The sequence below is a fragment of the Betta splendens genome, chromosome 6 (genome assembly GCF_900634795.4).
Source record: "Betta splendens chromosome 6, fBetSpl5.4, whole genome shotgun sequence".
NCBI lineage: Eukaryota > Metazoa > Chordata > Actinopteri > Anabantiformes > Osphronemidae > Betta > Betta splendens.
Genome location: NC_040886.2, coordinates 12,828,573 through 12,899,335, shown reverse-complemented (window position 1 = coordinate 12,899,335; position 70,763 = coordinate 12,828,573). Strand labels below are relative to the sequence as shown.

The window sequence follows — 70,763 nt, the reverse complement described above, 5'->3', positions numbered from 1 at the left end:
AGGCAGTGGTAAGACATTTACCATGACTGGCTCTCCTGGCCAGGGTGGACTTCTGCCTCGCTCCCTCGATATGATCTTCAACAGTATAGGTCCCTACCAGGCCAAAAGATATGTAAGTTGCTATAAGAAAGGTCTTGTATTCTGTTATGTTATCCTAATACTTTAGGACATAAAGTATTATATACATAAAGTATTATTCCTCCCATTTTCCCTGTTTGTTTAGGTTTTTAAGACAGATGAAAAAAATGGAATGGAAGTACAGAGTGAAGTTGATGCTTTGTTGGAGCGCCAGAGGCGAGACAACAACTCTTCCTCTGTTCCTAAACCAGTGTCTTCCAGGTAAGAACTGGGTAAAGCACAATGCTAGAAATGAGCTTCAGTAAAACTGGTGTATGATGTGTAATGTGCTTTCTTGATTACAGACAGAAGCTTGATCCTGAAATTGCTGATATGATTCGGCCAGAGGAGACATTTAAAGCATATGGTGTAGACGAGGACAGCTGCTACAGCGTCTTTGTCTCCTACATAGAAATCTATAACAACTATATCTATGATCTGCTGGAGGAAAACCAAGATGATGCAATCAAACCAAAGTGAGTTCTGTGAATTTATACAACCACGAGTATGAATACGGCAAAAATGAGCCTCATGACTTGAATGTTGTGGTACAGCATTAATGTCTTGTGGTTTTTAGAGGCCACTTGAGTAGCTGAAGGACAAAATTGTTCTTTTCTTTTTAATAGGTGGAATGGTGGAGGCACACCAGTGCGCCAGAACACTGAGTTCATGTATGTGACCAGTGAATGCTCATACCCCAGATCTGAGATTGTAGATCCAGACACGGAAACGCTGGAGACATATTTGATATACACGCTATACATGCTATGGAACTTCTTGTATTTAAAAATAGAAGAAAAAAAAAACACCGGCACAATAATTCAAATGTAATCCCAATACAGGGCTGAATATTTTCTTTTTAAGTTTCAAATGTTTCAAGTAAAACTTTCAGACATGATTATTTAATGCTCATCATAAGTGAAATATCTTTAAAATTATTCAAACAATGGAAGAAAATGTTTAGTTGTGATACACAGCCCTACCTAAAATAAACAGCTGCTTATTTATGGCTACAATAGGCAATGTCTCCAGCGTTGGAGTGTTTCCTAAAATCCCTAAATGGCTCCCTGCTGGCTGAAATCTGTTATGGCAGAGCTCCCGAATGTCCCTAAATCCGCTATCAGTTGCTTTAAATTGTGCTCCCCTATTGTAGTTGGATTGTTTTTCATGGCAGTATCTAAGCAAAATTCCCTCGTTGTTAATTCACCCCCCAATGCTGTTGTATGAAAACTGCAGTGTTGTGTATTGACTAACATGCCAATGTTCTGCATGCAGACCGCCTCAGTCTAAAATCCTCAGGGAGGATCAGAATCACAACATGTATGTGGCTGGTTGCATGGAGGTTGAAGTCAAGTCTGCTGAGGAGGCATTTCAAGTATTTTGGAAAGGTGAATTTTTAGATTTACATTTCAAAAAGGTCTGTTTTAAATTCTGAATGATTGATAAACTGCAGTGATGATAGTAGATGTGACTGACCTGGTATTGCTTGGCCTCTGGGTCGACTCTGACTGGGAAATGACCTCTGTTAATCTTCTCTCTGAGCAGCTCAGTTGTTACTATTCGTAAATAAATGTAGAGATGTTCAGCAATTTTCTAACAGATTTGGTCGAGGTACTTTAATAAGGCAGCAATGTTGTATATTTAAGTTGGTGAATTCGGTTAACATATCTGAAACGTTGCTTTTTCTGTTTCGTCACAGGTCAGAAGAAAAGGAAGGTCGCCAACACAAGGCTGAACAGAGAGTCCAGCAGGTCCCACAGTGTGTTCATTATTAAACTAGCTCAGGCTCCTCTTGATGCTGAAGGCGACAATGTACTCCAGGTCAGATGAAGAAATAAAAATCTAATTATAATAGGAACATCACTTCTTCAAGGTTGATGTGGTTTCTGATGATTATTTCTGTCTTTAGGATAAGAATCAGGTTGCTGTTAGTCAACTCTGCCTGGTGGACTTGGCAGGAAGTGAGCGAACTGGCAGGACGGGGGCAGAAGGCACTCGTATACGTGAAGCGGGTGCGTTATATTATTCAATAAACCTTAATGATCCCAGAGGGAAATCACTTTGCTCACTTATCACACAGACAGAAGGGGGGGTTGTAGTGTTAAAGAAGTGAATACTGGCAGCCCATAGACACAGGGCGGTGTTATGGCTGAAGTCTGTGTCTTTAAGATCTAATTGTGTTTCTCATGATTTTACTTCATATCTCTTGCAGGTAATATTAACCAGTCCTTGCTGAATCTGCGGACTTGCATAGAGGTCCTTCGAGAGAACCAGATGTTTGGCACCAACAAGGTATGTTCTCTCACTGACTGAACACTGTTGGTTTCTGCAGTTTGAACCGTGAGGGTAATATGCGTCTTCTCTTTAGATGGTTCCTTACAGAGACTCTAAAGTAACTCATCTGTTTAAAAACTACTTTGATGGAGAAGGAAAAGTCAGAATGGTTGTGTGCGTCAACCCCAAGGCCGACGATTACGAGGAAACTTTGGTAGGTTCGTCCCTCAACTTTTACCCGTTCATTTGACTTGACCTTGGACTTCACGTAACCCTCTCTCTGCAGCTGGTGATGCGGTTTGCAGAGATGACGCAGGAGGTGGAGGTTGCTCGACCGGTAGACAGGCCCATCTGTGGCTTCACGCCAGGCCGACGCCACAGAAACCAGGCGTTCAAGGAGGAACTGTCCCGTAGGCTGGAGGAGCGCGGTGGTCCAGTAGACAAAGGTCAGACTCTGGTTAACTGTCACCACTTTTCTATCAGTATTCTAGCATTTTATACTATTTTAAAAGCAAATATAATTTAACGCTCTAATGATTTATCACAAATAATAGTGATTTTAAATTAAAGTAACACATTGAAATGTAATCCTTTTTGCCTTTTTAATAAATTGCTTTTGTTTTTTTTGTACTGTAGATGTGTCCTCTGTTCTAAACCATCTGGTGCACAGCCTTCCTCCTTTACCATCTTCTGAGCTCACTGACCCCCACGATGACATCACTCTGCCCAGGCTGATTGAAGCTCTTCAGAACAGATATAAAACCAAGCAAATGATGATTGAAGAATACAACAAAGCAGGTTCCTGCTTTTCATTTTAATATTCATTTATTCTGAACATGCCTCTTGGTTCTGATTTTAAAGTTTGATCTATTATATTGGCTCACATTTTCTTTTCTATTAGCCAACAAGATGAAGTCTATGCTTAAAGAACTGGACAGCAGCCTCGTCTCCAAAGACAATTTTATGCATGACCAAAATGCCAAACTGCTAGAAAAAGACAAAATCATTCAGAGCAACAAGGCAGAGATTGAACGCTTGGAGAAGAAGAACAAAATGCAAGAACATAAGGTGGGAAAGTAATATTAAATAGTCTGAGTGCTAGGTAATTAAGTCTATATATGGATACAGTTCTCATATCTTTAAGTCTTGTGATTCTTTCACAGATTGACATCCTGCAGAAAACTACTAAAATCTATGAGGATGACAAGCGTTCACTGCAGCAGGAGTTGGAAACCAGAGAGCAGAGGCTGCAGAGGGAGTTTTCAGAGAAGAGACGCATGGAACAGAGGCTGCATGGTGTGGTCTCAGATACACAACACAAGTGGGAGAAAGAATGCGTGAGTAACTTGTCTCCCCCCTTCCCCCTTTTTATGTTTTCCTTTCTCTGATCTCTTCATATAGTTATTGGTGTTTCACCTAAACATGAGGTCCCTGTGTTTGCAGGAGAGACGTGTTAATGCAATGCAACTGGAGATGCAGAACAAGCTCTGGGTAAAAGACGAGAAGCTAAAGCAGCTCAAGGCCATCGTGACAGAGAGCAAGACTCCAGGTCGTCCCGAACCTCCACCACGTCAGACTCCAGGTCGTCCTGAACCTCCAGCACGTCAGACGCAGCCTAAGCGGCCTTCCAGAGAGGATCGTCTTCCTGCTAAGAGATCAGCTTCGCCATCTCCCCTCCCTGTAAGCGCTTAAATGTAAACTACATGCCCAGCCTGAATCACAACTAGAAGCATCTATCCCATCCAGTTTTGTGACAAGCAAATTTCATTTAATAATGACAACTAAAAATGAAGGGAAACTATTGATGTATGAACAGAGGGATTGATTAACAGTTAAAATGCACTGAATTAACCTGTTTTGGTCTACCTTTTAATGGACCGATCAGTGCTTCCAAAATAAGCCAGAGTTGGTGTTAATCAGGATACTCGTCCTCTCCCTGTGTGACTCTCCAGTAACCTGGTTAAGTGCGGGTTATGCATGCTTCTTACTAACCATGAATGTGAAGCTTTGCCAATCATCCCTCCAGAGCCCTGTTGAGACTCCCTGTGTCAGCCCAGTGCTAAAGTCACAGCCAGCCAGCATCCCTAGAGTTGAGGATCTTGAGATGAAAACCGTTCCCTGCTCCTGTAGCCCTGAGTGGGAGCAGCTGTCAGATCCAGACTGCAGGCAGGGTTATCTTACCCTTGGTTCACCCTCAAGCGTCCGGACTCCAGCAGCTTCCTCAGCCAGGAGGGCCAGGAGGAGAGCTGTGTGGTGTTGTAGGGAGGAAGACGATGCCTGCTCTCTGTCCCCTACCTTTCCTCTAGGCCACAGTGAGAGAGTCTACAGGGTCAGTGAGTTAGATACAGACAGCTGTATGAGTATCTTTGACCAGGCATTAAGGACTGTGCACATTTTCCCCCCTCTTAGTTGACTTCCAGAGCAGTTGCCTATTTTGTACCAGTCAGCCATTGTTGTCAGTCTGATGTAATTTGCCAGAAACTTCTTATTTTTAAGTGCTATTGTGCTTCTGGTCTGAGTAGACGACGACGCCGGTGCGGCCACTGCACCGTCGCTCTCGCTCTGCTGGCGGGGAGAAGTGGGTGGACCACAAGCCGTCCTCCAGCTTGGACCTGGGCACCGTTCTGCAGCCAGTCATTCCCAATGCCATCCAAGTGAATGCGCCCAGTGAGAAAGCCTTGTCGAAGTGCGACAGATATGTGTTAACGCACCAGGAGGTCGCCTCAGACGGTGAAATACAGACCAAACTCATCAAGGTAAGTAGTCTCCAAGTTTCTGGATTAAATAGAAGCTGCACTCTATTTGATTGTCTATAACCTACACTCACTGGGCACTTTCTTTGGTACTGCTGTGTCTCAAATAGCAACACTGCCGTTCATTTTTCTTTCACAAGTATTATTAGTTATATTACAACATGGTTTTACTTGAATTAAAATAAGGTGGCCATGTCCTGTTCTTATTTAGGGTGAGGTGATTAAAACTAGAGGAGGAGGACAAGCTGTCCAGTTCACAGACATTGAGACACTGAAACAGGAGCTCGCCACAGCATCATGGTAAGCTGCTTAGTAGCTGCAGAATAACTAGATGTCTTATTTTTGAGGGGGATCATTACTTAAATGTAATTTTTGTTTCTGAAGTCGTAAAAGAAAATCTTCAGAAGGAGCTGCAGCCAACAAAAATCAGTCGGATGGAGCCTGGACTGATGTGGCAACAAGGGTAAGATGAGTGATTGTAGGCCAGTAAAGTTGTTGCATTCTGGGGAAACGACAAATATATGTGAATACATGAACGATAAAACTCTGACTTGTAAAAGGACAACTGACAACCTGAAATTCAGACAAGACAAATGTGTTTGGTGTCGCACCATATGAGAAGCCAGATTGCATGCGCTGCAACTACTTAGCAGGAGGCTTGGTGCTTGTGTAGTACATTATTTACTTGAAAAGTTTTTTTTTTTTTTTTTTTTTTTTTTTTTTTTTTTTCGAAAATGAACCACATGATGGAGTTTAGGAAAATAAAATTAATAAATTATAAAAGAGTAATTTCTCTTTGAGCAGTGCTCTGTAGCTGTGGAGATGAGAGCTGGATCAAACATGGGTCCTGGTTATGAGCATCATGCCATCACAAAGTAAGGTGTTTTTATTTTATTTTATTTTTTTTATTAAATGAAATGGATTTTGATGAACTCTGCTCTTTTGCAGGCGCAGAAAACCCTAAAGGCTGAAGACAACCGCTCCAATCATCACACGTCTCCGGTGCTGTGCAATCGTTTTTGTTTTTAATCTGACTGTAGTAATATTTAAACAGTTTCTGTGCTTTTATCTATGCAAACTGTATATAGACGTGTCACCAAAGCTTTTGTAAAATATTTTTTGTATTGGAACTGATAGACTAGTGTTACTCGGAGATGCTTGTTGCTGTGGCTCTGCTGCTTTATAGACTGTATATTCATGTGCACATCTGTGTTGTAATGTACTCACATTTGTTACTTATCACATAGGAGCAATTGTCTACCTACTACTCATTTGTCTGGCAAACTGTTCCTGTCTCTAGCTTATGAATCATATTAAGCGTCACGTTTGAAAGCTGTTGAACTTTTTCTTTCTGTTTGAACCTGAGCTAACCTTTAATTCAGCAAACCCTTTGGAATAAAATTCCTCTGGCTCCACTGTTCTTATGATGTGCGTTTATATATACACGACTGAACACTAGGGGGCAGCACAGGACCGCAGTTCTTTATAAATCTTGACCATAGTTTATTGCAGGCTTCAAGCCCTGCTTATTACACATCAGGTGACCAGCAGAGCAGGGTGACTTGAGCCCACTGGGGTCACTGCAGAGCAGGGGTCGTGGGATGCTTAACACCCCTATGACATGCCGTCACGTACACTGGACACCAGAGTATTTGTTTTTACACAGTGCGGTTTCACACAGTGACAATGCTATTTAGTCGATCTACCAAACACAACTGTGTGCATGCGTATCAAAATATGCTATAATAGAGTTGAAGCATCTACAACAGATGTAGCTTTGGCTGGTTCTGTGCCAATAACCCGCTCGTTCTTGGTTCCTTATGTAACAACAAGGCACAGTATGCTGTGTGTAAATCCATACTCAATTAGTGTGGATGGCTGCCTTCAGGTGAAGTGAGATGGGTCTAGGTATGAGGAGCCTAGAAGTTGCGTTTGCCTTCACTGGTCTGGGTCTAAGTCATTACCTAAGAGATGAGGCCAAGGTTGGTCTTTGTGAAAACTAAAATCCAGTGTTGACTCTTGTCACTACTCTTAAATTCAGCACAGTGAAGTATGAGTTTATAAAGTACCTAACGTGAACAACAAACTGACCGTCCACACGCTGTTGTTGACTGGTTTAAGAAACTCAACATTCTTCTACCAAGCACTGAAGTGCATGTGTCCAGGTTTGCTCTCTTCTGTCAGCTGAGCATCACCAGTGTAATGACCAGCTGAAGCAGGTGGTACAGTCATCCAGGCGTTGAGCAGACAGTTGAAATCTCATCTACTACCAGTCTGGCTGCGATTCAATTGGAAAGCACTGGAGAGTGACTAACATGGAGCCTCTTGGAGAGGGTCAAGAGCCCAGAGCAACCAGTGGCCATTAAATTCACTCCTATGAGATACTGAGTGCTTTGCTTTTTGACCAGGCTCTGTTTGATGTGCTGCACCACACTATTATCCCCAGCCCCTCACTGCAAGCCCTTCACAACCAAGTGGTGGGAGCGTTATAAAGATGTTATTATGAAACTCTTAACAACATGAGTTTCAAAGAGACACTTGTAGGAAATAAATGAAACTGTGCACAGAGGCCAGAAGTGAGAATAAACCAAGTTTAAAACACCAGACTGCACTGTTGTGGTACTTTACATGAAAGTTACTTCTACTTCAAGCCTCTGATTCTGTTTTCAATGTTGTTAAACTCGCGGGAAGGAATTCTGTTCTACTTGGATACACACAGTCAATTAGACCATCTCCCGTTTTAAAGGAGCGAGCTTAATTGCACTGTTTTGACTCTTTGCTTGAACGATTCTGATAAAGAAGTTTCAAGCTGCCTTTTGGTGCAAACAGGCACGATGAAATAATTACCACATTAATCTCTGATGCTGATGATCCTCCATAATTCAGGGACTTAAAATATCTGTTTACTGTTTAAAAGCATATTGCTCTTGAGTTTTATTTGATTCAGACGCTACTTTCATAAACACACTCAAACACTGCAAGCATTTAGCATTTATTCAGCTTCATGCAGTCCTTTTAGCTCCGTGTTTGGTCTCTACCGGCTCCCAAGAGAAACGAGGCCTTTTAGCTGCTCCGTCATCCACTCTGCGTCCCCCGTAGTTTGTAAGCTGTGTTTGCTGAATATACAGCATTTCTATGTTCGATTGTTGTGCTTGAAACAGCAGCTAAAAATGTTGAGTTACAAAAAAAAGCTAAACACTTTAAAGCTCTGTGGAGTTGTAACAAAACTGCAGAGCCACATGATATTTCTCCGTGGGTTCAGCGAGTTGAGTGACAGCTTTCACATTACACAACTGTCATTTGATACGTTTTTAATATAAAAATATTGATCATTGCAGCTTTAATATACAGCAGCTCGTTTTACTTTGGTGGGTCTGACGTGAGCAGCAACTTTATGACACGCCGCACTAAATCAGGCTGTGAAAAGCGGGCATGAGTTTAAATAGGTGCGATGAAAATGTAAACTCCATCACTCTATACTTGGCTATGTGGGGCATCCCAAGCACGACGGCAGTTCCAGTTTCCTCCAAAGTTGTACCACAACAAGCGGCGGCTTGGTGATCTGAAGGGCACGTCGAAGCAAGCGCCTCAATCACAGCCGCAGCTGTCCTTTAAAGCGGAGCCCATTACCAGGGCTTTCTGCCTTCGTTCACCGCCGAGGATAACAACCTCTGACAATGAAAGTCAATTAGTGGCAAACACAAGTAAATACTGCATGAGAGCCGAGCTGCGCGAGGCGGCTCCGTGCGGGGGCCACACAATACGTCTTCATATGTCACGGCCGTGGCCGCGCGCCAGCTAAACGACGCGGGCCGCAAAGATATGCGAATACAGATGAGCGCCGACAGCCAGTCAATTGTCATTCAGCCCATCTCCTCGCCTCTTGAGGCTCATCTCGCTCTTTTTTTTTTTTCTCTGGGGCTCCTCTTGGCTGCTTGCTCGCCCCACGCTCCTCTGCCTCAATGCCTCGGCGTTCGCTGGTAACGAGCGCTAAGACGCGTCCCAGTCGTCGCTCCCTGTCGACAGATGGGCGGAAGTGAGCTGTTTTTCAGCTGTTTGGAGGCAAAATGGGGGGGGGGGGCAGCCCTGACCCTTGAGCACATGTGGTTGATGGTTCCGTCCATCTGCTGCCCCACGCTCCACCTGCTCCGCTCCGTCGCACGCGCCGCCTGCAGCTCCTCCGTTCGGCCTCCGTCGGCTCCATCTCGGCCCCCGATGTCTCACTTTGATGACTTCTTCTCCCCAAAGATGACGGACGTCCAACGGGCGCCAAGAAAATGTCTGTTTATTGTGGTTTCCTACGTGCGAGTCATCGTCTCAGGCTCAAGCTCTAATGAGGAGTCCATTTAGCCTGGCGCTTGTTGTTGTGGTTACACATCAACACAGAAGAGTCTGACCTCTGACAAATGTAATTCAAGACATGACTGACTTCCCACTGAAAATATTGGAAGCCATTGTAGTGTAGAGTCATTACAGCCAAATTGAACTGAATAGTGCTTTCCCCTCCCTGCCTTTGTTCTTGGCAGCGCGCTAAGTGCTTGCAGCTGTCAGTGGAGAGTGTTCTCCGTGCCCAGTGCATGTGGCTTAGCTGCGCATTTAGCCGGCTGCGTCTTTACTCTGGTGACAGCGTGCCACGACCGATTTCCGGTGACTCGCTTTCATTGTAACCGCACACAAGAACCAGTCTGTTTTTTTTTTCCTTTTTTTGGGTTGATCTCATCTAGTTAGCGCTGCGGCTTCGCGTGCAGCCGGCTGATCTTTTTGAGCAGCGCTCCGAGCAGCGTGCTGACGAAATGCGAGGAGATGCCAGAAACGATTGCACTGACAATGCTATGACGCAGAGTGATGTATGACGACCACATGCTACTTGGATGTGGCCAGATGCGCTTTCACTCCCACCAAATCAGTCTGCGAGCGTCACTTTTAAGTAAATAAGCTTTTAAAACACCTGCTTAACCTGCTCGGCTGAGGCGCGAGTCCTTGTTTACTACAGACGGAAGGTTGAATGCTATTTCAAACCTCCGTCCTGCCAATACTTTCATGCAAATTATCCACGGCGGAGCCAGCTTATCTGTGCACAATCATAGGTGGCATTTGGAGGAAGGTGAAATTGCACCAGGCGATTTTCATATTTGCATAAAGCGAAGTCAAGTTCCTACATGCAAAGTTCCACGCAGAAAACAAACACAAAGGCCTCTGAATGCACACATTGGAGGTTTATCTTAAAGCGGCCCTTATCCACTACCCTGCACATTGCACTTTGTAAATGTAGTTACACACAGGCGCATTAAGAAGTTGTTATTTCATTCATTAGATATGGCTAAGTAGCAAAGTTCATTCATTCTAATAGAGCAGCAACTTTTATCATACAGGGCCAGGTATGAGCGTAAAGGCCGAGATTACAGCCTGTGCGTGTGCACAAACAAGATTAGAGCTGGGGCTCCTAGGACGAGGTGAAAGAGACGGTGGTTCCAAAGAGCAGAACTACGTGCGACACCCGGCCCCCGGGCCCGACAGCGCCCGCGGGTTCCGGCCGCTGCCAATTTGCATTCAAACAATACCTGAGGAAGGCGTGGGCGTCAGCGTTGCGGGGCCCTAATGAAGCAGCGCAGGCCTAATAAAGTGGAGTGAGGACTGAAACGAGGCCCGGCCGGCCTGGGAGGCTGGCTCAGGCAAACACCAGGACAGCTGGCAGAGAAATCATTGTGACTAATGGTCTCAGTGTGAGACAGGAGCACGGCTGTGGGTGGTTGTTCCACCGCGCCACAAAGAACAGACTTTGTTTGTCTTCCTATAGCGTACAATGCGCCTGTGATTCTGGAAGTGCTGGCTTTGTTTGTGTTTGCTGTGCTGCCGCCGCACTGTAACACCGGGGACCGCGGCAAAATGTCACGACCCTGCGCCCGCTGCAGGTTTTCCTCCCGCGGAAGACGCGACATCATAAATTGGGAGCGCGTGGATGATTTTCGGAGACAAACAGCGTGAGCCGGAGGTGTGTTTGAACTGGGCTCCGGCGGCTCCCCTGCGGTAAACACCGCGCTGTGCATCGTCCTGAGGGCCCGCGGCGCCGCTGGCCCGTTCCCTCGTCTCACGCTCCTCATCACGTCCGTCTCTGGGCCGAGGCCGCCTCGGAGCGGGCGTCACAGCTGGAGCCCAGCGCCGGGCGACGGCCACGCACGCTTCTGCTATAATCTATTCTATCGGAGCCAGGACAGAATACTAAACCTCATCCCGCGCTTTCTCACAGACCACTGCATGATCAATACCCACATCAAAGGCTGCGCAGAGATAGCAGGATTCTTTGAAGCATGTTTGTGGAGCTGGATTTGCTGAGCTAACACGGTCCACACAGAACCCCCCTTGAATAAGCTTGTTTGGCTTGCATTCCCCGTGTTTGTAGAAGAACTGAGTGGATTCTAATGAAGAACAGACAAGGCCTCTCCCTTGTCTGTTTCCTCCCTTTGAGCAGCTAAATGCATCTGTAGTGCCAATGCTTTTTGCTCAGCTGACATACGCTTCATTGCATGCCAGCTCAAATATTTATCTAATATCAAATTGGCTGTAACATTTTGGAAGCAGTCAAATGCCAGAAAATATTCCTCATCAAGGACACACACGCACAAAATAAACTTGCATCATGTTCGGCGGTGCCAAGTGCAAATATGCCGGATAATTGCTGATTGAAATGAGACGGGGCGCAGGCGGTTGCTGCACGGTTACCTGTGTTGTTTCCCAAACGGGCCGACAAGAATTCCAAGCTGTTATTATTCTGCACTCAGAACACGACCTGTGTCCCTGAAAAGCTATTAACTATTTACAAAAGTGCTTTCCGTCTCCTAAATGGGAAAACAGTGCATCTGGGACTGTGTGTGCTAAGTGGGCATGGGAGGGGTGGGGCGAGGTCCAACCACAATAAACACAAAAGTGCATAACTGCTGCCAGCCAGTCATGGAGAGTCAGCAAGTGTGTTAAGGATGGAGCGAGGCCTGGTGATTCATCCTCAGGAACATTCAGGGTAGAACGAGATGTCATTTAACATAAATTACAAGATAAACCACATTTGTGATGCTCTGGGCTTTTCAAGTTCACGTATTGTTGAATATTTCACCTAGTAATTGCACTATTTGGTGTATATGCGGTGTGAGGGTTTGACTCTGCAGTCAACTGGGACTCATTTGAAAGTGAAATGTGGGAAAACGCTGACGTCTCTTTCTCTTCCCCTCCAAACACCAGGGGCCTCGCTGCATTTACATCCCCGACTCTCGCTCAATCTCTCTTTCCTTCTCATTTACATTACGGATGGTTCATTTAGCTTACATGACCGGGCGAATACATAACCCGGGGCCATTCGAAATTCCACGAGGGCCTGCGGGGACCAAGCACAAGCACGTACGCAGAGATCCGTGCGCTGCCCTCTTCGCGGTGGCCTTTTATTCGTCTCTTCTCATTCGCGTGGCCGACAAACCAGGCCCGTCTCCTACCAAGATGGCAGAGCTCGGCTACATGCATCTGTTTAATACAGCGACTGGTATACAGCATGAAAACGTACAGCAGAACTTAACAACTAGCCTTGATTTGGACTGTACATGGAGACAGGCATGTATTTACAAGATGCTTCCCTGCTCTTTGTTAGACTGATGGACATTGAGAAACACCTGCCAACTTCAACTGCAGTAATTATTTTAAGGCTGCGCTGACCTTTACGCTCCATACATACATATATGGCTTTATATAATATCACTATGAAGCTATAAAATACATACTTGCAAATTAAAATTTTTAAACCTAATCATTCAGGTTTATGCTTCCTGAAGTTAGTCACTAAAATAAACTATTGGAGCATAAATATCACAAAAATATAAACAGTTATCAACAAATAGCGAGTGATTTCAGACACATCTCATAAAAGTGCACGGAGGAGATGGAGAATGATAAAGTGAGTAGGATGAGTAATCAAGTCTGTGCTTATCTGTGTGTGTGTGTGTGTGTGTGTGTGCGTGTCTGTGTGTGTCTGTGCGTGTGTGTGTGTCTGTGTGTGTGTCTGCGCGTGTGTCTGTGCGTGTCTGTGCGTGTGTGTGTGTGTGTGCGTGTCTGTGTGTGTCTGTGCGTGTGTGTGTGTCTGTGCGTGTGTCTGTGCGTGTGTCTGTGCGTGTCTGTGCGTGTGTGTGTGTGCGTGTGTGTGCGTGCGTCCACGCTTGGGCAGAGCTGTTAACATTAGAGCTGTAACCGGTAACTGGAGATAAGAATTTGATACCAGCATTGTGATTAAAATCATGCGTTGGCACACAACCCTGCGCTTCATCCTGCTGCCAACAAGTTCCACAGCATTTTGTTTTCATTGCGGAGACGCAGGCAGCACAATGGCTTCAGCAGCGCGCCCGTTTTTACGAGCCCAAGGAGCGAACGGGCTCAATCAGAAGAGAAACCCACACACTGCTCTACGTGTGATTTCACGAGAAGACACTTCACAAGTCGCTGTCGACGCGTGACGTCCCAAAAGCTGCGGCGCGAGAAGCAGGTTTCCAGCTCCACGTCTGCGTCCTCCTCTCGGCCTGCGACCGTCGGCGTCGCCGGTTCTCCTGCCACGCACAGCACCGCGGCTCCGGCCGGGACAGGTCCACGGCTGTTATCTCAATGATGTTCTAATTCTAGTCAAACAGTTCTGTGTTTGACTCAATAGAGGCAGTGTTAGTCGGGAGAGTCAATATTAGCAGAGCACACAGAGCAGGGCTGGTGTTAAGAGAGGGATGTGTGTGTGTGTGTGTGTGTGTGTGTGTGTGTGTGTGTGTGTGTGTGTGTGTGTGTGTGTGTGTGTGTGTGTGTGTGTGTGTGTGTGTGTGTGTGTGTGTGTGTGTGTGTTTGAGACAGGATACATGGTTAAGTGTGCTCCTTTAGTGAACCCTGACCGCCACAGTGCAGTAATAACAGAGATAATAGGTAAAAGGAAGCACGCTGACGCCTGCTTGCTTTTGCCTCCGTGCTTTCTGTGTTGGACAAGCGTGACACGTCTTTTATCACCTGTCTTTTATGTGCATGTTATGGTTAGACGTCAGCCTCTCTTGTTCCTCTCGCTCCTGGCAGAGGGCACCCCGTGCAATCGAGCCCGGACTTGCTGACAGTCGCACACGAGCAGCTCGACGCCTCAGTGGAGAGACTTTGTTTGTTTCTGCACATCTGAACTGTCTGATTATGACTTTGTCTCTGCCAGGATGCAATAATTCCTCCATTTGATGAACGTGACGCGGATGTGCACACACCGAGTGAAAGCGGATACCAAAGGCCATTGACTGTGACCTTTCCACATTAACGCGTGTGGCTAAATAAAACTTTAATTGCACATGGCAGCTGAGCAGTGTTTGAGTTTTGGCTCATTTGCAATTATGAAGTAAAAGGAAAAGCCATCAGCTAACAGCACCTTCTGTTTGCCTCCGCGGTTGAAGCTATAGAAGATTGTGGAGCACAAACAAAAACACTCAGCTTGTGCATCTGCAAATATAAGGAGGTGGAGAAGCAATATTCTGCTATTGATCAGCAAGTGAATTACTCCAACCTGTTGGTCTGTTAGGACGACCGTTAGCGGCTGGATGAACAGGAGGCTTGAGGCACAGATGAAGCGCGGAGGTGTGTTAATTTTTACCAACGAGTGACAATATAATAAAAAATCAAACAAGGAAAATGACAAAAACAAAATAAATGGCAAAATCTCAGTCAAATAACAGTCCTTTTATCCTAAGACTATTTTTCCCAGGACCTTCCACTGACTGCACACCCAGAATCTGAAACAAATGCAAAATAGACCTCACAAATTCATAAACATAATACAAACACAAGCAATATTCAATAAGGCCCAAGCTTCAAAACGGTGCTCGGCCTTTTTTCTACAACCAACAGGACATGAGGTCAGTCAGTCAAAGTTCATCTAAGCATATGACACAGTTAATGTGACATGACACAGGATTTGACACACTGAAGAGAACACTGACAGCACAGGGCTCCAGGGATCTACATTACAAGCACTCGGTCGGTCAGGTGTTCTGGGGCATTAGTCACGTTTTTGGAGGAAACACAATGAATGGATACAGTTTTGTTAATAATGTTTAATTTTCTTTTATTGATTAGTTAATTTATTTTTATAATTCTGATTGATCTACTCTGGTCCACACTCCAGCATAGTAGGTGGTAATGATACAGGAGTTTATGGGTAATGGAGATGATCTTCATTTAATAGTCTGAACCAAATAGGGGTCAAGAAATACGTATGAGGTGTCCCAATATGATCAACAAGACAGTATATATGGTACAGGAAGGTACAAGCTGTGATGGAACCAAACACAGTGGAACACAGTGTGCAGTCTGCACTGCCAACAATTCAGACTCATCACAGCGAAAGGACAGTTCTGTATTGACTTACCTTCACCTCCCAAAGTTATGATGCAGTTGTTCTTGCAGTGTTAATGACTGTATCGGCTCTAAGCCACTTCGCAGGGAAGTCTCTTAACTGAAAATGATTCAAAGTCACAACCCTGAGAAAATGCCAGCGCTAAACGGATCTGCTTTGGACAATTCATGGACAAAACATACAACAAAAATAAATACAATAAGAAACAAGAATGTTCTGTGAGGAACATTGTGGCAAAACCAAACAATGTCGGACTGACATCTTCTCTAATAGAAGGACCAAAGCAGAGAGTTATTATTATGTCTGCATTGAAACATATTGTCAACTTGTTTGTATTTAGGCCTAATGTTCTGCTCAGGGTCGTCATTCACTGCAGTGGCCCTCAGCAAAAAGCTCTCTGACGCTGCTATTTGTCCAGCACTGGAGACACACAGTAGCATCTACGTGGTCAACACAATGACTCATTGAGCCGCTACTGACTGTTTGAAGCTAAGACAGTGAAAAGAAGACGTAAAGACGCAACTGTCTGTACACTTGTCACAATCTGTAGCTTAGCAACATATAAACTTACGGTGCGATGGCTGTGTGAGTGAAGCTTCTGTGAGGTGTGACTGAGCCTGCGGCCTTGTTAGCAGTAATAACTAGTGTAAACACACGGCAGCAGTGTGTTTTAAGGTCATCACGAGCATAAACCAAAAGCTCCCAGTCAGCACAAAGCGGCGGATCTGATGTGGCACCGCACTCCTCCTATTTAAATCTGCTGACATGAGAAAAGGCAACATTAGCTAATGCACTACTTAAAGACCATAATCGCTCTTTCCCCTACTGTTAATGAATGCTAATTAGAAGTCTGAAGCAGTTTCTGGCGTGTGCTGGCTGCTCCCCTAATGTGCCGTATTGTTCCTCTCCCCGCTCCAGCTCAGCACTAATGCTGCTGTGCCAGCTATTAAAGTCAGATAAGCCATCCATCTTTAGCATTGCCAGCCAAAAAGCAACTAATAGCTTAGCCACAAAATTGGTAATTTCCATGGTTTCCCCTCGCGCTCGAGCGTCCACTGTGGACAAAATGGGCCGATGCTCCTCATCGCATCCGCCGCGCTGAACCAGATCCATCCTTTTAAGAGCGGGCGGCGGTGTCACCTCCGCGATGAACGCAGATGTTGATCCTACGACTAGCACAGGGTTCATTTAAGGAGGCCAACTTAAAATGTGGGCTGCAGTAATGTGATGTAACCCATGAAATGGCTCGTCTGCGATAGTGTTAATCACAAGCACGCGTTTAACAAGGATTGGGAGACGTATTAGCTGCCACATTATCCTCATTACGGGTTCCTGTTAATTTTACAACAGGTTTTAACATGTGGCTGTTATCCATTAGCAAATTTAGGCTACATAGGCCACAGAGGATTTACACTGGAAGTCGACAGAAACAGTTGTGATGCTTGTAGTTACGCAACTAATAAGTTCTTATTAGGTCACTGAACAAATCCACGACCTGCGTTTTGCTTTGGTGAGAAAGATCAAACAAGTGTCTCTACATGATTGTGTGAACAGTAAATGGTTTATAAGGTGAAACACATCCACTCCAGAAAACATCCTCGGCTCAAACAGCCTCATGAGGCCTTGCAATTTGCAATTTGTCAGATGCTCAATCAGTCGGTCTGAAAAGTGAATTTAAATGCGAGTGAAGGGAAGTGTGAAATCCACCGGGGACTGAAGGAGCTGCTCCTCGGACCGGTCCACTCGAGAAAGGGCCCTTTCACCACTGCTCTTATCCTCCAGAGACCTGAGCTGCGACAAATTCCCAACCACCCAGATGTTCAATTTGACACTTGTGTTGTGGCCTCATTCAGACACAGAGGCATCGTGTTTTATGGATGTGAAACTAAACCCGCAGACGTGCACAGAAGAACGGTTTTATTCAATCTTAGTCCAGTGATTAGGAATGAGCCGACGCATGAGTGAGTGTAAACTTTACGACTCCAGTTTCTTTTCTCCTCTATCTGCACGCAGATCAAACAGTCTCGACTGGGGTGAGAAAAGCCGGGAAGTGATTCATTTACGGAGCGCGATGAGTTACGGCCTTGCGGCGCTGCAGACGAGCCCGGCTCTGTGGAAGCGCAGCGTGGGAACCGTGAACTTATAATGCCGCTCCACTTCACGGCCGTTCATCATGTTTTGTTTGAAATGTACCAAAGTGAGGTCTACCGTTTCCCCCGACGGTCTGCTGTTACACTCACAGAGGCCGATGGATTTAGCAGATCCGTACATTGCCCATATTCCCTCTGCAGAGTCAGTTAAGAAAGAAATATGCCTCCTTTCCACATTACACCTGTAAAAGGTTTACTTTAACACTTCCAAACAATGCAGAATTCCAGCGATTGTTTCCTGAACTTAGTGCTGCAGGTGAGAGGGTTTGAGGAAGCTGCACATCACATTTGTTAATAATTGTTTAAGATTGTTAAGAAAAATGTGAGGCTGGTTCTCACACGACGTCTTTAACCCGCTTGTCCTGTTTGACCAGTCACCCAAAACCAAAACATGCACGTTTGACGTTTATTTTCATAAAAAGCTGGTAACTACAACAACTAGACACGCATCTGTTCCAGTAAAATGACTGGTTAGAGTTTGAGCTATAAAACAGCTTCCTTTTAGTTCATGTTTACGTGGGATGGATGTTGTTGAATGTCTTTTACTTTTATTCCTGTTCTTTAGGTTCTGTTTTGCTTTTGTTTGAACAGTCTTTCAAACCTGAGGTACTTCATGTATGTGTGTATGTATTGTGCTTTTAGTCCATGATTGTGGGCGAGGATCACTTGACGTTTTAGCACCATCATGAGGTCAGAAATTTAATTCCTTCAGTCACTTCATTCAGCGCCACCCGTTCCCACTGCTTGTATTCGACACAGATGCAGAGCTAGGAGTTCTCAGCGTGTGGGAAAGTCGTCGGCGCGTTCGCCCTTTGTGCGGCTTCAGGCTCTGTGACCTTCTGTCACCTCACTCTCCTCTTTCATCTATTTGCAAATGCGATCGCGTTACGGGCTTGAAACTCGACACGTTGATATCAGTTGCGTAACAATTAGCAGAACTGTCGAATGGCGACTAATGGCGAGATGAGAGGGGACTGAACAACAGCCTTGTCCGACGGCTCCAGTGCGACACTATCCATAAGCTGTAAGATTTGACAAGGAACTCGTTCAAATCTGAATCCAAGATCGTCTGGCAGCGACGTCCTCTGTCGCCCTGCGGCCTGGGAGAGAGAGAGAGTCCATAATCAGCCTGACGCAACAGTACTTAAATTATAAACCTGACACTGCAGGTCAGATACCACAGAAGGCTTGAACCGTTCCCTCCTCCTCTCGGAGAAATAGAATCTACAGCATCCTGTAATTGTCAGCGCTTTCCCAGTGATGTGCCCACAGGCCTGGGTGGTGCCTCCATGTGGATTGACAGGTGGTTGAGCAGTTAGCTGTGTGTCACGGCCCTTTTCTCAATCCCCCATCAGTGCAGCTGTTGACTCACACACACACACACACACACGCACGCACACGCACACACACACACACACACACACACACACCCTCCACTGCACAGACACAGCCACTAACAAACAACTTAACGCGCTGTGGAATGTGGCTCGACACCGGAGCAAAGGGAAACCAGGCCTTAATGAACCACGAACTGCCGCGGGGCTCCGGGGCGCCAGCACCTCACATAACAGTGACTATTATTTTTATTATTATCATTCCTTGGTTTGCTCTATCATTTCCCAGATAGTCTGGCTGTTGCCAAAACAACAGCTTGTTATCTGGGTAGTGATCAGCGTGTGCGAGCAGAAGGCCTCGACAGCTGAGTCACCACAACAGGCTGCGCACTCGGGCCGAGCGCTACAGGTGTGAGCATTCCTCCACGGAGACGGAGAGATCGTCCCGTGCATGAGGGCGCGAAGCAGCTGCGCCTTTGAGGAGCGAGATCCGCCCGATAAGGATGAAGCGAGACCCAGAGGTCAGGCGAGAAAAAAAACAATGGCTGCCCCGTTCACTTTATTTTTCCCCTGCAACTCGCATAAAGAAAAAGCGTCTCTTTGCGTGACCCCTGACGAGGATGCTCCAGATGCTTGTTACGCGTTGTAAAGACTTAATTGCTACCTGTCACACAACAGGAATCTTCCCTTTTTTACAAGGCCCAAAACGGCCACGGGAATCTGGCTGTTTGTGGTGCAAGTCACCTGAGGGGGGTGGGGGGGTGGGGGGGGTAAGACAGGACACGTGGGTGAGCACATCTGTAGAGAATCAACCTGTGGGAACATTTCCTGTGATTTTGGCCCGCGTCACGGCCCGAACCGCCGCCTCGCTCGCCCCCGCGGGGCGGCGGCGAGGGAGGAGCGCCCGCCGCGCCGTTGCCGAGGTGAGTGATTTACGAGGCAGCTGTTCCCCGGTGCGCCGCGCCGAACGCTCGCGCTCAGCAGCTGACAGACACATGCCTTCCCTGTCACGGCCGCATTTACGGCGTCACACGCAATTCTATTAGCGCAAGCTGGGGAAAAAAGGGGTTTTACGACGCAGTTATCTGAGTCAATCAAGCAGGAGGCCACTTCTGCAGTGCACACGGGCGTAAACGTCGCAGCCACGACTTGAGGAGCGTACAAAGACACCGCTGCCATTTTACTTTTGTTTATATTCAGCAATAATTAGACTTTCGCCTTTTCACGAAGCACCTGAAAATGACACGAGGCTCAGAAGTAGTTTCTAAGCGTGTTTGATATTTGAGATCTGGCCTTTAACCCGGCACCGGCTCACTGGGAGAGCGGAACCTTATTTCACGCCGCCTCTCAAATAGTGCTGAGAATTTGCGAGGCCGTTAGTGGCCGTCATTAATAACGGCCTCGGCTGGGCTGACAGCTGCTTATTGGAATGAAGAGCTGAACTACGGCAGACAGCTACAAATTTCCCTGACAGCCAGGTCTCCATTACTGGGCGTCAGCTGCCAAAACAGCAGTAATCAGAGAAGCAGAGAGGGGAGAAAACACGCTTTCCTGCCGCAGACGCCTTCATTTCACCTCAGGTGTAACACACAAACGCACACGGCTTCCTCCATTACCCCAGCAGACACACTTCTTAAACCACCGCTGAACCTCTGATGGGTTCATCTATTTTGGGAGGATATTATTAAAGAAGCAGGCTGGTGCGATTTTGACTTCTTAGACTGTCCCTGTCAGTTAACGCAGGCTGGTAAACCTCAGCCTCAATAAATCACATTCAATTAGGTTACACGCAAATATGCAGCAGCAGTTACGGGCTCCAGTGGCTCCACTGGACTCGCTTTGCGGCGTTTACGCCAGGTAGAAGCCCAGCGGGGCAGGTTTTATGGGGCGTCTGTCCTCGCAGGTGTGTGACGAGGTGAGAAGCGTGTGTGTGCAAACACAGGCGAACGTCGAGGTGTCGCACAGAACAAAGACGGGGCCGAATACCCGCTAAGGCCCAGCGACGGATGCAGGGATGCGGTCCAGCGTCGCGGGATGCTTTCCGCATGAACGCGGATCGTGGACCTGCTACAGTCACACACACGCACACGTATGGTCACATGCGGCAACTGGGCCGCACGCGCGCGGGGGGAGCGCGTTCTCAGCGAGACGGGTAAAAGTGAGGGTCTGCGGCCTTGAACGCGTGATCCCCGTAATGACAGGGGGCTTTGCTGTGGGTCAGCCTGTCAGCACTCTGCATCCACGGATCCCTGCTGCTCCCACTGTAAGACACGTGATCCTCTCCGTCACGCACACACCGGAGGACTGAGCCTGTCCCATTGTCCCAACGCCATGATCCTATTAGATTATGTGAAAGGTGAAAGGAAAACGGCCTTATTGATCATTAGGGGACTTAAACATAGACAAACACCCTCCACTGAAGCACGCGCACATTAAGATGAATAATTCAAACTTCAAATTACTGACGCTGTCATTTACACAGACGTCTGTGTGCATCCTGCGGTACAGGACAGATTAGGTTTCAGTAGCGTCTGACTCTCGTCTTACAGCGGCCGAATAAACAACCGCGACGCGCACCAATCCGCCGCGTGCACGCGCACACGAGGGAGAACGCGGCTCCCACAGTGGGTGGAAGGCGACCAGGAAACGGGAGGCCTGGATTCTTCGCTGCCTCTTCCTTGTCAGCTTTAGCCCTGGCAGTAATAAAACACTCCATAATAAAAGGCACTATCCCAGAGAAGCAGCAGGACTGCAGCTATAGATAATCCACTCAGCTCACACGGCTTGCACTGCGTTTGCATTTCTTGCCCCAGAATTCATTTCGTAGGTTTACTCCAGCGCTCGCAGGTTTTAGGCGTAATGGAAAGCAGAGAGCTTTGGCTTAGCTGCTGGATCAACACTAACAAAGCAATAAAGTGACCTGAGCTATAAGTGGGGCAGCAAGATGTTTAATTAGCACCTACTTCATCTAAACAGCACCTTGAGGGACAAACATAATAAAACCTCTAGATAAAAACTAATAAGGGAGAAAATGTATGTGTTGTTGTTTTGTGCACTTGTTATTGCAGTTAATATGACATAATGAGAAAACATAGTGTTTCTATACTGTTATGGTGCAAACCTTAGTCAGAATGTGTCAAAATAATGTCATAAGCCGCACATCCTCCATGTTTCACTCTCGCCGCCTCTAAATCATTCATCGCATTCTATGTCTGCGCTTGTAAATCCACCATCAAGGTTACTGGGGCGCCCGGCACAAAAAGGCATGTGCCATTATATCCACTACAATTCACACAATATTTATGACACTGGGCGCCCCATCTGGAGCCGCTTCCTGTCGGCCGCCCCCCCGAGGACATGCCGCCCGGAGCTGCTAACGCTGCTCTGGGACATCTGTTGTTCTCCTCCGGGTGTAACGCAATACAGCTCCCCACAGCCGAGGAGCGGCAGCTCAGACAAAACATTTTGTCACCGCAGAGGTCGACGCGGTTGACTGCAGCCATCAATTATTTGCATTGGCCGCCATTTAATAAAGAGCTTCAATTATTTATCGGTTAGCAATACTCTTGCAGGTGGCAGCGGCTGAGTTGGTGGCAAAGCGCGAAACTCCCAATTCACATGTACAATATACAGCATGCGAGGGTCAAAACGGCAGAAGTAGCAGGTGCTCGTTTACCACAGTGAACAATCAAGAGATTATTGGTGCCATTATGGGAGCGTGTGTACATAATAACGCTGCCAGTAGAAATATCTGTGTATTTGTCACCTTGTGATAAGCATCTTTTTATATCCTATCCGTGGGACTGGGAGGCCTCGGTATCAGATGGTAAACGTAGGTGTGGCCTGAGGGAGTCGACTCTAACAAGGCAGCATCCCTGATTTAACACAGCGTGAAACTGCTGTTACTCATAGATCGCCATGACAGCAAGGCCTCATTATCACTACCTGGATATGCATGGCCTGGTTGTCAGAGCGACGGAGGCGTTCGGAGGGGGGGGAGTTCATTGGCCACACACGACGGCCGCAAATAAGCCAAGGAACAGAAAGCCGGACCGCTCTCATCGAATCCACGAGCTCGGAAATTCATCTGCGGCTGCTCTGACTTCGCGGAGGGGCGTCACACGTGCAAACTGGGAAACCAACGCGTTCAGCTGAGGTCAGATTTCCATACAGCTTCCAAACACGCACAGACCAGAAAGCACGATGATGCTCAGGCCGTAAAACGCAGGGGACGTGCGACGGGTAACGCCTTCAGATCCGACACCTTCCAGCCACTCCAATGAAACCGGCCTCTCGTCGCTGTCCTTCTGTCAAGTGTAGCGGCGTTGCCAGTTCCCCTCCTCTCCCCCACGGCTTCAGAGCCACAGGACTGCAGGTGCACAGGCTGTCGGCCCACTACAGGTGGGCCCGGGGGGGCGGGGGGGGGGGGGGGGGCGGGGGGGGTGGGGGGGGGAATAAGAGAGCTCCCATCTCACCCACCTCTTGGCTCATTAAAACCTTCAGCTGTTCTGCAACACCCCCCCCCCCCCCCCCCCCCCCCCCCCTTCAGCCTCATAGCTCTGCTCGCGCCACGCTGATCACACCAATCAAGCTTTGATTTACAGTATTTACACCGTCCTCCTGTTCCCTTTGTGGCTACGGGGAATCTGAGGAATGGCCCTCCCCTCCCGGGCCCCAGTGCAGCCAGCATCCTGCTAAATGTGAGCCAATCAGCGGTGGTGGGTGGAGTGCCAAGCCACACAGCACTTCTTCCCGTTGGCAGCCTTCCCTGTGGTGGCTCTGATCACAGCACAGTGTTAACAACACGTGACCTGGCCCCGCAGCCCACAGTAATTGAGGTTACATCCCAGGCAATACCTTGATGAATAATTAAAAGGCCAGAAACAGAACTCAGAGTGACTTAGCCAGCGCCCTGGGGTCTAATAACATGCCTGGACTGTATTAGGTAATCTATCCACTGGTGCCAGTTAGTGTGGCGCGCACACTCACACATAAGCACACAACTGGGCCCAGATAAAGGCAACACAACGGCATCAGTCACTGTCAGGGCCCGGCGCTGGTTAAGGCTCTGCAGGAGTAACATGAGGAATTATTTCAGGGTGAACGGTGGCCACTTATCTCGGCAGCAACATGAAAGTCAGATTAAAAATCCCGCAAACAATTAGATTTTAAAATCAGATTACGAGCGAAACACAAATGCTTTGTTCCTGTTTTCACTCTCCATGAATATTGTGCGTGTGTGAGCGTGAAACAGGAACCCGCGTGTGACCTTGACCACACTGAAACCCGAGTGCGGCGACGCCGACTCCATTTATACGCGGCCATTAACCCCGCGAAGGTGATAAAGATGCACGTCCATACCAGCGGCAGCCGCTAGAGCCGCCGGCGTCATTCACGGTGCAGCAGAGGTCATTCGCACTAGGCTAAAATGCGATTTGTTTTATGGAGTGCCACCCCGAGTATAAGATTAGAAACTGCAGCGCGGGCTAAATCATCTCCGCGGCGACACCTCGGGAGGCGAGGAGCAAACACAATGGTTGCAATCAGAAAGAAAAAATGCCCCAGAGAATATTTGAAGGGAAAAAGCTACTCAGGTAGTTTGAGTGAAAAATATGACTAATTCTGTGTCAGCATGCAAATTTAGGAGTAATTGAGTAAATAGCACAGGGCTATAAAAGCGTGTGCTGAGGTACAGTGCGGCCTGCTAATTTAAGTGGCAGATTTATACACAGACTACTGTGTGTTTCCACTGAAGCAAGCTGCTGTTTACATGTTCTGTGGGTGCAGTGTGTAAGAGGGAACTTTCCTCTGACAGGCCCCTTTGTGTCACAGCGTCGGCAGTGAGCTGAGGGAAGCTGCCAGAGCAGAATAATTAAGACCTCTGTGGATGTGACAGGGTCACTGGGAGGTATGCAGCATAGCAAAGCTCCTCTCCTCAGCTGCTTCCTGCGCGAGCTGTCACGGCCGCCGCGTATTTATAGCAGCACCCCCCCCCACCACCACCCCCCAGACAGATGTCACCTTCAAGCCACCGTCTCTGGGGCTAAACACCAGGCTTTCAGCCGCCTAACGAGCAATCGGGGGAACGAGGAGAACCGGGGACGACGTGGACGCTGCCGACTCTAGCGGGTGGGCGGGCGGTCCGTCTCTCCCGTTGGACCGGGCCCCCTTTACATAAGAGCACACGCCAGAGCTAGTCAGTTACTGTTAGGCCGCGGCACCGGGGCCCCGGGGGCTGCCGACACAATAACACAGTCGCTGAGCAAAGTCACGGCGTCTGCCACAACGCAGCAACGCCACAGCCGGCACGCAGCCGCACAATCCCATTCTGAATAATTTAAATCAGCGCTCGCGCTTTTGGGTACAAGTATGAGACTTTTAATTTGATTCCATCAATAAATAATACGTTCCCGCGCTTTCTAATCTCTGTGTATTGTAAACAAGGCAAACATGTCCTCGCGGCAGACAATAGAAAGGCATCCAAGCTCATTTAAATTTCGATTCCAAAATATATTTGGGGAATAAGTGGGGGGAGCTGTGGATATCTGTGTGCGCGTGTGTGTAATGCAGCTGACTATATGTCTGTGGCTCAGATAAGAGACAACTGGGGGCCTCTGTAACGTAAGCCTGCCTGACTGAATGTGTTGACATAGCTTTAATTCAGCTTGATACCAGACACCAGTAGTCTGTCTGAGCCTCTGAGCACGGGGGTGTTAACCTCTCAGAGATTCTCAAAATACACAAACAGAAAGCACGACTGGCCAGGAGGGATTAAAATAACTTTTATGAGCACTCATATACTGTCGCTTCCACACTTGCCGTTGGTCAGCAATATAACTTATTCAAACACAGCAGAGCACCAGTTTAACGGCGGGCAAACCTCCCGCGTTAATGATGTTCAAACACGTTTGCGTAGATATGATCGGGGCCTGGTACAATTGCTCCGCTGTGTTTGGCCAAGAGGCAATAAAGCTAAATTAAAAAAACATCTCCAATGAAAAATATGCACTTTATGACCACGGGTATGATTTGATCTTTTAACCTTAAACAGATTGCTAATGTGTCAGACTATCTGCTCGGTGGTGTGTTCTCAAGGCTAGAGTAACACAGCCTGAGCCCCTGGATGAAGTGTTGGTTACTCAATATGAGCACGTCTTGCAGGTCATAAGCCTGTCACTGCCAAAGTGGGTTTCTTTTACTGCCACAGTGGCGATAATCAGCTGATGTTGGCTGTCAGTTGACTAAGGAACAGACAGGGGACAGACTCACAGGACACACGATCGCCCTGCTGACAAGTATTACTAACCCCAGCTGCTCCGGCGGCTCCTCTGTCATGTGGGAGGACTGGGTGGGGGGGTAGGTGGCAACAGGGCCCTGTTGAGAAGGGGAGAGTCTTTCGAGAGCACACATTTCAGCACCCCTGCGACGCGGCGCGCTCCGTCCCACTTCCCCTTTCCCTGCAGGCACCAGCTGAAGCCCAAGCCCCACAATAAGCTAACAATCAGGTGCTACGTTGTTTAAGAGCATTAGCTCAGATTAGCCCGCTATTGTGGCCTGTCACATTATCCTCCCTGGTGTTCTGCCTTTCATATGCAGTACATACAGTACACGGTGTATTTATAGTACCTTGGAGTTTTAGTATTATTACAAATACGTCTATAGCTCAGCTATAACTGCTCAGGCACAGATAATCCAAGATCACAGAGAAAATTGAAATGTTACTTTATATTACTTTGAATTTTATAATTCAAAACGTTTAGTGGCAAATACTGTAGTTTTGAGTGGACTGAATGTATTTTACAACAGCAACTTGTTATTTCTAGAGCTTCATAAAGAAACGTAAACGCTTCATAAGAAATAGAGAATATAATCATATAGTCCATAAAAACAAGCGGGGTCAGTGTAATGTTTTAGGTGAGGGGGACCTTTATAAAGTTGCTTGGTGGTAAATAAAAGTTAAAAAGCCACCAGTGCTGTCTACTATATAAACTATTTAATGATATTACATATAAAGGCTGTAAACATATCTTTGGCATTTACTGGCTGCTGTTTCTTGTTACTTATTGGCCAACACATGTGCCAAAAACAATAAATCTGCAAGAAACTGCTCCTGTCTTTCCCTGCAACGCGTTCACAGTTCAATCCGTGTTGAATTTATAATTTTAAAGGAGGAGAAACGAGCATCCTCATGTTTCCCAACCTTTGCACTCAGGTGGCAGTTTTCATTTGGATTCAGCAGAATGAGGTGTTGGATAATGTTCCCAGCTGTAAATAACCCTGCTGCATCTACGTTTTAAATATAGAATTGGGTCCTGCTGCTCGGAAAGCTATGCATTTCCTTGAAAAGTTCAGCCCCATTAAATAGTGTAAACTTAACTGTGGCTGCCCCTTATAGAGCGCTGGCCTACGCGTCCTCATGCTCAAGTGATCCCACATCAGCGCCCACGTGGTGGTGGGATTCATGTGGGGATGCGCAGTGCGTGAGGAGGCGAGGCCGTGGGAGCGTCCCCGGGGGAGGTGGGGGGGAGGAATGGGGGAGGGCGCCGGGGCGGAGATGAACCCGTTGGCTCTGATTGGCAGGTGAGTGGCTCAACCAGAAGCCTCTTTCCTGGTAATGTGCTCGTGTCTGTCAGAGCAGAGAGCAGCTGGCAGGGGTAAAGACAGAAGATCAAGTCAGCTTTAAGTGTTAGAATAGGATCCTCACAGCTCCTGCTGCCATTTAACAGCGCACCAGACTGTCTCACTTAAGGCGCCCATTAGCCAACCAAGGACTTGTTCTTGCAGCGTAAAGGGTTGCCTGCTCGCAAACAAGACAAATTTGATTCGGTGTGGCCTAATGCTGTAATCACGGCGATCAACCTGCTGTTTAAAGAGCTTCTTGTTGACACACAATGAGGCATGAAACTTGTTTTCATAAACAAATTATTGCAGTCTTAATTTGTCAGCCCGTAACATCAGCGATGGCTCACGTAGCCAATGAAACGTTACTCGGGTGGCTTCTTGTACAGATTTAATGCCGATGTTCTGCTGAGCTGCAAAAAGACACACACACACACACACACACACACACACACACACACACACACACACACACACACACACACACACACACACACACACACACACACTGCCAGTTGAGACTGCCGAGGTGTTGAGTGTTGATGTATGCATATCCTCATATCCTCTCACATACAGCAGTTAAATTACCGGTGAAGAGGCCTAAAGAGCCTCTCGCTGCCTCAATGCGCGGTCACACAAAATTAACACTTGCGGCACCTGCGATTAAAGGAAAATCATTTGAGCAAGGACGGGTCAAGTCAGGGAATCAAAGGGGGAGGCGCTGCTTGTATTGAGCTGCTTTAGCGCGTACAGTATCTCAGCAGGAAGCGAGGAACGCGCGGCCTGTGACACAAACGCACTTTAAAGGTAAAGTCACCAGATAAAACCATTCTGACGTACGTCCAGCTGCACTTTGGGTCAGATGACGGCCGCATGCAGTGCCAGACTAACCCTGAATAAACCCTCTTATCTTCAAATCCCCAAACTTTCCCTTAACCCTAATCTATCACCTCAGTTACCCTGCATGATTAATAGGGGGCCTTAAATAACCAAGGCAGGCTTGATTAATCGGACGGGGTGAGGTGTTGAGATCTGGCCCTACAGTGAATGTGCAGAGCCAGCACACCCCTCATACTTCTGTGGCCACTGCCATCTGTCTCCCAGTGGGACCCGTTCCTGCAGCGCCCCTCGCGATGATGCAACTACATTACTTACACATTTCTGACACGTACGACGCACATGTCCTCCTGCTACAGGCAGCGCCGCGCCCCCGGAGACTGAGCCGACAGTTTTGAGAAGCAATTTAAAGATAAAATGGAGCGTCACGGGCAGTGGATTCTCCCCACATCATCAGACTCTTTAAGCCGGACAGTGGCGTGAGAGGATCCTTGTTGTGAGTCACATCCGAGTCCACAGATGTGTGTGACAGTCCCACATCTGGTTAGCTACAGTAAGTACACCAGCACCGGCAGCTGATCCTGGGTCTGCACAGCGTCACCTACTGTAACTCTGTTAATGTTATGTCACGTATAGACGCACAGCTGCATGCTGACTGTGTTACATGAAGCACAGAGGACTGTGCACTCGCACCAGACAGGAAACAACCTTCCGATTTAATTAATAACAGACAAAACAACTAAGAATAACTGATTAGCTGTAATGAATTTCACATAATGTCACGCACTAAATTAAAACCAATGTATTATTTCAGTGCTGGATCTCCCACCCATCTAATAATGGTAGCGCATACCAGCCTAATGATATCATAAACACTGCAATTTAGTGCGGCTATTAATATGAGAGCAGCGTCTTCAGCCCGTGTTATTAATTACACGCTGATGGAATCTAACAGAGGTGCTGCTGGGACGGACAGGAGCACGTTGTTTCCACTGACTTTCAGATTTCAAGATAGCAAACACACACACACTCACACACACACACACACACACACACACGCACACACACACGCACACACACGCACACACACACACACACACACACACACACACACACACACACACACACACACACACACACACACACACACACACACATATATATAACACACTGAAGCTACAGAAACGTAATAAAGACACTAGTTTCACCACTCAAATTCATATATTTATAAATGTATTGATGGATATTTGTGATAACTGCTCCTATCGTTTCTAAATGGTAACCGCCCAAGGTCACGTCGGCACATGCTTGAGCCAGTGCCGCCCCCCAACACGAAGCTGCATATGAACCCAGCATCTCCTGTTTACTCCACAGGCATTCTGACCAGCGAGGCCACAGCTGCAAGCTCTAATGCTGGTCAGTGACTTTTTTTTTTCCTTTTTTGCTTTGCAGAGGGAAAGAGAGCGGGTGAGAATAACATTCTGTTAATTGGACATCGAGAGCAGCTAACAATAAGCTATGCATGGCGAGATTTGCCTTGGAGAGCCGGAGCAGGGATTTGGAAGAGGAGTTATAATTGGCTGTAAGATGAGCAGCTCAAGCCAGCTGTACATGTTCAAAGTGTGACAGTGGACTCTTATTCCCCTCTTCTCCGTGAAAATGAGCTCAAGATTCGAAGCCTCGGGAGACATAATACATGTCACAGCTTACTATAATGGTTAATTTGAAATCGTGTAGCACCCCTCGCTCTCGCCACCTCCTCTGTCTCCCCCATTCTGCTGCACATCCGCTCCCTCTCTCTCTCCCTGAAATAACCCATTCATCCTAAAAATGGTTTTCATCGTTTTTTGCCTCCACCCCCAGCCCACCCCCATACGCCATTAGTCCCATCTCTCCATGCTCTAACGACCAAATGCATTTCCTAGATTTTCTCTATAGCAACCCTTATTATCCTGGAGCTAATGTTTTAAATTCAATTGCAACAATCCATATCCAGGCCAATTTGCTGTCTCCTCTTTAGAGGCGGCCCTCCCAACGCAAGCTTTAGAAAGGACGTCTGTGGAGTGAAGATAAAAGCAGCTGGCTCACCGTATACACAGGCATCCGATTCCAAGCGAACACCGTGTTTGCTGTTAATATATTCACACGGAATGTCTTGACAATGTGCGATCGCCTTCCCTCCATTTAGAAAATACTAAAGCAAATGGGCTGCAAGCACGCATGCACATCCTGACGCGCGCGCACACACACACACACACACACACACACACACACACACACACACACACACACACACACACACACACACACACACACACACACACACACACACACACACACACACACACACACATCCTACATTCCACACATGACCTGCATTGCTCTCTTTCCAGCTGTAGGCAAACTGCAGCAGTGGCTATTAATGATTCACAACATAGTGTAGTGTGTGTGTGTGTGTGTGTGTGTGTGTGTGTGTGTGTGTGTGTGTGTGTGTGTGTGTGTGTGTGTGTGTGTGTGCGTGTGTGCGTGTGTGTGTTTTCCAAGGGCACACTGCCGGAGGGAGAGCGTAGGAGGGGTTTGGTGGAGGGTTGGGTGTTCAGACACTGACAATTATTCTCCCACCTCTCGTGCCTCAATGCTTCACTGCTCACCAGACTCAATCACATGTGTGCTGCGCTTTCATGAATTAATAACAGGCACTTTGGAGGCCTGGCAGGAACATGGTGACCACACGCTGCTGGAAGTTTAATGAGCAGCAGTGGGACCACGCTGCCATGGCACCAGCAGGTCACTCAGCCCACTAGGCCATGTCCCCGGCCCTCCGTGTTTGGGCTCTTATTACCCAGATAAATATATCTGCTCTGTGGATCAGCCCGCAGGCCCCACTTCCTCTCCACCCCCCCTAAAAGATGCTATCGCGGCCCTGATTGCGCCGGCCTGTCCTTGGGACAACGGCCGGGCTGGAATCACCAGAATACAATACTCACAAATCAGTCTCAGCTCAGCTCCTCCGCTAAGCATCCGTCTTTACAACAGCAACAGTTGAGCCGGCATGACCGAGGTCGGGGACGGTCCAGTCAGGGATCACTGACAGCTGTGACTGGTCCCAGGGTTCAATGGTGCAACAGGCAGTTATCTCAATCAGATCGCATTTGGATTCAGGCAGTAGCACAGGGTAATTACAGAGGTCAGTAGCCAAGAGTGGACCTCCCTCTTCCTCTTTCCCACTGTCTCCTTCTGTCTTGTTCTCCTCCTCCTTCACTCTGCAGGTCTCCAGGGAGCGTCCGCTGATGAGCCTCTGAGATGCAGCACGCTCATTGATTTAGGACCCGCCACAGACATTGATCTGAAATGGCTCAGATAGCAGAGCGCCGCGTACCCTGCCCGTCTTAATGACTAGATCAAATGCATCACACCTTCTCAACTGGACAGTCCAATATTGACTTGTTCCAGACCAAATACAATCACAAAACTAATTCCCGTTCAGACTCTCAAATTTATTTTTGCCTTTCTTTAATCCATATAATGTAATTTGATCACTGGTGAGTTGAATGAATGAGGTTCTAGAAGAAAAACAGCTGAAACCATGTTACTTAAATCGAGACTGTTGGTATGATGCATACGTTTGATTTTGTATTTTGTCTGTAAATTGGATATACACACATATATTACATATTAAATATATACATATTTATAATTATATATTAAAAAATGACATGAGTAACTACCCAGCCCTGTAAATTGTTTAAATAGGCCCATTATCAGCATTTTACATCACCAACATATGATACACTACATTTACATACATTTATGCATTTATAGTTTGAAGAAAAAATGATTTTAGTGCATAATGTTTCTTTCCATTGTCATTTTGATGCTTTCATGTACAGCATCGCCACAAGACTTGCACAATACACATTAATGTATCATAGCAGCCTGTTGGTAGCATTTGTATTCAAAGAGTAACCGATGGCTTCGGAGGCAGATGTAATATGCACTTATAATGAAATGGAAGGGCCTCCTTGAATTCCCCGGTGTGACGGGGTCTCTTCGTTTTCTTGCCTCTTGCACCTCTTGCTCTCATGTTTATATAACAGTATAGTCTCAATCATTCTCTCCAGCTGGTTGAAGGTTACCAGGGGCAAGAGGGGTAACAAATGGGCTCTGTGCACCATCTGAGAGCTAGCAGGCTGAAGGCTGGATAATGGCCTGTCATAATGGACAATATAGGCAGAACCCTCCTGAGACCAGGAAACCAAAGAACAAGTAGGCTGAATTATTCATGGTTACCATGGCGGCCCGCACAGCTGCATTACATTAGGCTCTTCATTAGCCGTGCCGCATTCTACAAAAAGCCTGAAACTAAAATATGACCAATATTTCCCATTGAGGGAAGACATTATCATAAACTCTCAAGGGGGTTTACTCCTGCTTAAATGTGCCTGAGTGCTGACCTTCCTCACCACAGTAATAATGTGGTGGGGATTAAAATGTGATTCCATCCATGACAAGAGCTTCTTATGCTTATTCTAATGATGGCCGCACCGTGACAGCTTGGGCTTGTCTGACACTGCAGTCATTTCCCCCTAATAAGACACTTAACACGGGGCCGCTCGCTCCTCGTCCCTCTCTGCCTTCAGGTAGACATAAGTAGTCCGGGGAAAATTGCACTCAGGGTTGTGTTTGCTTTTCACCTATACGCACAAATCTGTCTGCCATTCAGATTACATTTAGGAGACAATATGGAGCGTGGTGCATCGTTTTCTATATTACAAAAGGTTATATGTCCTTTGAACACAATACACACACAGGGAACAGGCTGATTTCTTTTACAGAAAGTGCAAGTTCAGGAAAAATTGTTGTCCAAACCTATTAATTAGCTTCGGTGTCGCAGGACTGTCTGGCAACACTTACTTTGTATTTTCCATGCACTGTATATATTTCTCAGCTAAATAAATGTGTAGTAGTTGCCACATTAGCTGCTCTGTTAGTTCCAAACCTTAAAGGCGATATAACAGCGTTTGACGTTTGCTCACAGACACTCACTACCAACGTGTTTTGTTTCGAACTGTGATATTTTGCATGATTTTTATGCAAATACAGCAGCAGCAGCAGCAGCGCCTCCGGGTAGCTCTCCTCCCACAACGACAGCGAAAACGGCCTCATAACAGCCTGTACATATATGCGTATGAACCAGTCACTTATAACCTGAAGATGAGAAGCACAAAGCACAACAGCAAACTCAACTCTGAACTCTAACAGAGTAAAAGATGCCAAAGCACTGCAGACGATGCTCTCAGTAAGTTGGGGTTCAGTGGGAGGTAAAGACTGTGACGGGTGGAGGATGTGAGCTGTTACACTAACTGGTCTAGTAAACTGTGTGGGCAGCCTGCTCCTCCCAGCTGTTGAAACAAAGGAGATGAATCCAGCAGCGCACACACACACACACACACACACACACACACACACACACACACACACACACACACACACACACACACACACACACACACACACACACACACAAACACTCTCACACTGCTGCTATTCCAGTCACTGGCTGATTCACGCGTAGCCCATCACTTATTCACAGGGGGCAATCTGTCAGAACAGGAACAAGGCGGCCGCGTTGGCCACTATAGCTCCACAGCAGCAGCTCGGGGGCAGGCAGGCAGCCAGTCAGGCGGCTTAAAGGGTCATAAGGACAGTCAGAGTGATGCGTCAGGTAGGCCTCCAGTACCGCGGGGGGTCTCATTTCACGTCTGCAGGAAAACCTTTAGCAGCTGACGGGGGCGATTCATTGACTCATGTTTGATTGATTCTGTAAACACAACTCAAACAAGGACATTTACACGTATGTATTCACACACATACGCATCCACTGAGACTCATGAGGACGCCATATGGATACCCAAATGCTAATTATGCATGTCTGATCGCACGCACACACACACACACACACACACACACACACACACACACACACACACACACACACACCGTTTATTAAATATCGCTCAAAAACACAGTTTAGCATCAATTTACAGGGAGAAGGAAAACAAATTGGTGCAGCAGTTATTAAAAAAATCTATATTTTGTCATTATACAGTAAGTGAAGACTCTACCCTTCCATTAATGTGCTTACTGGTCATCGAGCCAACCCGTAATTAGCTTCCTAGTGGATTTGATATGAAGTTCCTATTCATAGAACGGTTTCCATGATTTAATAGAAACTTAAATGTGTCCACAGCTACAGTATGATACCACATCACAGCTTTTAGCAGACACACACAATTTCATTAAGTATTTCCTGAGGAAACAATCCCACAAGTGTCTGCAGTGTCTGCAACACAATTATCTGTTCATCTCACAACTAAGTGATTTATTTACAGTTTAATGGAGGAACTATGAGCTTTCCTCTAGGATTTAAAGTTGATCTGCTGCTGAAGATCATGTGCTCTGACCAGAAGCTTCTACCGAGAAACTGAAGTCACACAGAATTTCTGGAGGATTCGTTTTGTTCTCACTCTGCTAGAAGTTTCTGTTTGTTTGAGCAGATTAAAGCCATTTGCAAATCAAACTAAAGCGATTACAGTTTACTGTACCTCCTGTGCTTCCTCTCAGCCCCTGTGACAGGCATGGCCGCCTTTCAAACAATGCATCATTTAATTAGATATTATTCAGCAGTAATTCAAATGCAGACCCAGTCATGAGAGAGAGCTCTAAGATTTACGTTCGCCTAATCCTTTGAATTTGTATGTGCTATATGATTCAGCAACGCGGTGAAGCAAAACTCAATCATTTGAGAAGAAAAAATGCTTTAATATTTATAATCCCCTTTTGAACTGTAAACTCCATCTGTAGTTTAAAGTGATGACTCATTCAAAGCGTAATCTTAATCCTTTTTTACGCAGCTTAGCTGTGAAACCAAATAGAACTGGGGGAAATTGAAAGCTGCCATCAATGCAATAAACCAGATTCAAGAACAACCAAGGGCACACTAATTCTCAAACAAGGGCACTAATGCTGTTCATCTGCGTCCCCCGGTGCAGAGCAAACACCAGGAGCTAATTCTGGGGCCTTTAAGAAGTCACTGTCCTGTGCGTCTTTGTGTATTGCATCACTCAGTGCATCACTTGTATGAATGTATAACTCAGTAAATAGTGTAATCAAGCCGCTATGTGATACATCATCACTTTATCTTGTCCTGCTTTTGTGCAGGAGACCAGACTCTGTCTCTGCCTAACCAAGCACTACTTGCCTCTAGCTGTAACCATATTTTATTTGCTGTAACCACACGCCTCTAAATGCAACCACACAGCAATTGCCATGCACACATATAAAACGTTCTGGTTTCGTTGGCACTGGATGTAAGAAAAACATACTGGCGGTGGGATGAATTATGGGTTTTGCAAAATAATTTAGGAGAGATGTTTCGCTCCATTTTGCTACTACACTGAAAAGTCTTAATTCATATAAACCTCTTAATGGAGCTATCAAGCTGGCTCTGTGAGCGCTCCCCGCAGGGCGACGCGTGCAGCCGCACAAAGCCCCAACGCCAGAAGCTTCCAGTAAAAATAAAGTGGATACCGAAGGTGAAACAAAGAGCCGCTGACACTCGTCTAACGTCCCGATAGACTGACTGATCCAGATCTGCAGGTCACAACACAGAAAAGAGCAGCTTGAACGACACGTCTTCTGCTAAACACGCAAAATAGGCACAATTACATGGTTTCTCTGCTACAGATCAAAGGCCTACGTATTAAAGACCTTGAGTGACAGCTTGACAAACAAGGTATTTATTGCACAGTTTCTGTGCAGGAATACGGAGCTAAAAATAATTATGGGAAGGCTTTTTAATCAGTCTTGCATTAAGGCAATTCCACTTCTGGCATATTGATCTAGTCAGCTAAGTAGCAGAGGGTGTCGTTAAACAGTTTGAGCCACGCTGGTGTAAATTAACAGGAGGTGAACTAATGAGACGACCCTGAAAGCAGAAACGGCTTCACAGATGTGCGGCTGGTGGTTCCTCTGCTCTTTGCATTTGCATCACAGGTGTGTCCAAGCATTTGACTGGGAATGAAGGGTTGGCAGAAATGTTTTAATTTATAACTTAGAGAATGTTTCCGTTTCAGCGTAAGACGTGCAAACACGTCATCCTTCAGCTACAGGACGCTGTCAGCGGCGCCGCTTGGGTCCAAACACGCCGCTGTCCTCATCTGTGACGGCTCTCGCTCCGCTTTGTGCGGCCATGAATTCGGCCCCGGGCGTTATGGACGGCTTCATTAGCGGTGAGAGCTCATCTCATTAGACAGCGAACGCCACCAGTGCTGAGTCTACAACCAGCTGTCAGAGCTTTGATGACACATTCCTCCACAGACCTTCTTCAGCAGCTTCTCGGCGTTTACTGCTCCGTTTATAGGCGCTGACCACACATCAGTCACGCCTCTGTCTCCACTGTACAGCAAAATGACTGTTTCTAACCTACACCTGAATGGCCCTCGTCAAACAAACCATTTCCTCCTGCTGTAACGGTCAATCTTTAACCTTGTTTTATACAGAAATATAGTGTCCAGTTACAGCGACTAAAATATTTAGTCTGCGCTTTCGCTAGCTCCGCGGTCAGTCATGCGTCGTCTGCGCTGCATTATGCACTTACTGACCATGTAAACATGCCTCACTACATTCTGCAACCTGCCATTTTATGCAGTAATGCCTTAAATCAGTCCAGATTAGATCTCACAGGAAGCCTGCACTTACTGACGCTGGAGGAAAAGCTGACACATTTCTCCATCTTTGGTGCAAAACCTTCTCCAACAATAACTAACAATAATATTAAGATTGTAATGAATCGCACAGGTAGTATGACTCATCACAAAACTGGTTATTGCAATTGCTTTGAAAATTATGACAGAATCTAAAAAGAACATTTTTCTTCAATGCATTTGTCCCTCAGCCTTCAGTTTTTCTCTCTGCAATTGCGTTATACCAGATGCAAGTGTCCTTAATTTAGAATTTAATCTACTATTTACACATTTTAATAGAATAATTATTCTGGCAGTCGGACATTACATTCATATTTTGCAATCAGAAAGCCACAGGACCTCCTCCCATATTGGTGAAATAGAGATTATTTTACAAATCATCCCCCCTAGCAGGCGCAATGCCTCGTGCATATTCATAGGTTTCTGAGATTTCCAATCAAAGCGCCTGGCAGATCTCTGGTGTGAGCGGTGCCTCTCTCTCCTCTATGAATCATTCATGCTGTTTAGCTCACAGTTGTTTGGGTGCATCTGGCTCGGGGAGGTATGGGGTTGGCCAAATGGAGAGGCCACATGGTGGCTCCAGATGTTTTGCTTTTGTATATGCACAGCTCATCAAAAACAACAAGCCGTGCCACCCTGGAGTCGCTGCCATCTGGGGGAGACCAGACAGCAGCTTCTCGCGTTCCCCGCTCAACTATTTGAAAAGATACCAGCTATTTCCAGACAGGGCCCTAACGTCATATTCAGCAACTCGGAGTCCCTGGTCGGTAAATGTTGGGCAGCAGGCTGCTAATTTAAAGACGCTCCTTCAGCTGGAGGGCCTGGATTAAAAGGAAGCCAACATCTGCACGCTACGAACCCCTGCAGCTCCACGCGCTTCTGCAGCCGCCGTGCGTCCGACGCGTGCAAAACGGGGAAAAAGCAAAGGGATCAATATAAAAATGATTAACAATGCTAATCACCCAACCCTGTATATCTTCTAGTGCTTCATGAATTTCAACGCTGCATAAATCAGGCTAAATAATGTGAGAAATGTCGGCGCGCTGAAGTTCACTTCCTGCGTAAAGTTTCTAAATATCTGTCAGGTCATATTATCCTGAGTGCTGTGTGCTCTGTTCTAAGCAGGCTCTTTGTGTCCGGCCCCATGTGCACATCACACCGATTCCCAGATCCCTGCCACTCTCGGTAAAATCATTATTTAGTCCTTTTGTAAGCAAGAAGTGTCCCAGATCACAAATTAATCTTTCATATGTTTCCAAGATCTAGCCTTCTGTAATCCCATCTGTATGAGACACAACAAAGCACAGCGCGCGCGCCCATGAATTATTCATCCGGTTCTCATGAAAGGCTTTCGTTATGTCTGTCATGTTTCACTCTTGCAAGGAAAATCCATTGATCCTTGCCTTTTCTCTGACAACAAGAACAAACAAGCAACATCACATGGCTGTACATTTTCTCACACGCCGGCGAACAGATGCGGGAAAAATGCACCACTAAGACGATGCATAGCGTGCCTATATGCATAATGTATACATGCATGTTGCTTCTGTGCACAGACGCATACGTATCATACGCGTCTCCTTGCTCTTAACTAATAGCTGCAAGTGCAACCTCAGGGGAAATGATTCAACCCAAACACAGTGCGGCTCAGTGGATTAGGGCACATGTGGCTTGCCAGTAATCATTTATCTCCAGTAGTTTTATAATCTAATGGGCATGTCTTCTTTCTGACAGGTTGCCTTCATAATTCAGTGCAACAGAATAGATAAAACAGCATTGTTAACAAGAAAGGGCTTTAAATCACAAGCACGGAGTGCATTTCCTGTGCAATATTAATGTGGAAAGTGTGTTTGTGTACGAGGAACAAAGGGCAGAGTGTTGTACATCAATTGGCTGACAGCGCTGCAGGCTCTACAGTCCAGGCTCTGCTTACCCCGGCTGTGGCACGGTGTGTACAGACCAGGGCTCGGCGCTGGTGAAAAGAGAGGCCCATTTATAATGTATAGGCCTGCTGGAGCGCGGGGCGCCGGGTCCGCTCGGGTCCGTGTGGCTGCTCCTCACGTCGCTTCAGCCGAGACCCTTATTTACTGTAAAGGATTTCCTCTGGAGGCTTGTTGGAAAGTGTGTGTGTGTGTGTGTGTGTGTGTGTGTGTGTGTGTGTGTGTGTGTGTGTGTGTGTGTGTGGAGGGGGGGGGGCTGACTTACCGACAGGTACGTGTTTACAATGGCTATTGTAATGACAAGATGGTGTCTTGTCAGGATGGGGTTCGACCACCGCTTATCTGCAGCTTCAGTAGCAGTCAGAGGCGTCTGAACGGATCCTATATAGAACAAAACCTCCATTCAGATCAATGGAAAAAAAAACCTCACTTTTATTAAAAGACACTGTACAGTTATTATTATTCCCGATGCACCTGTGGCTTGTTCTACTCTTGTCACTCATGCTTATTTCATAGCACACTACAGCTCTGATATGACAAGTTACTTGTGCTGATTGTGTGTACTTGACTATGTAGATTATACAGCAGCTTGCAGGATAAGAGTGCTGTTGTTGGCCCAGGCTGCCTCCTCCCTGCCTGTCAGCGCCAAGCAGAGATGAGCTTGTGGCCCGCTCTGTCTGCTGTTAATCCTGCCTGTTCTGCTTTGTCAAAGCTGCTGTTTGAACAATGGAGCTGTCTTCTTGTCTGCTAATTTAGGAACAAACATTTGCCTGCATAGCAAACAAGCTCTCCCAGGAAGTGCTATTAATAGGATAATTAAGCAGACGGTAATGAGCAGGATTACTGCTAATTATGACAAGATTTGTTTTGGCATTTGCCTGAGAGGCAGCGGAGTGTTAAAGTCTGCACAGGAGTTCATCGCTGCACTGAGCAGGCAGGCACCTGAGTAAACAGACTGGGACACGCCGGGGGTACGGGCGCGTGCATGGCTGGCTGTTTTTGCAGATGGGAATGTTGTGGGGATGAGTAGCGGGGAGGTGGGTGATAGCAAAACAATGCCTGAGGTGGTGCCAGAGCAGCCCGTCGCTTCCAGACAGGGTCGATCCAGGACCCGTCTTTGTGACTCTACGGCCGCCGCTGAGCCTGTAAACAGCAGGTGGAAGGCGTTTGTTAATCACAGTAGCTGAATCCTACGAGGGTCACAGCCAACTGTGTCCTGAGTAAGATGCTCTTGACTATGTTCAGATTTACCCCAGTGCAGTGGACCCTGGGTTCCATCAGGTGAAGGACTCATCAGCTGCCTGTACAGAAGCATTAATTAGGCCTTAACTAATTAACGCCTTGATAAGTAGCATCGGTTTTACATCTTAACTGGATATTGGTTTGTTTAGGGTCATGTTTGACTTTGGCTGAACATGGCTGCTTTGAGTCCAGTGACACATAAAACAGCCGCGGTCAGAAAGGCAAGAAGGGTTCCGTTATGTATTTCAGCACCACAGGAAAATAATGGCAAGACAATTAGTATATTTGGAGCTGGTGAATAGAATATATTTACATATTACACATTGCATTTCCATTGCTTTATGATGGCCGACAAAGGTGAACAGCTAACATTAATTGCAGGGGCTGGTTGTATAAACAGATCGTCTCATTTGGAAGTCAAAGGAAACGTTGACAATCTAATGAACTACACAGCACAACATTGTCAAAAAGATTTTTTAACTAATCACTTTTGTCATTAGAAAAGGCTTGTTTCATTTGAAGGGAAACTTTGCAGATGACAAAGAGGGCAAACAGGCAAATCTTTTAGTATTTGTAGAATAATTGTCATTCTGTCACATGATAAGAGATTAAATTAGACTGTTCCTGAGAGAATTGTACTCTGAAGAATTAAACCGAGGGGTGACTTGAGACGAAACCTTAATTCACAAGATTCAATCAAAAACAAACAGGACTAGCTGAGGTAAAGGGGAATCTTAATGTGATTGTAGCTAAAGCTCAGACATTGAGCCGCCTCCATTAAAGCTTGCCACACGGCCCAGCGGCTCCAGATAAGACAGCTGAGTCGGGGATTTAGGGCTTTGGCTTATCGTCATCTTCACACCACTGTCTCACCGAGAGCAGAGAACACGGCTCCCAAATCCTCTCCGACCGGGAACTCAGTTTCTCTTTGGGCTGTAGTTGCAGTCCAACTGGGGAAAAGGTGCATTAATGGGTTACACCTCTCAATTAGGACCTTGATCTCTGAGCCTCCTCGCGACACACAGCGGCTTTGGCGCTTTTTCACTCTGCAGCAGAAGCTGGGATAAGATTAGAGGGAAGGAAAGCTGTGTCGAGTAGTGTTTCAGAAATAAAATTGCTTTTATTCCACCCAACATGTGTTCGGTGAGATTAAGGCATAATCTTACAACGTTTAATAAGAGCCCGTTTGTGGCCTTCCGGCTGAGGCAGGAAAAGTGGAGCATGCCTGCTCTACTTTAAATCCTGTTTATTGAATTATAAAGAACCTTAAAGGATCAGGAATGTGACTCATACATTTAAATATTTTATTGTTTTTTCACGTCAAAGCACATCATGAAGTAAAGACCGCGCCACAGTTTTAGAAAACTTTTTCTCCCCAGCAATATATTCTTCTAAATATACTTGAACTGCATCAACGTGTGGGACGTGTTCTCACTTATTGATGGATTAGGTTTCGCAGGGTGGTTTATGTTAATTCGTGCAAAAGGCACAATATCAATTACTGGTGGATATTTGGTGGAACACGAGTAATGATCCCAAAAATAATGAAATGAAGATTTGTTACCGCAGCCCACATTCAAGTGCTGCTGTATTCCTCCAACATGAGGCCATATTGGAAATCCCCAACCTCAATTTATGTAATCCAAAGCCCTTGCATGAACTTCAGCTTGAGCTCTGGCTTTCAAGAGGTATTTGGAAGTTAAAGTCTCAGATCAGATTTGGACAGATTAGAATTAAGAGTTGGATGTCTGGGAGGGGTGGATATGAGGATTTGCACTGCTCCACGAGACGGCCTTGTCAGTGATAAGTTATACTGAGCCACGAGTAAGAGGATTGCCCAGACTAATCCGAATCAAAAGACATACCATGTGAATTACATCCCGAAACAGGTTCGCTTACAGAGATTAGGAGCCTGCATGTAAATCCTGTCATACTCTACTTGGCACTGGAAGATGAGCCCGAAAGAATAAACACAAACATGTGCTTTGTAGCCTGCTGCAACTGCTGGCACCAGGTCAGTCATCGAAACCCTCGCTTCCCTTGATTACGGCTTCCTTTTTGCCATTCGTCAGAAGATTAGATGTCCACTGATGAGGCTATGTGGGCCAAGCGCACTAATTATTCTCACCACATCCAGGAAAGTGCTTATATTGAAGGTTTGCAGTATCCCTCCCACCGTGAACTGACACCCACAAATACCAACACAGCAGCTTGCTCCCTCCCCTCCCCTCCCCTCCGCTGCCATCATCACTAAGCGAAGCTCTGGTTCAATGAAGCATTTATTTCTCTTCCTGTTGAACATGGGTGATTCTATCAAGGTATCTGGCGCTTGCCGTAATACAAGGCTCGCAGTTGAGACGTCAAAGAATGCTGCTCTCTGCCGTAGTCAATGAAAAAAATGCCTCGCCATCCGACCCCCTCCCCCCCAGTCTCTCCCTCTCTCTCTCTCCAGAAGTACTGAACAAACAAGACTTGTATCCCTGGCCCAGAAATGCTTCAAAGAGCACATGTCTGCTGGGACTGGCTGTGAAATGTAGAGCAGTGCTGGCTGCTTAGCTGTGCATTTCAGCCAGAGCAAGCTCCTAAGAGCGCCACAGAAATCTGGGCAGATCTGTAAACCAGGGAGAGTGAAGCATGAGGCACAATCTCTCCCACTGCAACATCTTCAGACGGGGGAAACATGGTATTAAAAAAAAAAAAGCAGGGTATGTGTTATCCGCCACGCACACATTTCATATTCACTGGCCTGCGTGCTCGTTGCTGTGGGTAATAAGACACAGTGATCCCAGAAGTCTGACTTCCACGGGCCGCAGTTACATGCTTCAGATAAAAACTAATGAATAATATCACAGCTTAAAGACAGAGCGAATCTGTTTGGCCCTGATGTTTACCGGGGAGATATACTATTGTAATTCCGCTGCACATCAGGCCCTGTGAAAAATGCAGCAAAGCAAAGCTGTTTTGTTGTAGATTGAATGGATGTAAATGCTTTAGGGTACAGTGTAAATGGAAAGCACTGAGACGAAAGCAGTAGGAGCCAGCAGAAGAAAAACCATCAAGCGGTGGTGCAAAACTCTCGGCAGCGCTATGAAGCATGCCGAATAGAGGGCTCTTACTGCAGTATAACGGCTCATAAAGCCGCAAATGGTATTTCCACTTCATTCAGTCTCAGGGCCAGGTTCCAAGCAGCTCCTCGACGATGGAATTGAACCCATTAGCAATCGATTAAAGAACCAGCGTGTAGTCATCACTCTGCCGGCGAGGGGGTGCGGGTGGGGGTGGGGGGCAGGTCTGGCGAGCAGGGGGGGGGGGGGCAGTGGTCACCAGAGGCTCCCGGGGACTCGGGTTCAACCCTTTGTTTGCGTAGACGCGCCGGCCGACGCTTCAACCTCAGATCCCACCTCCGCTAAGCAGATTAGGACGCTCGCACGCGGAGCAGGAGGCGCTCAGCGATGCAGAGCATGGCGGCTGGTGATTGATTGACAGCGAGGTGCGAGGCTGCGCCCCCCCACGCGACGCGACGCACCGACACCTGCTGCTCCCCGACGAGGACGATGAGCATATTCATAAGTCCTATTGAATGTTTGAGCCATGGCTGTTTACCCAGACCATGAGATATGAATGATGAACAATTTAACCTTTGGAAAGAGATTAGAATTAAACTCAAGTGGCCGTGAACCAATCCATAAAACTATATGAAAACAGTTAATAAATCAGATTCTGTCTAATTGTGATTCCACTCACCTACGCCCCTATAATATATATGTGCTCCATACGTAACAGGCTGTCAGCTTTATTCTTGGGGCCGACCTCTGTCTGCACGGGCCTCATAACTGACATTTTCAATTACATTGCAAACAACTTATCAATATGCATGGATTTCCCAGCCAATATCACAGCAAACAGAGTCGTTTGGAGAGCCCAGTCTGTCAGGGGAGAGAAATGGGGCAGACATGTCAAGGTCAGGATTTTGTTAATGAGGGACGGGCCGCTGAATAATTGAATGGGCTGAGCGGTATCGACTGTTGAAGCAGAAGCGTTTAAAGCGTTGGCGATCGTTAAGGAAAATCCTCCCAGCACTTTATGTTCCATGGCAGTAATTTATGCAGGGGCATCCAAGCGGGTGCCGTATGGTTCACAGCACCGAATGCACTAAGCAATGAGTGGATTAGCCAAGCACACTTTAGAAACAGCAGCCAAGCGTGCAAGTCATTCCTATGGATGAAGCCGCGGCTGCGGCAGCGCAATTATTCAGCTGTGCATTTTAAACAACGAGGGGAGCGCCGCATCATCCGCCCCGCGGACGCGGCGGGAACGCCGGGAAATTTGGAACGGAACGTCAGAAACGGCAAATTACGTATCGCAAAGAGCACGTTCGAATAGCGAGAGCGAGGGGAACTGATGTAAACGGGTCCTTAAAGGGGAAAAAAACCCATCTGATGGACTGAACTAATAACTTCAGCCGGTTTGGAATTCGCTGGCAAACACTGTGATATCTGGCTACAAAAAATACACTGATAAGTGTTGGATCAAAGGCAGCAGATGCAAATGCATGTAAACAAACCAAGTCGTACGGCTCCGGCCAAATGCCCCCTTTGTTTTGAGCACATTTTTAATCTGCACCAAGAACTGCTCAAGCTGTTGTTGTTGTTGTTGTAGTAACACACTGGACCAGTTCTCAGGCCTTTAAGCCTCGGCCCCTCTCTCCTCTCTGTAGGTTGGAGCTTTTGGGGGGGGGGGTCTAATCCCTCTATGTAATTACTGCTCCCTGCAATGGCCAGACCATCTCTGTGTAAATCAGATTAGCTGACCTAAATCGCTCTTGTTTCTCTCTACCCCATCAAACAATTCCTTATCTGCACCCGGAGAACTAGACGACACACGGACACCGCTCCTCCAACCTCCCGCCCCCGAAGACGCGGCCTGTTTATGTGATCAGCGCAGGAAAGCAAACAGAGGCCCGGCGGTGCACAAACGGGCCGGGCCGGGGGGAGCGGGGGGGGGGCTGAGACGCAGATAAGCAGCTCGCATCACATCTGCACCTCCGCGTCGGGCCGTTCAAAGCGGAGGAAGCGCGGCGGACGACGCGTCTTAAGATGCGATAAAGGTCAGCAAACGCCATAGAGACGCAGCGCTCGTCTCCGCCGCCGTCCCTCGCGCCTCCTTCTCATCCAATTTATGCCTCAGGTCATACGTTTACAACTGGTGGGACTGGGGGAGGGGAGGGGGGGGGGGGGGGCGTAGAGAGGAAATGCTGCTCTTCAGCAGGAATAGAGACGGGCTATAGTGAAGAGGGGGAACAAATGAGGTCTGTGATCCTGTCTGCCCCCACCCCACCCCCCACCCCCCACCCCCCACCTCGGAGCCCCCAATCAGGCTGAACCACTGCGACAGCCAGGCCTTTGTTGCCGTCTGAATGGAGGTTAAATATCCCTCGAATCAGAGCTCTTTGGCTTTCTGGACGCATAGTCAGAGACCCAGCGCCTTTCACATGCTAATGCCCATGTTTTTTATTTTCTTTGTAACCATGGTTAGACAGCGGTATCGTGCTAAAGGGTGATGAATAAAGCGGGTGAATTTGTTTTTTTTAACCCCCCCTCCCCCTTTCTCCTCTTTTCTCCCACCCCCTCTGCCTTTCGCTCGCTCCCCCCTTTTATCACCATCTTTTGGAGGCAGCCCACATTCCATCCCCCTCCTGCAGGGGTTTAAAAAAGCACAGATGGTCTCTCCTGACCTGCTATTCATCATTGTGTCAAAAGCTTTGTCATAAAAATGCTCCCCAACAACGAGCTGGAGGATTTTATTTGTTTCTATTGATGAGCCCCGTTAATTTCACGGACGTCTCATTAGGCTTAAACCACCAATTAATTTCCTTTGTTCTCATTAAATGGCTAATTCTAAACATGAACTGCGCTGACAATGCGCGCTGCTCAGAGCCAAAGCCAGACAGCGCTGCCGCCGCCACCGAGCCGCCGATGCGTGAAGCAGGTAGAGGGAGAAAATTGAAGAGCGGGGGGGGGGAGTGTGAGATGCGGGGGGGGGGGGGGGGGGGGGGGGGGGGGGGGGGGGGGGGAGAAAGTGGTGGCAAGAGCAGGAAAGAGAGGCAGCGAAAGAGAGCTCTGACAAAAGCCCCTGTTAATTTGTAGACGCCCTTAACACTAGGCACGGATGGCGACTCATTAACTGCTTGCGGGTTTTTTTTCCCCTGCCGAGGGATCAAGTGGCCCTCAGGAGTAAAGGTTGTAATCATCTGTTGGTGGCAGCAGACGCCACTCAGGATGAAAGTAAAAATGATAGAAGAATAAATAAAAAAACACAAATGGGAACGAAAAAAAAAAAAAAAAATGAAGGGCACAGACTGGAAACCAAGGCAGTAATTTCTCTATTGGAAGTGCGCTCACAAAAGCTATCTTGCGCCCGCGCTCTATTACGGCAGAGCAAGCTGTCATTATGGCCAAGAATATATGGAAGCCTCATAATATCCAGAGATTGGTAGTTTGTTAGACAGCACTGTACAATTTGCTTCAGCCTTGAAGGATCCTTGAGTCTCTCTTGACAATTTACCGAGGGAATTGCCGAAGCGTTGCCTTTTGTCTGCTGGAGACACAGGGGCAATTATCCAGCCTCCTGTAATGTTTCCCTGACTTTAATCTCCTGGCTGAGAGCGTAAAGCAGAATGGGTAAGGTTTCAGAGTGCCTCTGGGTTCTATTAACACACAACTGCTGTTTCTGTTCAGGCCAGGCAGCCAAGAGAGGACTGCAATCTGACAGACAGGCCTCCCCTGGGCTTTTAGGGAGAAAACATGATTATGTCATAATATATTTTCAAAAAGAGATCCATATGAAAGATTGCCCCTCTGTCTTTTCAATCTACCACGGCTATGCTTTTGTCAGGCACAGTGGGAGCACTGGGAATGACAGATGCTTCAATGAACCAAAAAGGAATAGAAATAAAGTGTTTTACCAGGGAAAAAAGAATCACCAGAGAGAGGAAGCGGGAGGAAGGAAATCCAGTTTCACTTACAATCTTATCAAGTGAATCAAATGAAAGAATCTGGTGTGAACACGTTGGTAAAAGTGTGCGTTACCTCATAATTCACCACTAAATCTGTGAGTTTAGTATGAATTAATCTCATAATCATGCACACATAAAATAATACACAAACTGGCAGGTTCTTATATGCATAGTCTCTGGTTCCAGCTTTTCAGATGAGATGATTTGATGTTTCAGTCACATCCTCTGCCTTTTCATTAACAAAGCAATCAAATATTCTAGGCAACAAATTACAGTTACTTGCAGCTGTAAACCTCTGCAACCTAATTCTTGAGGCCTGTCCAGTAAACTGAATGCAAACAGATCACGGGCTGAGAACAAGCCTGGTACCTGGACAGAGCCGAGCTTTCCAGCTCCATGCAGCCACTCCACTACTTCTATGTAGAAGAGCTATCCAAACAGCCAAGAGACGGGGGTGGGCAATCTTGTGATCAAAGCATAGTATGCCTTTTGGAGTGTAGGCTGCTCTCTGCACCTCTCGAGTGAGAGCTACAGTGCACTACATCAACACTGCAGTGAGTGCGTTGGCTGCGGGAAGCACAAAGGTCCAGTGTTCCCAACGACAGGCCCGCTGCTCTGAGTGATCGCCTGTGATGTCAGAGCAGGAGAGATGTTCCCGTGCAATTACAATTAGGATGCGTGTCCCGGAGAAGACGTGCGTTAATTAAATTCACTCAAACAATTTGTAGTCTGCCAATATATGGACCTCTCTTTAATTAAAGCTGTATATAGATGTGATCTGAGTCATTATACAGGTTGTGGAAACGTGGAAACGCAAGAACATACAAGAAATTTTATTAGTATTTGATGTTTTGCACGTTTTTTTCTTCCTTTAAAATTATTTATCTTATTTCAGGATGTCTAATCATATTTACTCATTTTCAATATCAGAAACACAACCATTAAGAAAACACGTCTATGTGCACCAAGCAATAAAGCAATAAAAAGACTTAAAACAGGTATTACTAATTACAATAAATATCTTTTACTACTATAAAGGAATGTAGCAACAGAAATCTATGCTAATTAGCCACACATGCTCACCTTCAGACTATGTTTAGTTAAAATCTGATTTCGCTGTTTGCTGTTCTAAAGGTGCTGTTGAAAACTCACCATGGGAAGGCTTGAGAGGTGGCTGATGGGAGTTGTAGTTCCCTCCTTCCCTGGGTAAACATCGTGGTTAGCCTCTGCTAGCTTCCTCACCCCAGGGCTGTTGTTGATTCAAAGCAAGATTCTAATTAGACCCGTTACTGGGAGGTTCTAGTTTAACCCTGTTTAGTTCTGCTGACCCGTCAGGTACCAGCGCCGGCCACAACGCCAAAATCCAGACCGAAGCATCAGCAGGTTGACAGGTGCACGGCTGTTAGCCAGAAGGTTACAATTTAATATATTTGTTTCTTTTATGTGGATCTTTGTCTAAAAATGTGCAGTTTTACAACTTCAATATTTACAACTACTACATAGCTGCTTTCAGAGTCATGAGATTATAAAACTGTCTTTTGTGTATAGAAGTAGAAGCTAAATCACCTCAAACAGGACGTTTATTAACAAACAGCTATTAAGAGGACAGATGTTAATCATCTGTAAAGAATTATGGTGTTTTAGAAACAAACAAAGCTCAGAATGGACGCAGGGAAAACGCCATCTCAATACCACAATTTCCTCTGTAATTAGTCATGTTGCTTATACACCTCCAGCTGTGCCTTAATCAAAGAATGTGTGTGGAAATATAATTAAGGCGTTAACATAATGCACATAATGAAGAAGTACAAAGAATTTGTCTTGATCTCAACATCAAAGAGCTGGTTCCTTCTCGGGGCATTAGTATCATACAAATCTAATTACTCTGGGTATCGAATCAGTGGATTTTAGTGGCTACTTGGAACAAATACAAAGGAACCTCCCAGCAGGTCCCTAGTCTCTTCTAGTGGAAAAAAGCCCTCATGAAAAGACATATTAAACAGGTGAAAAATATAAGAGTCATCACTAAGAATTAGATTCTTTCAGCTTCTGCCCTCGAGCTGCGGTGACACAAACCTGCTCAGTGCAGAATGTCCATTGACCTCTATATCTAAAATAGCATCCAGTCTATTACTGTGACTGTATCCTCTGACTAGGCTCTAAGACGCCACAGGGCCAAGTGCAACATCAAGTTCTTGTGCAGAGCGTCTCGTGAACATCAGCAGTCCGAGCACCGCAGCGGCAGCAGAAGCTCTGGTAGCGGCGTCGGCGGCAGAAATCCAGCCTAATCCAAATGAATCCGGGTCTCCCAGGTTTGTTCATCGTGGTTGGAGGGTGATGACTGCCCTGCTTTGCTGGGGTGCTTATCTGCTGTCAGTGGTCGGTGGCTGTACAGGCCTCGTGTTATCAGGGCTCAGTCTGCTCAGGGATTAAAGGGCCCATGGAAAGTAAACACAGAACCTGTCCTTTGCTTATCTGTCCCAAGAGAGAGTGTATATATGTATGTGTGTGTGTGTGTGTGTGTGTGTGTGTGTGTGTGTGTGTGTGTGTGTGTGTGTGTGTGTGTGTGTGTGTGCGAGAGAGGAAACGAGAGAGAAGCCTGTTTCCATGGCAACCTCCTCCTTTAACCCCCACCCCTCCCCTCTAGAGGAGAACCCTGGTGGTCTTTGTGTAATGCGATTCCACTAGAATGCACTGTGGATTAGAGCTGCACTGCCTTCGGGCCCTAGGCAGGGCAACAGTGAAGACATTATTACCCAGATCAAATGCTGTAATCACTAGGCACTGGGGGCTTTCACATCCATTGCAGATAAAACCTAGAACTGGCAATACTCAGGTGATTAGGGGATTATTATTCTGCATTTCAGCACGGTGCCAGTCCCTCGCCGTTGGAGGAAAAAAAGCCTGATTCTCTGTGTGATGAATGGGGGAGGGCAGGAAGCAGAACACCAGCTTTAAGAACCAGCCAGAATTCTGGTGGACTCTGATCAATGCCTGGGAGGAAAAAAGCCCGGCGCAGCAGTTCACATGTGCAGGCCCACATATACTGGCATTACGGACCTCCTTTGGTTTTCTGTACGGTTTTCCAGCCTTGGCGCTAACGTTTGCAGTGGAAGAACACGACTGGTGTGCGTTCTCATGTTTAGAGCTTAACACACAGGCCACTCTTAGTCTGTTTAAACAGAATGGAGCAGCATGGGTTTTTGCATGAGAACCTGCTGAAAGCCCTCCATTGAGAGGTAGATCAGCGGAAGGCGAGACAATGACCCCCTCAGTGTCCAGCAACAGGCACTCAGAAGTACAACCTTTCATCTGCACATATTCCACTGTTTGATTAAGTGAGGGAGAAAATTCTACTTGAGCAAGGGGCTTAAGCTACAAATGCGCACAGGAAGTACACACTCGAGCGATGTGGGAAAAGAAAGACTATAGCCTTTAACAAATGAGCCCGTGAGAGCGGAGCGCGGCGGCTGGCTACATGCTGAAAGCATCCGGCCCTCCTTTTAGAACCCAACAACAACAACTCTGAAGAGGCAGCCATATGAAGGGCTCACAGCTTCACACAGCCTAGAAGAGCCTCGCGCTGGAGTGGAAGGCGCGGGCCATTCACCTCGTCCTGCCCAAAAGTACTCAGCTTCCAAAAGACCACTCCAGAGGACTCAAGACCAGTGTTTGCGTCATATTTCTGAAGTGGTGCTGCATAATAAAGGTCCTTATTGTATCACTGCAGTGCTGTCACCGCACATGGACGCAGCCTTAAAAGAGCCGGGACTGACAGTGACCACGGGCGGCTCCACTATGTTGTGACGGAACCGGAGAGAGCGGTAGTTCATGCCTCAAATATTAATGCAAGCGCAGTGGTTTTCTGAGGCGAAGGCACTGCCAAATGTTCCTCTAACAGCGAAGAGGACGCCTTCATCTCATGCCGGCGGTGCTCCTGAGACACGCGTCAACTCCTGTCTGGATGCATTCACCGCCATTTACTGATGTCCTTCCAGGCACTGTCAGGCGGCGGCCGTGCGCGTTTACTGCGGACGAGACGCTTCTGATGAGACGCGAGCGGTGCGTTTCGCTAGGTTGTTACCCTGCAGCAACGCTAGCACGGGACACTTTGTGTCCCACTGCAGCGTTCAGCGCGCAATTAATCTGCATCTAAACAGCTCGAACGGCCTCACCTACAGGAATAGCTCCACACTGGGAAATAAGCTGTTTGTGCTAAGAGTCTGACGCCGCTCTCGTGTCAGTTTAGTATGTACAAGGCTGCATCTGCCAGTGAGCCTAATTGAGCATAAAGAGCAGAAACCGAGTGCAACCGTGAGCCTGGCAGAGACAGTGTGCACCTCCTGTCACCGTCAACACCAAAAAGGTTCAAAAAGGTTCAAAATGGCAACTTCCAATGTCGTCCTTGTGACGTTTGGCCGACCACCAGCGGACGAAGCAGGAAATAACTGTGCCGGGCCCAGAACAGTGCCATTGTTTGGAACTTTAACCTCCATGAACACTAAGCACACACTAAAATAAGCCACATCTAATGTTAATTAATAATGTTCAGGTTCAGATTTTATTGCAGCTAAGTCTACGCTATGCTATCAGGATTCATAGAGCGATGAGACGCGTGTTTGTGTGAGATGATCTGATCTGAGTCTCAATGCATTTAAGTAAAAAATCTAAGTAGAATCCAGCTCTATAAAAATCCACTCAAGATGATTTTTAATATAAAAACAGTTTATTGATTTATCAACAACTGTCAACTGTACAATCCTCAGGGACGATGAGACCTGTAAGCTACACAGTCTGTTTATGTGGAGACCATTCGTGTCTGAGATGATTGTAGTGGAATATTATGAAATACCGAAGGAAAACAAAAAACAGAGCGTCGCCCAAATGTCAGAAGGGATCTTGGCTGCTCTGCCACCTTTATGAGTAACCCTGTACGTCTTGCATATCAGTCACATAGAGTCCAACAAGAGAGGAAATAATGAACTCTTACAGACTGATGATTAATCTTTGTTAAGTGGGAAAAATGATGATTCATACAACAGTCGAGTCAACAGATCAGGCTGATCGCATCTGATCAGCTCAGGTCACAGCTGTTTCTCCATAAAGCATATCAGTCCTCCCACTGACAGTTATCCATGTTGTTAGTGAAAGCAGCCAGTGTTCATTGATAGGTCTTAATTTCAAGGATGAATTTCTGCGGATCAGGGCAAAAGGGTGAAAGTAACTGGAAACCATATTTTCCTCTTCGTTCCAGTCTGAAAAGGGGCATTTCCACAATTCTCCACTGGTAATATCCATGGGACTAATGTCTGTGTTACAGCAAATAGCGAAGAAAAAAGGCAGTTGTCAGGGGAAAAAAAATCCAAATTAGGTTTCCGAAAGGTCATCCTGGACAACGAACATGAAAAAAAGCAGAAGAGGGAAAAACTGAAATAGAATATCCTCTTACAAAGTCCTAATCTAATTTCCATCCCCAGAGGGAACAGAAAAATCATGGAGAGAACAAGAAAGAACCATCACAAGTGTAACTGGACACCAAAATATAAATCTATAAAAGGCCTTTTATTACTCCATTATGTACACTTTTCACAGAACCTCCGAGGAGAAGCTCCACAGCGAAGCGCCGCTTCTTGTCGTGTCACGGAACTTTATCTCCACATTGAAAAGGACGAATAAAAAAAAAAAAAAAAAAGAAAAAGAAAAAGAAATATCCAACAAACAGGAAAACAGCGGGATATTTTCTTCTTCGTGCCGTGGGGAAGTGCACTCGCTTCAGCGTTCGTTGTATGAGTGAGGAAGGGCAGAGCCGAGCTCGCGGCCTACGGGACCAACCGCGGCGCCGGCCGTCTTTGCAGTCTGGCACTGCCAAACTTCCTGCCCATCCGCCCCGGGGCCGCAGGCAACATCCAAGCTGTCCGAGTGAGGGGGGGGACGCGGAGGAGTCCCCCGTCCCCGAGCGTGGGCGCGCTCCAGTCCAACGCAGTCGGCTTCAGTAGATGACTTCATACACAGTGGCCTTCTTGTCGCCGGAGCCTGTCACGATGTACTTGTCGTCCGTGGAGATGTCACAGCTCAGGACGGACGAGGACTCCTTGGACTGTTCAGAGAAAGGAATGCAAGAAAATAGCACGTTACTACTGTAAGACTGGGGAAGATTAGCTGATTACAGGGCAAGATTGGATTGCAGCGACATCAAGTCCTGGCCTGATGCCCCTCACGAAGACCTCTCTGTCAGGTCAATATTTCAGGTTCGTTTTTCACTGATAGAGAGTCCTGTCAGACAGCGGTCGCGCTGCCCTTCCGCTCAGAGACGACTCCACGTGCTTTCGGAGCGGCTGCAGACAGAGTGTATTGATCTGCATACCTGGAATATGCTGGCGCCGTACGGAGTCCTCCAAGCGTTCAACAGATTGTCCTTCCCAGTGCTTACGAACCATTTACCTGCAAAGCAAGCGCAGTGAGGCTGTTTGTGGGCAAACACGGCGCGGTGAAAGACACAGGACCTGCACAAAGCCGTGCTGTGTTTGTGTGTTTGTGTGTGTCCATACCACAGTATGCGAACTTGAGAGAGAGGACGCAGCTCTCGTGCAGGTGGAGCTGATACTTGTCAGGCTTTGAGTGGTGGAGCACCTCCACATTGCTGCTCTCCATGCCCACTGCCAGCCACTCTCCAGTCGGACAATAGCCCAGAGAGAAGATCTGGAAACGGGACGCGATAGTAATTATTAACAGGGCCCGGGCTTTAAAAAGACACAACTATCCACTCAGCCTCTGTGCGTCGGCCGCTTCTTCTGCGCTTCACCTGTGAAGTGAAGTCGTGTTGCTGCAGCTGCCGGCCCTCCCTCAGGTCCCAGGAGCGAACAGTGTTGTCAAGGCCACCAGTCCACAGCTTAGTGCCGTCATGGGATATGTCAATACAGCTCGCGCCATCCGTGTGACCCTGGAACTGCCTGAAATCAAAGTCAGAACCCCATGAAAACACAATTGACATTCACTTTTGAAATTACCCACATAACAGCGATGCTGTTTTGGGGCCAGAGCCGCACACAGTGTGAGTGAGTGTTCTCTTCCAACCTAACAAGAGTCTGGTTGTGCAGGTCCCAAACGGCAATGTTTCCGTCGCTGCAGCAGGAGAAGCAGACCTTGGCGTCGGGGCTGATGGCTAAGGCGTAGCACGCTGGGGCTGAGGAGGTGAGCTCGGCCTTGATGCGGGGCGTCTGAGAGGCCAGATCCCAGATGGTCAACGTGCTGGCCTCGCCTCCGACAATCAATGTGCGGCCATCAGGCAGCAGCTTACAGGAGCGGATGTAGTTATCCCTGTTCTGTTGCACAGAGGACAAAGCAAATCAATACGTGTTCAGGGCAGTCGAGCAACAGAGAGATTTAGGAACAAGTCAGTGGGAAAGACGATGAAAATCTTGCCGTCACAAAACACCACCTGAGGAGTTTCCTTACACCTGGTCTGACCAGAGCTGACAAATGTTTTTGATTTGTTGCATTTACACAATCATTCCAAGGTTTATTTTATGAAAAAATGTGTTTATCGTTTTCTTCCATGGCTGCCTTCAAAATTCTCTCTCCCATTTTCACCCACACACAGTTTTGGTGTCAGCTGTGTGTGTGTGTTCCAGTGCATTTGCTGTCATGATCCCCATGTATAACAAAGACTGATCCATTGTTAATGGGCTGACATGGTGTGTAAACAGCACCAGTCCATATCCTGCTGTATGAAACCGCTGCACAAACGGACCTAACCGTGACAGGGTTAGGATGGATGAGAGGCAGCGTCCTCACCAGACAGTCCAGTTGGGAGACCGGGCTCTTGCTGCCAGGTTGGCTGATGTCCCAGATTTTGACACAGCCTTTGCCTCCGGTGTAGATGTGGCGCGTGGGGTTGCTGACGGTGACGGCGCACACCACCTCGCCGTGGTTCAGCGTGTTGATCTGCCGGGCGTGGCGCGGAATGCCCGGGCCGATCAAGGCGTCGGGCGGGAAGGGCACGGGCTGCATCTGGCCGTCGGCGCTGACGTGGAAGGAGTACGCCCTGCAGGAAAGGACGGGGGCGGCGTGAGGCCGACGCATCGCTGGCGACTTTAAAAGGGCGCGACGCTCAGAGACTTACGGTTTGCCACCAGAAATGGAGGTGAGGCTGGCTGGAAGACCGGGGGCCCTCATGTGCGTGTGAGGGTCGAACCCCTGAAACGTGACAAGACAATTCCAGCTTTTACTGATGGACGGCTAATGAGAGGTTAAAGGTCACGGGAGGCCGTTACCATGGGGGAGCGTCCGTAGGCCGCAGCCGCCGCAGCGCTCATCTGCGGGGAGATGTGCAGGCCAGCGTAGACGCCGGGGCTCGTCAGGCCCCCGTTCATTTCATGATGGCCCATCATGGCGAACGGGGAGGGGTACGAGCCCGCCATGGACAGGGGAGTGCGCAGAGCTGGGGCTGCTGCAGACAAAGACAGGAGACGGAGACGGGTGTGTGACATCACCACGCGCTGGGAGAGGGTGGAGCGAGAGAAAAGGGAAGGATACCAACCGAGAGCCTCCATGCCTGGTGGTTTGCCCAGGATGGGTCTGAGCCCGGGAGTGGAGCTGGTGCCAGGGGTGGGGGCATCGTTGCGAGGGGTGGGGGTGTTGGACTTGAGGCCCGGCGTGGAGGATTTGTCATTCTGTCAAGGGAATGAGAGTATCGGCGCATTCATAACCCTGAAAACCAGGCAACGTGCAGACTGACAATTTGAGAGCAAACTCAACTTAATCCAATCTAATTCTGACAACCCTCATAGTCCTGCAGAGCCATAAACTGCTATTTATTCTAAAACCTATTATGGCCACAATGGGGATGGGGCCGTTTTTATCCCCTTACTGCTTTGGCTTTAATCTTTCAGTGAGGCAGAGCAAAAATCCTGGAATAGTTAAATACATTGAGCTATTAACAGAGAAGACCTGACTGATCCTGATGTGGGACAATATTATCCCTGACGTTTAGTCATGCACTTAAAGCACCGACAGCCATTCCTAATCCACTGCAGAAACTGTCCCAGATTTATTTGCACACATCCTTTTGCTCTCTCTGCAATTCTCATTTAAAGCCCTTTCTGTCCTGGCTGGTAGCTCTCTTGGTGTCTTACATGACTGAGCTCCTTGGCCTTGGAGGAGGGGGTGCTCCCAGAGGACGCCACCGATGCAGGGCTGTTGGGCGTGTCCTTCTTTGGGGGGCGGGGCTTATCGATGCCGTTTTCGGGCGGCGAGTGGGCGGGGCTTGCTCGTGGAGTGGCGGGGTCCTGGAGACAGATTATTCTCACAGTTACACAGCTGGATATCAACAGGCAACTCAACAGGTAAGCCACGCGGCTCACCTCATTGGACACATCTACCACCAGGTCATCGCTTTTTTCTCCATCGCTGTCCTGCAATGAGAGATTTGACACCTCAACAACCTTTTATCAGAAATAAAGTCGGACCATTTAATTCAGGAATTAGCCTTTGCTGTAGTTACGATGAGCTTAGGGCCACAAAGTAAACAGGCATGGAGGCTATAATGTGCCAACGTCTCCTTTAATGACTTACATATCTGCTCATGCTGTCCTTCTCCTCCACTTTGCGCTTCTTTGAGTCCACATTATAGTCAGAGGAGCTGCGGTGCTTCTCACCTGTTGTGCGTAAGCTTTCTGATGGTGATATAGAGTTGTTCTGAAAAGAGAAACACACTTTCTCACCGCTTTGTCTTTGATACTAATAGAAAACAGTCAGTCATTCATCAATTACAGATTCACAGGGAACGCAGTGTGCCGATCCACACGCACGCACGCACGCACACACGCACACACACACACACACACACACACACACACACACACACACACACACACACACACACACACACACACACACACACACACACACACACACACACACACACACACACACACTCTTATGCAGCTCTAGGCCAGCTATGAACAGTACCCTGACACCAAGCGAGTCCAATCGCACACACAAGCCTGTCCCTGGCCACGCAACAAAATGGGCCGTTATCTGAACTGAAAGGAGGCGGGCTTGTTTTCAGAGCTGGGCTCCCTCCTCCTCATAACTGGACAACAAACAGCCTCCCAGGGACATGAGTAGTGTGTTGTGGCTGAACAGAGGGCCTTTTCTCCAGAGTCAGTCAGGCTAAGCGTGAGAGGGAGAGAGAGTGGGAGAGAGAGAGGGAGCGAGAGAGGGAGAAGGACTCTATGTTGTGGGCATTGGGCATTGATTGCTGCAGCGTGCTTGGGCACCGTGTCAGCACAGGCTTTGGGCTCTGATAAAGAAAGAGAATCTATATCCTGCCAGTGGGCACGGCAGCGTGGGACTGACTGGTGCTTCTTCATGGAGCCGGTCTGCCCACACAAGCTGGGACAGCTCACTCCAAACGCCAACAGAATGGGAAGAACTAGGCACATGTCCAGCAAGTTTCACAGGAGTTTGCCATTTGCCTGTGAACTGCCAAGTCTGCCTGATTCCCTCTGTCCCTTCCTCTGAGGACCACGGCAACAACACGGACCGAGTCAGCGGCGGCTCAGAGAAGTGAACAATGGCCGATGGACTAGCAGTCTGGGCAAAGGGCCACTGTCTGCATAATGGTTGACCTTTAAAGAGATGCTTAGCGTGACTCATTAACCAAAGTCACCACTCTGCTATCAGATGACCTGGGACAAGAGCACAGAAACAAAACAGGCCTGTTAATCGCCCCAGGAGTTCCATTTCTTCAGACATGACTGCACCCATTCACCAGGGCCGTCCTGCAGAAATACAATCTCTCAGGCTCATCACAAGCCATCAGAGATCGCTGCCATTCAATTAAAGGCTTTGGCCGGTGCCGCCAAAAGGGGTGGAGGGAGAGAACGCAAAAACACAATTCTCCTTTTTTTTGCCCATAAATATTCATCACATGAGCTGGTAAACAAGAGAGACAGTAGAAGGGATCAAATAAATCCTTTAAGAAGGGGAAGTTCAAGTCTTTCTTTAGTTGTGATGAAATTACAAGGCTTCTAATCTCTCCAGCATGATACCAGTCATTTCCCTTCTGGATTAAACACACAGGATTTATATTCCAAACCTCATTTCCAATTAATCATTTTATTGAAAGCAGATTAGAGCGGCGGCGATCGGCCGGCCAAAGTTTGCACTTGACATTTGCAGCGGCGGCGAAAATGCGATGAAACACAAAGCCAACCGGTCCAAAAATAAAAAAGCAGGTTCGGGCACTCACCGTGTTCTCTGTGTCGCAGAGGGAACAATGGCAGCCGAGGTGAGGATGAAACCAAGTGGAGCAGAGAGAGGAGCGCGTCAGTTAGCATATCAAAACAGATGCTCCTGGCTAAACGTGTGAGAATCAACTGCAGGGCACAAGGCCCCTCTTATCACCATGTGCTGGAGCTGTTGAATAGCTTATGCAGTCATGGACTGGGAATGTACCAGCTCATTACCCAGACAGAATGTGAACAGACAGGACGTGCTCCTCACCTAAGGGCCCTATGATTCTGCTCTAGAGACTTAGAAGCTTTTCACACACAATACGGTTTCCTTGTTTAACATCAGTGTAATGATCTTCCCTTGAACTCTCTGTCTTTCTGAAGAGCTGAGGAATCAGCTCCCGCGTCTCCTCACCTCTGTGTTCGAGCTCATGATGGTTCTTCTCATCCTTCACCGGGAGGTGGGCCTGGCTCCCCAGGGCGCCGAGCGCCAGCAGGCCCGATCCGGAGCCCGTCACGGGAGGGATGCCGGGCGGCTGCAGTCCTGAGGGGTGCGGCGGGAGCTGCACCGGAGGCCCGTGTGCGGCGTGGGAGAGGTGCTGCGCCTGCAGCTGCTGCTGCTGTGAGGGACACACGGGAGACAGACAGACAGACGACGAGTGGGTCGGAGGGAATGGGCAAGAAGAAGCCGAAAGTCGCTGAACACAAGGCCGGTCGGTTAAACCCTGGATGATATTAACACATTCACACCTCTATTACAGTCGGGATCACACAGCGATCCCCCTCTGAGCTATTTCTATAGCAGGACACGGAGCCATAAGCCCTAGAGCCGTGCTCAACTGCCCAAGGTGTCCAACACACAACACCCAGAGCCCGGACACACAACTACACAGTAGTTTAAAATGAGCTGAAATAATAATAGACTTTTATATCCTTTTGTATATTGATGATGAACAAGAAAGCAAAGTGGGAATCAACCACCACTTAACACTGGAAAAAGCACAGCACTTCAGGTAAACTAGCAGATTTCACACTGCAGTGGCAGCGCACTTCTAAGCCATCAGTGAGTTGAGCAATCCTCTTAAGGAACATGAAGCTGTGTAGGAATCTCTCCGCCTGTGGGCTAAACAACTACCTGCTCCTTAAACACTTCAGAAACACAACCAGCCTCTATTTACGCCTCTCATATTCATGTTCCCGGATCAGCAGAACATGAATCATTCGAACACCCAAACTTTTAAGAGATGGACTCAGCGCTAAGTGCGAGATGCTGGCACTGCTTCCCTCCTTGCCTCTCACCCTGAGTGTCTGAGTGAGTCGTGCGTGTGTGTGTGTGTGTGTGTGTGTGTGTGTGTGTGTGTGTGTGTGTGTGTGTGTGTGTGTGTGTGTGTCTGTGTGTGTGTGTGTGTGTGTAAAGCTCCAGCAGCCAGGGCCACGGGTCCCATGCTGGCACTCAGACAACCCTCCAATATTCACCATCAATATTTGAAAGGCACGGGGAAATGGATGGGAGTTAAAAGGCACTCAGCATGGAAGTAAGCAGTTTAAAGCAAGGTTAAATAATACTTAGCTGAGACACCAATAAAAACATCAGCAATTTATTACCCATCTACACACCAGATGAATAATTCAGCTGCTGTTACAGCATGCGCCTCCTTTCTTTTACATGTCGGACTTCAATCAGTGACCATTTATGGCCGTGACTGAACTATTAGGGACTTTGTAATGACTGGTGAGACGGCGTAACGCGCAGTACAATGTAATGAACCTGCTGAACACATTATCTCAGTAGGAGCCTGCTTTTAAATCAGATATTCAGTAACAAGAGCTCATTCTACTCCAACGTGTCCTTGAAATTCATATGCGGGGGTCTCTCTAATTGCTTCTTGCAGTACATCATCTACCCCGGAGGTAGGCTGGAATATAGTGGGGATTTTAACTTGCAACCTTGTTCTCTGCTCCATGGGGCAGATGTCAATCCAATTACAAAATGTGCCCTGGACACCCACAGAGAAACGCAGAGAGGAGAACAAGAGCAAGAGAGTGAGTGCGTTATAAAATTGTGTCCATGAGGGAAATTAAGGAGCCAGTTCATTGGCAGGGGAGAGCCATCCTCGCTCATTGTGTTTAATGAGGCACTGATGGGTAATATGCATGGCTGATCAGCAAGAGCCCTCATTAGAGGGCCATAAATGAAGACAATAATAAATAAAGAAAGGAGTCTGGCCTATTTCCTTTAATTTAATATTCTAAGATAAAGACCTACTCTTTTAGCCTTTTCTCAGCCAGGGTGTAGCTAAATAAAAACACACACACAGGCAAAGCTGAGCAAATGGATTATACTATTCTCCAGTGTACTAACTAAACCAAGTAGAGTAAAACGCACAGGAAGAAAAGCGCCCTGCAACAAGCGCAACACGAGGGCACAGACGGCGAGCGGTGACGAGCAGCCCGTGCTAATGCTTTCATTAGCACAGTGTTAGTACACTGCCACGGCACTGTTCAAAAAAGCCAGGGTGCAGGTCCGTCCAGGCGGCCTGCTGATGGAAAGGTGGCCTCATCTAACCGGCTCTGGCTGACAGGAAGCACCGGCAGTCAGGCTCATCTCGACACGAGCGGCTGCCCTAGTTGCATCTTATTAATGGCCCTCAGCACCATCAATAAGGCATGCGGCAGGCTCCTGGATGCCGGCTGTCTGCCTGGCACGCTCTTTCACCCCACCTTGCTTTACAATATGCATGAGGATTTTGGCTTGTCTACAGAGCTTCTCCTCAATGAATAACTAATAGAAAGGTATTCGTGAAACATACAGCGGCTACATTTCCAGCCACCTCTGACATGAACAACCAGCTTTACTTGGGTGGAGGTTGGATCCTTTCAGAAAACAGGCCGCTGCCAAATAAGTCCATATACTCGTCATAAATTGAACCGGCCAAGATTTTCTAAAGCTTTCAGTGCTATTAATCTAAAATTATAGACATAGACTGGAGGCCAACAGACACACAGTGAGGTGACAAATCATGTGCAGCTTGCATTCTATTGTTTTTAGTGTGAACATAAAGTACACGGGAAGGAGCTACAAATCAAATTTCCATTCCTTGGGAATATCAGCTGCTTGCAGCTGCTCTGCTTTGGTGAAAGTATAATAAAGCATCCACTTCAGTCCAGCATATAAAAACAAGCAGCCCTCCATCACCTCAAGACACCTACCCAGACAAATTCAAGGGAGCAATTACCCTGAAACAAAAGGTCACCAAGGGGGGATTAATTGAGTCCCGATATGTGCCTCCAGTCATCAAATCAGCTTTTTAGGCTAAAGACTCAATTAAGCCCACGGAAAGTCAGAGATTTCCATCTCTGTATTGGCTGAAACTAATCACTTCTGATTTTGAGGGGCAGAGTAAGTGCAGCCGATCAGCGAGGAGCAGATGGTGCGCTGAAGCCCCATACATTCCGGCTCGGCGTTGTCGTGAGCGGGGACGGCGGCGGCGCCGTGACGGCTGAGTGCCGCGTGCGCGCTCTCGGCCCGCAGCCTTGTAATTCCCACAGCTATCCAGGTCAGCAGTGAGGGATGCGGCTCCTCGTTAAAGCCTTAGCCAATTAAAGCAATACGCGCCGCAAAGGAGATCTCAAGAGCTCTCAGGCTCGCATTTGTAAACACACAACAAGGCAGCGAAGACGGCAGCGCGAACAAAGTTGAAGCAGCAGAGCCGCACTTGTTGTCTGTACCGCTGTGTATCTAATAATTAACCTTGTAAATAATATTAAAAGAAAACAGACTTAAAAAGGATCTAATTCAAATCAACACTATATCTATAACTCTAGTTAGTCGTGATTTACCTAAAGTCAAAAATGAAATAACACATGAAATAAGCATTTACAGCTAATGAACAATGTGCAGGTTAGCCGCTAGCCAAGGTCGAATAAAGGTAATAAAGGGGGTATACACACTGTGAGGGGCAGATTGGGAAGTCCACGTACCCCGATGATGGCATTCAGCTCTGTCATAGTCACCTGCTTAGCCCTCTCCACTGCCTGAGCAACCTGCTGCTGGTGCTGTGGGAAGACGAGAGCAAAGAATGATTGGGACACGCAGCGCCTGTCACACACACACACACACACATTCACACACACCTATGTGCGATTTTCACACGTCATTTTCATAGCTGCAGTTTTAAAAGTGAGGGTAAATGCCACACACAATTACACCAAATTGCTTAACCTGAATGCTACATGAAGTGGTGTCTTTAGTAATCAGGCAACCACGAGCGACTCTGTTTCAGTACCGAGCTGTGACACTGTTTAGAAGATGCATTCGAAACTCACCTCTTGTGACAGGAAAGGCATAATTTGAGCTAAAATTGCGTTGAGCCGCTTGGCAATCTCTGTCTGGAAAACAAAAGAGGAGCCAAATGAGACGGTAAAGTATGAAACAGACAGTGACTTCATATAACCCCGCCTTTAATGTTTACACCGATTAAGTCAATTACTGCGGCAATCAGAACTGCTTGACTCAACATCCTCTAAACAGCATGATATTGACATTTGAAATATTTAAAACATTAGGAGAGCCCAGGGGGATGGAGCACAGCTGTGCTGAGAGTGCACTCCATGCTAAACGGATATGAGCAGGCAGAGTGCTGCTGTGCTGAGAGGATCCTCTCGCGCTCTGCCCTCCTTCCCCTCATCTGCAACTGCGCTGTCCTGCAGTTAACCTCAGAGTTAAACCACACAGCCACACCCTAGGAAGTGGGGCCCGCTAACCAGACTGCACTGTTTACTTACATGTGAGGGTGTAAGCAATTTACAGTAAGGGCTATTACTGCCGATTGAGCAAAGACTACAAACCATAATGACCTCAAGGGCAACTCAAATCTATGATCAATACCATTAGAGGGCAACTACCGGCCTGTAAACGTTAAGAGTTCAGTGCTTAAGCTCTGCCTTTAAAAAGACTGAAGGCCAGGCTGTTTCTCGCTGCAATCAGCTGCCCGCTCCAGCATCCTTCTAACCTCGCATCCATCCCGAGAGCCTTGCCTCCGATTTTTCAGCTTGTCTACCAACTGCCATGGCAACGGCTGCAGCCCTATCTTGCTGGGATCATTATGCAAATGGCACCTCTGCTTGACCGTAACAGACTTTAAAATCATATTACGTGCTCGGAGGCAGGTTATTAAATTGAATTTTCAGCCTGTCGATCAGGGCGACGCGTCAAATGAATGGCGGGCGGCTAAGACGAGAGACGGGAGCAGGTCTGCGGAGGGGGAGGCGACCGGCCCGTCCGCTGTAAAAACACCGGCTCAGCCGCCGTCTCCTCCCCGCGATGGGAGATGAGTCTCAGGTTGAAGCGCTGCACAGGGAGCAGAAAAATAACAGTGCCAAAGCTACATCATCTATGGAATTTATGAGCTGCGGTTCAACCCAGGGCCACTGCGGAACACAAACACATCACAGGGATTTTCTCCGATTTTTCATTCGGAGCAGCACACACAATGTACTTTGCGGAACGCCAGCTTATTTATTACACATGGCAGAAATGCCAGGCAGGTTTGGCAGCCAGACGTATTACCTCCGAGCAGAGCCCGAGAGACGGGAGAGTAATGTCCAACAGAACGAGACCTGCTGACCCAAGCTGCAGCATGGATAGCCACTTAGTCGGCAAGCCAGCAGGACAAACAACAAGCTGAAGATGAAATACCACATGAAACACGGTAAAGCCCGGGATCAGAGGCAATAACGTGAAACAAATATGTGGTAGCATGTGTTACGGAAGGGACCGGGGAGTCCAGAAGACATCACAGATTAGAACTGGAGTGGTTGCTGAACTCGTCTTCTGCGGCATACGAATAAAGCAACGAGGGGTCAGATGTAGGTTTTGAAGCCGTTAGTATTAATGCTTCGTAGTAAGTGTTCAAGCAAAAAAGTCAAGAAATCCCCTAGAAAAGCTACAGAGCCCGTATAATCCATGTTTGTGGAGATAAGCCATGTCAATAGCAGTCGAACATTTGATAGGATTTGTAAAAAAGACCCTGAGCACAGTCCGCTCCTCTGAAGCTTAGTGTCATGGTGACAGCTGGCTGGGCGAGGTCAGGAGGTGGCTGATCCACTGCGCCCTAAACAACTGGCAGCCTCTGCACTCTCACAGCACAACATGCAAATACACGGAAAAGGCATCAAGTCAGCTCCCCACCGCTGTCAAAATAGATACGGCGCAGGGCTCGGAGGACTTTTTAGGTCCGCTGGCAGATAAAAACGGGGCTGTTGTCACTTTAAGTAGATGACAGCTTGGCCCTTGAGAGGCCAGCTTTGTGCTGCTGCTACACAATTACAGGTACTCGGACCTGTGTAGCACCACTTTAAGAGCACTCTCAGCCTGGCTTGTCAATGGTGTGCAGAAAGGTATTCGCCTGTTGCTATCAGCAGTGGGAAAATGGAGTCAAGACACTGATGAGCATTAAATACAGGGGAAAAACAATTGGTGGCTCTGGGCACAGGAGCCATCCATAAACCCTACTTGACTAGTCAGTCGCAGAGGGCCTCCAATTTGTCCAAGATGACTGCATCGCCTCTTTCGGATGTTTCTAGTTGGAAGGAAATTAGACTGGTGCTTCACAAGTGGCTCGTGTCAGCCAGAAAGTGACAAATGTTTCCACTAAACTGCGACGTTATTGTGAGGTGAGGCAAGAATGAATTTCTAATTGGCATTTGCATTTATCAGGATTGATCCGCGTCTGGGCCAAAAGTGCCTGAATAGACGCTTGAATAGATGCACGCGTCGATACTGTGATTAATCCTGGGGCCCCCTGCTGTCAGTCGGGTCATTTTCTTGGCTGTGATCTCGAAATAATAAACACAACCTACGTGGAAATGCATCTTAAAATACAATTTATTATTAAACTCCAGTTGAGTCACTTATGACAGACAGGCTGTCGATGGTCTGAACTTCCTCATGCTACTTCTCCTCCTTTGTGTCAACGCTCCGTGCAGCCCAATCTCCCGAAAGGTAGCAGCCAAAGCGGACCCACACCCGGGCTCCAACCCCCATGCGACTGCTGGAAACCAGCGCCAGATGACGGTAATTACCGGCTGACACCGCGCGGCGAAAATCACATCTACATACTGTCACGACTGACAGAGAGGCAGCATTTAACTGCCACATCGGTCCATCTGAGCATTTTGAAATCCGCAATATGTCCCAGCACAGTAATGAAAAAGGAAGTGTTGGGAGAATGGATTTCCCCACCATAGAATAAATCTCCTCGCGGGGAAATAATATGCCTCCGTGCATCCAATAATCCATCCCGCGCCTGCCTGTTAACCACTCCCCGTCTTTCCCCCCTCCTCTGTGAGCAGTGAGCTGGGGGAGCTGCACGGACAGGGCCCACACTGTTTGCTCACAAACACGCCGTTCAGCAGGTTGGGGCCCCACTGATGAATTATTCAGCCGCTTCCATCAGCTCTGTTGAGGTTCCTGATAAAAGTCAGGCGCTAAAATGGATCAGTCGATTAACCTGTTTACACAGAGCCGGGCCGCCGCCCCCCCCACCACCTCTATTCTCCAACTGGGAGTCTCCGGCTCCCGCCTCCCCCCCTCTTTCCTCTGCTTTGGCGATAAGTGCTTGACAGAAGCTATCAGAGCAGCTCGGGCCCTGACAGACATGTGGCGGTGTGACACACGGCCCCCGACGCTGATGGATCGCCCTGCGACACCGTCCGCCACGCCGCCCACATGGTCATTAGACAAGCTGGAGCGTTGCAAGAGGGAGGGCAGCGTGTGCCGTAAGAGCAGCGCGCGCAGGAAATCCAAGGATCACCCATTCACGCCATTTTTATCTCTCCGGCCGTGGAGCTCCAGCAGATTGATAATGCTCTGATAAGGATAAGGGCACAATAAGCGACTAAAGGACTTTTGCCCCTCATGTAATTACGGTTCATCATCAAAGGAAAAACTGGCCCATCAGCAGTTCTCTCCTTTTAATCATTAAGTCGCAGTCTGAGCCTTCCAAAGTCTGCTTTTAATCTTATCAGATCAACACCACAACTTTCCATCTATCGCCGCTGCTGCGTTCGGTTCAGAATCCGTCTGGGTCCAAGCTCTGGTACCTACCTGTTTGTGCATCTCAATGTTCAGCCCGTAGGACATCTCGTAATACTGAAACGAGAACAGAGGCAGCTTTGTTAAGGGCTTGTTTCCTGTATTTAGCACAAAACAAATTCTTGCTTCTTTTATTTTAACAGCAAACATCCTCTGCGCAGCCACACATCGGCATTTTAATTGGTCCCTATTTTGAGTTTTATGGATAGATTCTAGGTACAGTCTAGCTTCTGTGGGCAAATGCTATAAAACACACGCATCAGCTGAGGGTGATTATGCCCAATAAATCAATATGTTGTTATGTTTATAGTGTGAGTAGAAAAAGTTAGACTTATTGATCAGCGTCTTAAGCCCTCGGATCCCAGCGTAACACAATTGCTCAACACCCTTGATATTTCCAGCCAGGTCAGTCTGTCTGGCTGAAATGTAATCCATGGAGCCCACAAGTGGCAGCCAGGGCAGAAATGGCTTTCCAGTCAGCGTCTATTTGATGAGGCCAATGCATTATTCAGTCCATTAGCTTCTTCGAAAATTACTCTCAAACAAGAGAGCCATTCTGTCTGAGATCAGAGCCCCACAGCCACAGCGTAACGTGACACCCGGCGCTGGCTGTGGGGTACTTCCTTACATGTTTACCTAACCTCCCCCCTGTCAGGCTGACATGTTGTTTTCCTGCGAAAAGAATGTTTAACCTCAGCCTGCGCCGCGTATTGGTTCAAGTCATCCGCCGTGTTTACCTGAGCGCACCGCCACAAAGGAACCGTGTGATTGCGTCATGTCTGAGCGACATTCCTGCGTCATGGGCACACCTATGTTTTCCCAAAACGCTGCAGAATTAAAAGCTAATACCGACGGTTTACACAGAAACCGAGGCCGACTTATTGCAAAATAAACTGCAGCACGTTCGCCGGCCTCCATTTTGTTTGCCGTGTGGTGCATTTTCCCACACGCCCCCCCCTCCCCGCTCACGCCTAATTCACGGCCGTGCATATGTCTGGGCGTGGAGTCTCCTAGGAGAATAATCAGATCTGCACACACACACACACACGGAGGGCAACGCTGCAGTCGACCCTTGGAGATGGGGGTGGGGGGTGGGGGGCGCTATAACCGAGCCTCGGCCCACTGCTGCCTGCCTGTCAGAGGCGGCTCCTCCTCAGTGTAACTACCAGCCACATCAGAACCCCCCTGGGGGCTTTCACAGGCCCGTACCTGACACTCAAGCCGGCCCAACCACCGCGCAGGTGATCACAATAGCTTGTCTCGCTCCACCCCGACTAGAGCTCCAACAAGCCCTGAACTGGGAGCCGCGATCGCTCTGTGTGTAACATAATCTTACCATGACATAGTGGCGCTGCATCTCTGTCTTCTCATTGGCCAGCTTGTCATACTCCACCTTAAGACTAAAATAGAAGACAAGGTGTCAATTTCAGGCATCTCTATCGCTTCAATAATTCACTCACACTTAACCACTTGACAGTGGTATATGGGGAATGTAAAAAAAGAAACCCGCTGTCTGTTTTCCCCCAAACACCAACAAGCGAATATTAGCTGCAACCTTTATTATTTAACAGACAGTAAGTGTCGGCTCTGGCACGCTCTGTGACATACTTTGTAATCATTACCTGTGATACTGGGCTTGCAGGAACTGAAATTCATCTTTAATCCTGTCACAAGACTCTGCCACGGTGAATTTAAAGCCAGGCTGGCCGGGCTGATGGGGCGCCTGAAAGAAGGTTTGAAAGAAATCACATCAGTCCAGTCACAGCAGAAAGTGTTATTCGTCATTTTCCACATTGTGTCCTACGCTGCTGATGGGAGCTGAAGAGTTGGAACATAATACTACTTTCAAGATAATATCTCCTCTGCAGTAAGTAAGACATTACCAGACCTAAGAGGTGGATCTACTTCACACCCCCAGAAACTAATAACACTACACAAATGGGCTTTCACACTGAAAATGAAATCCAATTTCAGAAATGATTTAAAATCACCACATGTCCTCGTAGTCAGCAGTCATACATTAGTGCATGGCTGAGTAAATATCTCCAGGCATGCAAACCATCTGCATCCATTTACCCTTAAGTGCATATTGTGATGTGCCATAGATGCATTATAATAGCCTATAACGATACAGAGATTTGATGAGCTGCATTAAGGCAGGAGATGTCAGGAGGAACCAGCACAATAAAGAAGCGTGTCAACATCTGTGTCGTTGGATAAATACGAACGCTATAGTAGGTATAGTGAAGGAAGCGCTTCTTACCGGATGTCGGCCTTGTGGATACATCTTGAAACGTATCCTTTGTTTATCTCTCCACTGTACAGGTCCTTTAGCAAAATGGTTGAGATTTGCTCACAGCCTCGGCGGTCTCGGCGGACGGGGTGGGGGGGGGTCGCGAAAACCGCGCGTTGGAAAATGACGCGGTGGTTCTCTACAGGCGAATAAAAAAAGGAGAAGAAGAAGCACAGCACGTTACAGTTTGCTCATTAAGCGGCCACAACGCAGAACCGGTCCCGGGGACCGCAGGTAGTTCGAGCGGTGCCCGGAAAGCAGCGCTCGCGCCGCGCCGCGCCGCGCCGCGCCGCGCCGCGCCGCGCCGCGCCGCGCGCCTCCGTCTCCTCGGTGACCTTATTCGGTCCGTGGTCACGGATAGACTCGACGTGCAAACAAACATGTCACGTTCGTCCTTCGCACTGATGCAAAAAAACCCCCAACAACTGGGTAAACAAACGCGCCGCCGTTCGCTCGCGAGACGCGGACGCTCGCGACGCGTTCGCACTTGTTCGCGACCAATCTGGACGGACGTTCGTCCGGCGGCCAGAAGCCGCGCGCGCTGGACTTCCACGGTCACGCCACGGCCGACCGCAGCTGGCGCCCACCTACTCTCTGACTCCGCGGAACGCGATGGAGACGGTGCGCCGCCGCCGCCGCCGCCGCTGCGCTCGCGCACGCCCGCCCCGAACACTGACGGAGAAATCAACAGCTCCGGCGAATACGTACCCGCGTACTCAACGTCCGCCCCGAGTTTGGTTCCTGGAGAAAAACGAAGCAGGCAATAATTCATGCGTTTAATCCCTCCTAATGTGAGCGTGGTGGACGCGGATCTCGACAAGCATCCTCTCTCTCTCTCTTTCTCTCCCCGTCTCTCCGGAGCGCACCCAGCCAGACTGGGGGAGCAGTTGGGAGGGAATTTGGTGCGGTCGGGCTCGATTAAACTACTTTATTCTCAGTCGCGAACCTCCGAGGAATGTGCGCCTTTTGTGGCTGGTTAATCCCAGAGAGGAAAAAAAAAAAGATATACGCCTCCGAAATCTGCCTTCCGACTCGAAGTGGCTGGAGATTCTTTAAAAGCGTAACATGGTACTCTCCACAATCTCGCATTTCCCCCAGTTGTCCAGCTTACCCTGGTTGCCACACACAGGCAGCAGGGCTGAACTGCCGTGAAAGCGCCTATCTGTCCAATCGGATTACTCGGAAGGAATACGGCCACGTCTGCCTATCGGAGAGCGACGGGCCCCACGTGGGGTGCAACGATACATGACATCATCCCGCGGATCCACAAGGCATCGCCGCTCGTCCGGCCCACAGTGTATAACAACAACAGCAGGCATTGATGTGCCGCCGATGATATCCAAATTTGACAGAGACAGCACAAATTCCACATCCGCCTCATTAGGGCTGTTTTTTTCGCCCCCCCCCCAAATAAAGTTGATGAATTTTTAGCGGGTGAGACCACGACGGTGGGGGCGGGTGGAGGGAGGGAGGGGAGGAGGTGCACGGTGCAACAAGCACTTTTTTAATTTTTCATCCCCATACAAGGCGCAGAAGGGGAGACGAGGCGAGGGCTCGTTTGTATAACGTGCTTCTAAAATGTGAAACATCCTAACGCAGGAACGCTGCGACTCGGGCTCCGGACACGCGCGCCGTGAAGGACACGATAATGACCAATCGATCGACGCTACCCGCCGAATTAAAGCTACGGGGG

At 47.7% G+C, this 70,763-nt stretch overlaps 2 protein-coding genes and 1 non-coding gene across 8 annotated transcripts in view; 2 read left to right on the top strand and 1 right to left on the bottom strand.

Annotated features, from left to right (window-relative positions):
- The window catches only part of kif23 (kinesin family member 23), an 8,057-nt gene extending 1,493 nt beyond the window's left edge, over positions 1–6,564 (top strand). Inside the window, exons 5-24 of one of the 5 annotated variants that reach the window (XM_029152578.3) lie at positions 1–112; positions 224–339; positions 423–593; positions 744–788; positions 1,393–1,505; positions 1,817–1,938; positions 2,027–2,129; positions 2,330–2,409; positions 2,486–2,605; positions 2,678–2,837; positions 3,028–3,189; positions 3,293–3,459; positions 3,555–3,728; positions 3,835–4,071; positions 4,418–4,720; positions 4,914–5,147; positions 5,356–5,444; positions 5,529–5,607; positions 5,949–6,019; positions 6,093–6,564. The exon at positions 1–112 is cut by the window's left edge and continues 25 nt beyond it. In XM_029152578.3, the coding sequence (XP_029008411.1) occupies positions 1–112; positions 224–339; positions 423–593; positions 744–788; positions 1,393–1,505; positions 1,817–1,938; positions 2,027–2,129; positions 2,330–2,409; positions 2,486–2,605; positions 2,678–2,837; positions 3,028–3,189; positions 3,293–3,459; positions 3,555–3,728; positions 3,835–4,071; positions 4,418–4,720; positions 4,914–5,147; positions 5,356–5,444; positions 5,529–5,607; positions 5,949–6,019; positions 6,093–6,108 (2,674 nt within the window). In that variant the 3' untranslated portion in view covers positions 6,109–6,564. Of the gene's footprint in view, positions 113–223; positions 340–422; positions 594–743; positions 789–1,392; positions 1,506–1,816; positions 1,939–2,026; positions 2,130–2,329; positions 2,410–2,485; positions 2,606–2,677; positions 2,838–3,027; positions 3,190–3,292; positions 3,460–3,554; positions 3,729–3,834; positions 4,072–4,396; positions 4,721–4,913; positions 5,148–5,355; positions 5,445–5,528; positions 5,608–5,948; positions 6,020–6,092 lie in introns of all 5 variants that reach the window. The other 4 variants (XM_029152577.3, XM_029152579.3, XM_029152580.3 and 1 more) reach the window with 4 other exon arrangements.
- On the top strand, positions 1,565–1,662 carry LOC114858025 (Z30 small nucleolar RNA). Its single transcript, XR_003786325.1, has one exon. It is a non-coding gene; the product is annotated as a Z30 small nucleolar RNA (small nucleolar RNA).
- A 45,585-nt stretch (positions 6,565–52,149) lies between the features above and the next one.
- On the bottom strand, positions 52,150–70,392 carry tle3a (TLE family member 3, transcriptional corepressor a). 2 transcript variants are annotated; one of them, XM_055509602.1, is made up of 20 exons: positions 69,779–70,213; positions 69,041–69,209; positions 68,400–68,500; positions 68,114–68,177; positions 66,790–66,834; positions 63,009–63,071; positions 62,664–62,738; positions 59,086–59,302; positions 57,019–57,149; positions 56,808–56,858; positions 56,580–56,732; positions 55,985–56,117; positions 55,719–55,894; positions 55,568–55,641; positions 55,240–55,489; positions 54,520–54,767; positions 54,248–54,395; positions 53,994–54,144; positions 53,810–53,886; positions 52,150–53,542 (listed from the first exon to the last, which is right to left on the bottom strand). In XM_055509602.1, exons 2-20 carry the CDS (start codon positions 69,062–69,064, stop codon positions 53,435–53,437), a joined length of 2,289 nt encoding a protein of 762 aa, XP_055365577.1. In that variant the 5' UTR covers positions 69,065–69,209; positions 69,779–70,213; the 3' UTR covers positions 52,150–53,434. The 2 variants fall into 2 exon arrangements, with proteins under 2 accessions (XP_055365577.1, XP_055365576.1); XM_055509601.1 differs by lacking the exons at positions 52,150–53,542; positions 53,810–53,886; positions 53,994–54,144; ... (7 more) ...; positions 56,808–56,858; positions 57,019–57,149 and having other exon boundaries at positions 58,702–59,296; positions 69,779–70,392.
- Positions 70,393–70,763: the final 371 nt, after the last annotated feature.

What these genes read in the sequence shown, in the direction of transcription:
- tle3a (XM_055509602.1), bottom strand. Translation starts at nt 69,064, where the DNA reads ATGTATCCACAAGGCCGACATCCG. An exon ending in ACCAGGCATGGAGGCTCTCG is followed by an intron (nt 55,895 to 55,984) that starts GTTGGTATCCTT and finishes CTTTGTCTGCAG; the next exon opens with CAGCCCCAGCTCTGCGCACT. An exon ending in AACACGACTTCACTTCACAG is followed by an intron (nt 54,145 to 54,247) that starts GTGAAGCGCAGA and finishes TCCCGTTTCCAG; the next exon opens with ATCTTCTCTCTGGGCTATTG.